This window comes from Erpetoichthys calabaricus, chromosome 18, assembly GCF_900747795.2.
Source record: "Erpetoichthys calabaricus chromosome 18, fErpCal1.3, whole genome shotgun sequence".
NCBI classification, from domain to species: Eukaryota; Metazoa; Chordata; class Cladistia; order Polypteriformes; family Polypteridae; genus Erpetoichthys; species Erpetoichthys calabaricus.
The window spans coordinates 24,267,265-24,328,212 of record NC_041411.2 but is presented as its reverse complement, the minus strand read 5'-3'; the positions used below and the strand labels follow the sequence as shown (position 1 = coordinate 24,328,212).

Genomic DNA, 60,948 nt, shown 5'->3' with positions numbered 1-60,948 from the left:
ATAAAACTGGGTCTTAAGCAAACATTTCCCAGAAGTTCATTTTGCATATCTTGGTGCTTCTAAAAGCTAAGTAAATAACAATTAGCCAGGACTAAAAATGCCCATCCATGTTTAAAATTTTAGTCCCACTTTTGGCTCTAAAAACTGAAATCAAAGCAGAGAAAAATAGCTCTTACATGCATATGAAAATGGACATTAGACACCAAGTTCAAATAGAACTGGGTAATGCTGGAAGACTGTTATGCAAACATAGCCCCAAGTGGGCATTTCTAGGTGTTCATTGAAATCAACTGCCAAAACAGTCTTGCCTCAACTATCTGGAAGTGCGGATAGTATTTGCACCCCTTGAACCATTTTTACTTTAGTAGTGGGGCAATACTTTTACCAAAGGCAACTTACAGATTCAGATACAGCTGTGGTCTTCCACACATTATGAATGGGCTTAGTTTGCAGTTTAATGTATTAAAGTGAATTACAATGTTAGGTTGTAGGCAATGGGAAACCAGATCTTCTCTGTATTTCACCGTTTGCATTTGAACAAGTGGGGGGTTTATCTGTTGGGTGAAAGATTGTGCAGATTCTGCCTTGTAAGAGGATAAGTTTTGGGGAAAGAAAAAAAAAAAAAAACAAGTCAAAAAGTGGTGATAAAGAAATAAGGTAAACTGTTTACTGAGCAAGGATCGTTTACCCACAACCAAAAATCAGATGGGCTTAACTATGTTTAAAGTGTACCCTTATCCTAAGCCAAATAGGTGGCCAGAAAATGTGGGTGGTGTCCATTTAAATCATACTGTAGAGGTTAGAACATGTTTCACACAGATGCAGATAGCAGTAATTGCACATTTTTAATTGCTCAAAGTAACAAAAATTACATGAAGAAAGCAACCTTTGAAGATGGTATTTATGCATGAAACACTATTTACATTGGGGGGGGACACTTGCATAAACTGAGACAAACAACACTGAACAGTTAAGACTAAAAATTAATAAATAGCTTTTTCTGACAAGATATTAGAAAAATACATCTGCTACCCTATAACCCTTTATAGCACAAGATGGTAACTGAATTCAGTTAATTAAGGAATTAATAAAGCCATTAGGTGGGGCACCACTCCCTTTTCAGACTGACATTTACATATTGCATATAATACTTTTCTCTAAATAGGCCTAAACACTGATTAATTGGGGAAAAAGTTCATTGGCAAATGAATCATCCCAAGAGTGGTCTGAACACAAGGAAGGAGAAGTATCACTGAAGGGTGAAGGGGATCTCTCAATTCCAGAGTCACTGGCAGAATCCATTAAAAAACTAAAATAAGACTCTGCAGCATTGCATGACACCTGTGTTGCCAAAGTCAAGAAATCATCTACCCTTAGAGTTTGGACTTCCTCCTCATCCAAAGGCTCCTCCTTCACACAGACAGACTCACTCTCCTCCTTCTCCTCCTCTTCCGTGTCCTTAACTGCAAAGGTTGCTTCTTCAGGCTTCAGTACTTTGGCAGGTTCCTGACCCAGTTTCAAAGATGCATCTTCAGCCAGGGGCTTTGTGTATATGTGGTCAAAATGGATCAGTTCATTAGAGGCTTCCAGCTTAACTGGTGTGGACCCCAGAGACGCAGAGGTGGGGGTAGGTACTGAATCTGTTTCTCCATTTTGAGGTTCTGTGACCTCAAGAATGTCAGGAGTTGCATCCTTGAGTAATATTGTTGGGTCAAGGATGTCCAGAATACCAAATAGGAGATCAGACTGAAATGAAAACAAACACATATTTACTGTGACAGAAAGGGTATGTACTCTGATTGGACCAAACAATGTCAGAAAAAAACAATCCCCTGCTTGTCAGCTAAACTGAAAATCTGCCTAACTAGCATATTATATAAGTACAGTAATTGCATAGTAACCTTGATTAGCACAAAAACCAGACAATTCTCAAATTCCACCACCGAGGACCATACTACACACACAACATACAATACCTTATTTGTGCCCAAGCCAAACTCTGGAATGCTTTTTTGCATACCATAACCTCCACTACACCACTTTCAATCTAATAAAGTCGGCCTAATTGCACTATAAAATACTACAACCCAGTTACATCCACAGCTTGCCCAAATCCTTACTTATACAACACATTAACCAAGAACACTCACCTCAGAGTCTGAAGAGCAAGAGCTGTCAGTATCCATATGGAACTGCTCAGTTTTGAAGACGTCTGGGCCTGTACCTTCTGCAGAGGCACACATAGTCTGAGTGCTGCGGACTCAGAAGACCCGGTCATCAGACTGATCACTTCTCCATGGCACTGCTCCACCTGTAGGATAAGAATATTCAATGGTCTGGATAGCATTTTGGTAATTCTGGATGGACAAATTTTATTTTCTCAGTTTTTGACAGCATATTCTCAGCTGACACTCTACAGCTCCAGCACCTCACCTTACAAAACAAGGCAACCAGAAAGGACAGACAAAATGGGATTTGCAGAGTAATATGGAATAAGAACTGCCAGGTGGTCTGAATTAAATAGTTGCATTACCATCACACACTTCCATTTGGCAACTAACATTTGTTTCATCTCTTAACACCCCAAGGGATTTTAAAATTTGTCTATTCACTAGCTACATGTTTAAATGTTTTCTGTGCTTTAGCAAAATACCCTATATAAAACAGCCCACACTTAATTTTGCTACTGTCTTTAAATATTAGGTCCCTGTTAATTATAGGCCTTGGTCCGTTTTACAAACGTCCATGTATCATCCATACTTTTACCCCAATCAGGACTAAAGCTTGTCCAGGCAGCATTATAGTTGCTGTAAATTCATGGTGCACACCAAACTGAGAAAGGCTAGAGGGCTTAAAATTCAACTATGTGTAGAATCTGGTTAACATAACAGACGTTACTACCTCCATCCGAAAACCCATCACTGCTTTTCCCAGTACCCGGGGAAGGCAAACTCAACATAGCTCATTCAATCAATACCAAGTGAAAGCTGCACTGATCGAAACAGTTAAAACTGTTAAAAAGGAAAATACATACTGCCCGGAAGGACAGTGATATCCATCTCACCCCCATCTGATTCCCAGACTATCTAAAAAACAGCTTTCACAGACATTAGGACATGCTGCAAAACAATGGAAATTACCTTTTTCTCTTCAACTCCCAATGTGTCCAACCCCAGCCTTTGTCTCAGTTCCTCATTCTCTGTCAGGAGACCATGTGTTTTTTCTCGTAGCAGCCTGTTTTCGATTTGAAGTTTCTGGTTCTGTATAACAAATAATTGAGGTTACTGATGTGTGGTCAAAGCAAAAATGCAATCAAGAATCTGATGACAAGGAGACTAACTGTACCTCCATTTCCAGCTCTAACACCTGCTGTTCCAATTCACCCATTTTTGCTTTCTTTCGATCTCTTGCAGTCTGTGCTGCTACCCTGTTTTTCAGTTTCCTAATTAAAAAAACATCCACAGAAATAGTTGAGACAGGCAATTTTAACAGGCTTTCAAGATTTACAGAGTTGATATCACACAAATTTGCCCGGTTTCCCCAATATATCAAAGTTGGACCCCACTGCCACACCATTACCAGTGGTAGCAGTAGTCCGGTGCAGTTAAGATCAATTAAATAAATGGAAGCTGTCTAAAATGTCTTAGGGTCTGCTTTTACTTTGTCCTCTACATTTACCATATCCGAAGATCTGGTACTAGTTGCCTCGTGAGACACATTAGCACAAAAAAGTTTGATATGAAGGAGTTACTGAACTATAGGTCACATTCCACTAGGGTAGGGAATTCTATGCTTGTTACACTTAATATTGGCAACCTAACCTATTAAAATTGTTACTTTAAAATTTCTTCTTTTCTGGGAAAAACAAGCAGCTATCATTCGTGCATTTAGACCAATACAACGTCACTTTAGATCCTATTAATGGAAGAAGCTAGCACAGCACAACGCCTGCCTCCTGTCCCACCCCTCCCGGCCATCTTGCCACGCAGGCAACAGCATATCCAATGTCCATCCGTGACGTTTTTCTTCGGCGATGGGTGTATGTCACCAGCCCGGTGTCAACACGCTACGGTCGCTCTTTCATTTCGCGACACAAGCACATAACCCACAATTTCACCTGGCACAGCCCCGTTGCGACTCTCCTACCTCCGCAACGCCTTCTCCTCGGGACTCAGGTGTGTAAGACGCTGCCGCTTCCGCACCGGCTGCCCGGATCCATTGGTGTCTGAATCCGAGGCCGCCTGAGGGGTGGCCGGTAACATAACGGATACAGAACGGGTAAAGCTGCCCTGCTGTGACGGCGTTACAGTCTGTTTTCCTGAGATGAGAAGAACTTTGTGGGCGCCGGCTGCGCCAGAAGATATAACAACCATACTGCTTTCCTCTTCGGCGATTCCTCACACAGTCTGAAGCAAGATTAGCAGTCCGAAATTTCTAAGGTCGTGTATCGCGGTGATTGGCTAGTGGATGGGCTGACGTCAGAGAGAGTAGTACCTATATTGGTCGAGCCGCTGATGTAATTTGCATGGGATGTGTCGTCAGTCGACAGGCTTTGAACTGGTTTCTTTTCAATCTCCGCAACGTCACGGAGAGTGTTCTTATTGTTCCGTGAAATTTAGGTTTTTTTTTTGTTTCCGTGGAACCACGTGAAAAAGCATATGAAAAAGAAACATAAATTATAAAACACGATGAATGATACTCCTTATTTGATCCAGTGATTTTCTAACTTGTTTAGCAAGTTCAAGTGTCGCGGGGAGAAGGTGCCTATCCAGGCGTCATTGTTTTCGAAATGGTACAATCCCTGAATAGGACGACAGTCCATCGCTGGGCGTACTCTCACACATACCAGTTTATTCTGCTAAGTTTAATTATTACAATAATTATAATGCTAATTAGAGAAGGAGTGCAGCTTGTAAAAAAATTACTAGCCTTGTTTTAGACGTTGCCTTTAATGGGTAGACCTATTCGCGGACACCGTACCTAACAAATGACTTTATTGTGTGGAACTGCTTATATACACAAAGCTGGGGTTAATCCAAATAACATCTGATGCAAGCAAGAAGCAACTTTGAATGAAAAAAACAGCATGACATACTGGCTCATTAATTTTATGAATCTGTTTATTCCAGTATAGGTTTGCACGAGTCTATCCAAGTGGCATGTTTTGAAAAGCATTTACCAAGTACTTTAATTAGCTTATTATTTTTTTTATATTGCAGCTTATACAGTAAGTGTCATTCATGCCGATTTTTATGTAGTAAATTAAATTATATGTATTTAACATGTTCTGTGTGGGATAACACAGCTGCAAAACAGGCTTTTTGATTTTCTCTTCTATTCTGTATGAAATCTTTATGTTCTACCACAATTTCTCCCACAGTTCAAAAAGATGTAGCTATGTTTAGCCTTAGATAAGTGAGAATGAGTTTTTGTGTCAAGTCGTTCCTGACTTGAAATAACAGTGTAGCACTGGACTATAATTCATAAAGTACTAGTTCAGTCTACAACAATGAGTGGTCCTAAGCAAGTCTTACATATAAACTGCAGCTCTGTATTTGAGATGGTGTTCTCCATAAAAGGGTACTGTATTAAATAAAGGTTGTTTTTATCTTATGCTGCCAGGTTAAGCTCCAATTTCCCACAACCCTGTCCTGGACAAAACTAATTTATAAAATGGATGGAAGTCCCATGCATTGCATATCCAATGAATATCCATTGCTTAAGATGTCAGTAGTGGGGATGGTAAAGAAGACAGACTTATTTTTCATTGGCAAATGAACAAGCTTGTTTATCCTATTCTCCCAGTTTGTTCAGAATAACTTCAAGTTGATATATCAAGGTCCCCAAAGTCCTACTTGCTTCACTTTTATTTACTTGTGCCCAGCTTAGATGATGGCACAGTGCTGTCTTGTGGATCTAGCATCCCAGTTTCAAATCCCACACCTAGGTGTTATCTATGTAAAGTTTGCCTGTTCTCCCCATATCTGCATGGACTTTAATCCCGCATACACACACACACACATATATATGTGTGTGTGTGTAAGTGGCAACTTCAAATTGGATTTCTCTGTCTGTTCAAAGTGGGCTCTGCAATGTTCTGGTGCCCCATCCAGTGTTGTTTCCTACGATGTGTCCAATGTTGTCATCGTACTATCTGAAGCACCCTGACTGGGATCAAGTGGGTTTGAGAGGTTGTTACAATACTTAGACAGTATCCCTTTTAATTTGATTCCAACCCCCACCACCTAGTTGGTAACCCTCACTCTGTGTGGCAGGAGTCACCTTCAGGATGTGCAAAGCCACTGAATACCAGCAGCTGGCCAGGTTGACATTTAGATAGCACAGCAGATCTGCCCACAAGGCAAATATTGACATGTCTGGCAATGGCAGGAATCAGGATTCTGTGAACCCCTCAGAATCATTTTCACACCCATAGGACAGTGTTTGTTAAAGTGTTTGTGACGTATGCAGGTGTCCGCTTCCGCCCCTTACACACACACACACACAGACACACCCACAAGCTGCTGAGCCTGCAATTTGATACCTTTTTTATATGTCACTGAATTAACACCTGCTGGTCTTGTTTTATATCCTAAGGTGCACTTTCAATTGGTCAGGCAATTTGCATTATACAGTACATCTATCCCCTTTCATATGGAGCATCATAATATGATACATTTACAAGTATGCATGAATACAACAGATCACTTGTGGTTTTTTTTTGGTGTCCCAGTCTATATGTCTACATGCCTTCTCCAAACAATGGCACACTGTAAGGTGCACACCTTCATTAGTCACAATGAAGAGTTTGTTCATGTGTTAGTTTTCTATCTAAACTATTTATTAAATATGTTGTGTTATGAAAATGTAAATGTAATGTTAATTTGGTGTTCTGATTCTGCACTCATGGTTTACAGCTCTGTTGGGACATTTCCTATGATAGATCACAAATGATTTAGTGTAAAACAGAATATTGCACATAGTTTTAGAGTGTCGGGTCCAGACCTCAGTTCTGAGTTCTGATCTGTGTGGAGTTTGCACATTTTCCCTGCATCTGCCACATTACAAAGATGTGCGTGTTTGGGTATTTAGCACACCCCAGTGTAACTTCCCATGCCCTGCAATGGACTGACATGATTGATGCCAATACCTTACATTCTTGAATGTATGTGTGAATAAAAAAAACAATGGAAGGATTTACAATGAAAGAACTTACTAAATGCATTGTAAATGTAGTGATTCTCTTTCTAAATTATTTTCACTATAGGCCTTAAGAAAATTTTTGCTTGTGATTAATGAATTTTAACTCCTTCAGGATTGATCATATTTTTGATTGGACTGATTTTCATCTTTTAGTTATAGAAATGTGTGTTTGATGGCTGCATTATAACTCTTCTATAGTAATGCATTTACCTAACATTTAATTAAAAACTGAAGGACATAATGACAAAAATAGAATAAAGTGTTTCTGCAGGAAGACTCCAAACCCCACACTTATTCCAAGATGGAATGCAAAGCATGCTGGGTTATATGTTTCCCTTATGAGACAGTTGGGTGGAGCGAAGCAGACAGGAATTTTGCCCAGCAGTCTTTAATCAGGAGAAATAGAACAGAACACCCCCAATAACCTTTGGTCTTCAGACCCTTTGTTATTGCTGAGAGGTGAGGCCAGTGATAACGATTAAGCAATTGCTTCAGCTGGTGTAAAGAGACACAGAAAAATACTAAATCTCTGTATATAAAATGCTAATGTCTGTCTGCCTATCACACGATTACCCACAAACTAGTGGGGATAAATTTTTTTATCTTCGTCTTTATTGAAAGCTGAATAAGCTGATATTTTCTGGAAATTCCAAAAAATAGGTACTGGCAAACTGGTGGGCTGAAAACGGTTTTGTAAATGAAGCACAGTCCTTGCATTCCCATCCAGTGATAATCCCTCAGGACAAGGTACATTCATGTTCATAACTCATAATCAAGTGAAAGTTCTTCTATTTGTAAACAACTGGTGCAGAGTTTACTGTTGTTTATATCTAGCTTTTTGTAACATTTAATTTTAGGACTGTAAGTCAGAGTGTTTCACTAGTAAAGAAATAAGAGGATGTTAACGTGATCATTCATCCTTCCACTCTTTTTAATGTAGATTTATCCATTAGTGTCCATTAGGCTACCTTTTTATGGCACCTTTCATATTCAGCGTGAGTCTTTTATGAAATATATTTTATGTAGCACCATTTGTTGTGAGAAATCTCACAAAGTGCAAAGCAAGGCTATGCTTGTGCATTGTAGTGTCTGGCAAAAGAAGCATGAGAGTGGTATCCAGTTATCCTATCCTGAACCTGCTTAGTCCAAAGGAGGGTAATCTTGGCAACAATGGGTTCAAGTTTAGCAAGCCAGTGTGTAACAGTAAAAGCATGCTGAATTTGTATTACTCTCCTCTTAATCTAACCTGCACATTTTGGGATGAAAGAAACTCACTGGAATTTGAAAAGCAAAAGGTACAATGACCAGAAAGTGGTGCAGAAGGAACCACCCTAGAGATGTGTGACACCAGTGCTATTATGATGCCCCATAATTAGATCAATCATTAGCTAAAGGGATCAATTTTTATGTAGTGCCATTAAAATAATGACCAACTCAAGATGTTTTAAGAGTAAATAAGGATCCAACTGAAGTTATAAATGTATTTATTATTATGGCACACCATGCAAGGCTGCTTCAGGCAGCTTGCTGTAGTTCCTTGCACTCCCAACTGAATAAATAAGAACAGGAAATGGTTCAATACATTGTTGTTTATCATCCATCCATTCATACATTTTAATAGCCTGCTTATCCAGGGCAAGGTCATGGGGAAGCTGGAGCCTAACCCAGCAAGCAGCAGGTCCAAGGCAGGAACAATCCCTGGACAGGGTGCTAGTCCATCCTAGGGTGAATACACCATAATGATAATTATTAGGGGGCAAACATTAATGTTTTTTTTCTGTCTGTATGCATTAATTTCATCTAGGACTTTTAAGCTGTGCCCTTGAGACTTAACCCATTGCTGTGTCCCAGTTGTCATTCCTTCCCACATGCTTATTTTATTTATCTTTTTTAACAGAGGTATTGCGACCATAATTTGACTTAGCAGCATCAGGCATTAGGTAGGAACAAGCCAAGTACAGGGTACCAGTCCACTGCAAAGTGCGGGGTTGGGGGAGGAGGGCAGGAGAACTCGTACATTTGAGTCACCAGATAGATAGATAGATAGATAGATAGATAGATAGATAGATAGATAGATAGATAGATAGATAGATAGATAGATAGATAGATACTTTATTAATCCCAAGGGGAAATTCACACCAGTCAACCTTTTAGGAATGTGAGAGGAAAAGCAGTCATTGATGAAAACCCACGCGGACATGGTGAAAACTTTCAAACTTCATACAGTTCCCAAACTGAGATTCAGGTGGCCGAAGATGTGAGGCAGCAACATTCCCCTCCATCTTTTTTCTATATTTATTCTAATCAAATAATTAAAAGAATGTTGGTGGTTAAGAGCTGTACTCTAGCCTAATATCAATGCAGTATCTACGTCAGTTTTGTTATGAAAATGGTGTCAAATTTCTGCTTGGTTTTACTCCAGCCTATGTGTTAGTTTGTAAGAAATATACGTCAGCAAACCATGGTAGGGCTAAGTGGCAGCGAGCGGTCACTGTGACATTAATGCATACATAATGCAATTAAACAGAAGGAGATGAAGGAAGAACTTAAGTCTCACAAAATCATTCATCTAATTCACCCCACACTCCACATTCATTACACATTATACCTGCTTGTTATTCAGATTACCAGACTAATGCTCCTTCTGCTTGAATGCACTGTTCCTGGGCCTGTTCGGTTTTGCATTGATGATTAGGAACTTATTTACATTTCTGCCCCCAGCTTGTCTACTGTCATTGTGCAAAAAAGTGCTGACTATAGGCTTCTAATCAGATAAGGCCTAGTCAAGCCTTTGGTGTGTGAATGGGATCCCAAAGTGCAATGTTGAAACAGACATACTTCCAGAAGATAGTGCCTGGGCCAGAATTTCAGTCGGTTTCTAGAGCAGCATTAGTGATAGTTGTCTCAAAATATTAACAGTAATTGCTAACAGCACAAGACACTATAGAAAATATAAATTGATGGTGACACTATTCACTATGAAAGGTGGTATATAAAATAACTTAAGTAAAACTTTGCTCGCCAAACCCCGTTTTTGTTTTTCCGGATACACAATTTTTAGGTTTTTTTTTTCTTTGAATTGTTGCTATTTCATTAGTTTCACTTTTATTTCTGAACTTCTGTAAAAACAATATTTGGAATCTTTCGAGTCCCAGTGTGCTGAATCTTTTTAATGAGGTCCGTGAGACATGTGTTTAATGACTTTGTACCATAATTCAGGATAGGTTTCTCTGTTTGGAATTTCAGCACAGACAAGGCGATCGACGTCATCAGCAGTTAATAATTTTTTTTGCAAAGTAACCAATACATGCATGTGAGGTAAACTCAGTTTTTGAAATTCTCTTGACTTAAAACTTCAAAGCCTTACAATATTTACATACTTCTGACATATCACCTATGTCCATAAATTAGATCTCTATTCGCCTTTTCATTATTTCTCCGAGTAATAATTTCTCTCTGTTTGCACTAATGTGATGTTTACTTTCTTTGTTTTGACACTGTCGTTTTTTTCTGCTTTCATATTCTGTATCTTGCTCTGCATGTGTTTCGCACCTACGTTTTTTTGAGGCTTTTGAATTCCAGTTTTCATTATCTCTGACCTGCTCTGCATGTGTCTGGCCCTCTTGTTTCTTAACCTCTTTATGACGTTTTACTTTGTTTTCTACTCTGTCTTTTATTTCTGGCCTCGCTTTATCCTGCTTTTGTTTCAATGACACCTGGTCCGTGGTGATTATTTTCCCTTTTTCGAGTAATAATTTCCATTTGTTTGCGCTACTGCGATCTTTACTTTTTTTTTTATACTTTCTAATTTTCCTACTTTCATATTCTTTAACTTTCTCCACATGTGTATCGCGCCAACGTTTTTTTTTTTTTTTTGATCGAAATCCATTGCTTTCATAATCTCTAACCTGCTCTGCATGTGTATAGCACCAACGTCTAGATTGGACATGCTTTATTTCAGTTCCACTTGTTCCGGGCTGATAATTACTTTCCTTAATTTCTGAATTTGCACATAGATTATTCTTTTTCTTTTTTGTCTCTCCAATGCTTTTGAGTCTCTTTTCTCCATGCTGCTTTCTTCTTCGCTTAGTCGTCAACGTTTCATCTATAATGTATTGTACTTGTATTATGTGTTAAATTTACTTTTTAGTGTTAAAGTAACTCTTCGAAGTATGTGTGGAAAGAGTGTTTTCATAAATATTGCCTGAAGTGTCAATTGAGCACAGGTGATTTGCTGGGCACTGGACATAGGTGACACCTTGTTTTTCACCCCCTCCTTGCCCTCTAAGAAAAAACGATTACAAAGGTTTCATACCTGCATGAAAAGCTGTGATCCATCACCTGTGACGACCTGGGCCATCTTCATTCATTCAGGTTCAGATGATCACTGCCTGTATTTTTGTGGGCCCTCAATGGGTATGTACTTCTTGATTTATTTATTTGTTTTTTGTATTGAATTTGTGTCATCTGTTCCCAGGAGACATGCAAGTACTTGTATGTATGTGCACTTGAGAATACATTTGAACTTGCTTTTGAGGTAAATTGATTTTCTTCACCCAGTTACTCCAATATAGGTGGCCTAGGGGCACAAGACAGGAACAAGCTCTAGACAGGGCATGCTGAGAGTCAATTTAACTTAATGGCACATCTTTGGGATCTTGGCTCACCACAGCCTAGTAAGGGAGCATGTAGGTTAAATAAAAGAATGAATGTAAATATGAATAAGCAGGCAGTCAAACATGGTGCGAGTGTTCAGCTTCTAAACTTTATTCAGTTTGTAACAGTAGTCAGTCTAGGGAGCTTTCTTTCTCATTTGCAACTTTCTTGCAAGCTGCAGCCTTCAACTATAAAAACATCTCATAAGCTTCAGAGTAGCATTATGACATGCCATGCTATCATATTTGGACCATGCCTTCACAATACTGTCTCACATCCCTTTTTTACCACTGGCACAATTTCATGGCAGCTGGCAGAAAAAAGAACACACCCTGCATTTCATAAGCGATTATTACAAAATAATGAACAGTCACATAGTCAAATGGCAAAGAATGGGCAAAACTGGAAGTTGTTGTATAGCATATGTTAAGGTGTTGTGTGTACATAAAGTTAGTGATTTAAATAATAGCTTCTTTTAAATAAAGGCCTATTTATATTTCATCCCAAGTATTAATTTCCTCATGCCTTACAGCAGAAAAATGCTTGTTCAGAGGCACATAGTGAGCAAGCTTGTGGTGTAGTGCCTTGGCCACTACACTACACTGCTGACAGACAGATGGATAAATAGATGGATAGACTTGGAAGGCACTATATAATGGGTAATTGGTAGAAATAAATACTTAGGAAAGACACTGAATAAGATAAATAGGTAAATGCCAAAAGTTAGATAGGTACAGTAGACTGATAGATGGGTAGACATGAAAACAATTTTGATCAAATCCCAGCTCATCACAGTAAGCTCCCAAATCAGTTTTTCAGAACACTCTTCAAGGCTGTTTGAGCATCATTACCAAAGCCTTCAATCTTTTCTGCTGCCACTGTGACAATGACATTACTGATGATCTCAAAGTTGACCTGAGGGATCTTTTGTTGCTTGGCATGACTTGCTGTCAGACCCTTCACAATTTCCGTATGTGCCCCTTTCTCTTGCACAATTTCAGTCAGCTTTCAAAGCACAATTTCCCCATGGGCCTGGAGATCAGGATTGTTCTTCAGCTGCTCTTTGGAAAGGCCAGGAAACTTAGGGAATAGCTTCTGAATATCTGAATTGATCTTAAACAAGCGCTGGAGAACAATCTCCCCATGGCATTTGGGATTAGCCTCCATAGGAGCCCAGGAACTCAAAATCCTCAACACAAGCACACATTGTGGAGAAACAAAGCAATAAATGAATTTGCTCTGTACTTGTTATATTACTATTGTACTATTGTACTGTATTAAGGATTACTTGTGTTCTGTTCTATGCATTGTATTGGATTTACATCCTTTTTTTGACAGCCACTGCATGCATAACCTACCTTTAAAAGGGTCTCTCTCTGAATTACCTTTTCCAAGGTTTCTTCCATTTTGTTCCCAACAAGGATTTTTTTTGAGAGTTTTTCTTGTCTTCTTAGACAATCAAGGCTAGGGGGCTATCAAAACACAGGGCCTGTTAAAGCCCATTGTGGAACTCCATGTGTGATTTATGGCTATACAAAAATAAATTGTAATTGTACATGAAAGGCACTCTGTACTACAAGAGGATATAAAAAGACACCTGGGGTGGGTTGGCACCCTGCCCGGGATTGGTTCCTGCCTTGTGCCCTGTGTTGGCTGGGATTGCTCCAGCAGACCCCCCGTGACCCTGTGTTTGGATTCAGTGGGTTGGAAAATGGATGGATGGATGGATAAAAAGACACCAAATAAAATATAATTATTAGATATTCTCAGATGACACCTGTATCCAAGGCAATTTGCAACATTGGTATTCATTACTGTTGCTCTCATACATTATTATAACCGGAGCGCAGGCTGTTTAAGTGACTTGCTCAGAAGCACACAGTGGGCAAAATTGTAATTTAGGGTCTACTTAGCCACTGCTCCTCACTGATAGACAATGAAGGCACATTTGAAAGGCACTGTACAAGATGGACAGACTCTCAACATGTCCCTAACTTGTAGACCACCAACCCCTGGCTCTCCCATTTTCTAAAAGGATCAGCTCTCTTTTACGCTTCTCCGGAAGAATGTAGTGATCTTCCGAGGGCAGGGTGGCGAGTAGAAAGCCAGTAGGATTACGAAACTTGTTTCAGTTTGGGCGTTGTGGCCATCCCTCCGTAGAAAATGCCGGGTAAAGGCAGAGTTACATCTGCGACAGGTTTGGGTGGGGGTGGAACTCATCAGAATGCAAAGCAGAACATGATTCGTTCAGTAGTTGTTTCAAATTCAAAGGGCACTCCTTAATGATCTATTCCTTGAGTGTTTATGTGGTTTCCGCTGGCACCACATAGAGAATCTTTGTGGCAAGTGGTGGTTTCACTTCATATCGAAGGATAACTAAGCCCACTGCCTTGGGTGATGGGGTGCGAGCGTTTAGGGTTATTAAATATGTACTGGCAGATCTACCGATAATGGTCGTGATATTAAAGTCTGCCTCGGGTATCCCAAGGCGGTATAACTGGACTGAAGACCGGCGAGACTAGCACGTCTACTCTCGGCGTCCTGACGGATCCACACCGGCAGCCCTGCTCGTCTGTTTTGTACACTGCGTTTTAATTGGCATCAAGCCACTGCTGGCAGACTCTTCGCCGGCTCATCCAGTAATATGTCAAGTTACGCAACTTCATTCCGGGAAGGTTTTTTTCTTTCAGATAACAGCGTTGCGTTTTAACAAGTTTCTTTTTGTATTTCTAAAAATATTTTTGATGATACCTACCATAAAGACCGAAATACCATAAAGGAACTAAAGTGGTAGTGGAGTTAGAAATAAAAAGCATATTGTTTTAAATACTTTGGATTAAGCCTGTATGTGAATACGTCGTCCTGAATTATGCAATGTGGGAGGCGCAGACGCAGAAGGTCTGCCGAGTTTACGGAAACTGGTGTTAGGATTTGATCTCCAGCAGTTCACAGAGTGTTCTCGTAACAACTGCAAAAGGCGCGACTGTGCACACAAATTCACCGCCTTCTCCTTCTCCTATAGCCTTATGGGGCAGAGCTCCGGTTTTCCTGCCACATCCCAAAGACGAGTCTAAATTTGCCCTACGTCGTCCAGAACTGCTTCCCAGATCCCTAAGTGGACTTAGTTTGTTTGGTAATGGATGTAATGAAGGATTGTTCTAAAAGCGATCGATAAATCCATTCATTTTCTATTCCATTTATTTAAGGTGGAAGGAGGGAACCAACCCTGGACGAATGAATAAATACTTCGATGATATAGTGTCCGTCAAGGAAGATGTTTATATTTTATAGCATCCGTTATATAACATCAGACTTTAGCTATTATATATGCATAGAATTTCCCAAGCGAGCTCCGCTAAATAGAAAATGAACGCATCGTGAATTGAGCAGAATTCCCCAAAACAAAACTTTGCGATCATATAGGTTTTAATCGATATGATGTTAATCGTGACATTTTGAAAAACACACGACCCAAACATAAAGAATAATGCCTGTTTTTTAGTAAAAGTGTGAAGTGCGCTTTATTAGTATCAACTTTACTCTATGACGAAAAAAAGTCACTTTATTTAAAAGGAAATTTATAAAAAAAAAATAATTAAATCAAGAAAACGTAACGATTTATGCATGGGGGCACGATAAAACCAAGACGAAACGAAGATGACATTAAATCGGAAAAGTCTACTAATAACATACATTTTCTGAGTCTGTTTATTCGTTAAAGGATGGTGAGGTGAAAGAATATAACTCGGCAGAATGACATACAAAGCAGGAGCAACCCCGGTGTCTGCCCGCCAGTTTATCACTCAAATCTGGATTCGTGAGTTCAGCGTTCGCTTGTAACTGGGGGTAAAAAAGTAGGCAGGGATATCACGTGAGAACACTGAGTCAAGAATCGCTCCATGTCCCTAGAGAGCTGCAAAGCAGGGGGTTCCATAGCTACTACACCGTTTAGATCACAGATGTCACCTCGTGTACATAACCTGTCTTCACTCCTGTCGTTAATAAATGTATTTTTGGCAGTTTCCTTTTTGGGATTGAGTTTGAGGTATAAGGTTCTATTAAAGACGAACACTAACGATCCAGCTACGGACATCTTCAGCAGTCTGATTTAACCTCATCAGGGGCCTCATGTATAAACGGTGCGAACGCACAGAAATGTTGCGTACGAACGTTTCCACGCTCAAATCGCGATGTATAAAACCTAAACTTGGCGTAAAGCCACGCACATTTCCACGGTACCTCATACCCTGGCGTACGCAATTTCTCTGTTGGTTTTGCAGACTGGCGGCACCCAGCGTCAAAGCAGTGCTACTGTTCCTGTGTGGTCACCCTTTCTTTCTTAGATTCACATTCCTGGCGCGGCTTTATAAATACACTGAAACTAACTGCATATTGTTTATTAGTGTAATGCATCTCATTGTAATTAACCTGCAGCAATATAATGGTCCAGGGAATAGCCATAGTATTCCAAATACCATAACTGCTTTAGCATTGTTACTCTCACTGCATCTTCTTCTTCTTTCAGCTGCTCCTGTTAAGGGTTGCCACAGCAGATCATCTTTTTCCATATTACTCTCACTGCACCACTCAGAGTATTTATATCACTGTATCTGAGTGGGGAATCACAGCAGCAGCTGATTGGAAAGAGAATTATCGGTATACAGAATGAAGCAGACGCTGCCTCAGCCACGGCAAAACGCGTCAAAGCCTTTCCTGTATGGACCTCGCGGTTCAGAAACAGTTTCATCCCAAGAACTATAAACGCACTCAATCAGTCCATCAACTGCTCCTTGTAGAACTGTTTGTACTTATAAGTACAATTACCCCACTGTAATCTTGCACTACAGTTATAATATTGCACAACCTGAGCCACTTTATAAAGCGCGTATTTACATATGATGACGATATAATTTTTAAGATGAAATGCAGCAAAATATGTTGATTATATTATACAGATAAAACTTTAACTACATTTAAATAATCTGTATTGTTAATAATTAAACATGTGAGGACACGGTGCCGCAGCGCTAGCTAGTTCATGGATTGTTCCTGCATTGCGTTGTATTCTTACTGGTGCTGATGTGACACTGGAAGGATAGACGGATAGAATAATTATACATGTACTACGAAGATATTTCAATGTTCCTTAAAAATTTTGAAGAATCGGCGTTCTAAGCTTACGGATGGCTTCACGTCTATTACAGAGCTGATTGTGTGGGCGATTGGGTATTTGGAGAAAGAAAAGTAAATACAGGAATTGGAGGTTAGTATGTTTGAAAGAGACAGCACTGCTGCAATAAATTATTTCATCGAATGTCACGCATGGCGCAGCAAGCCTCTTGCATGAGACATGAACAAGCACTGCGCCACCGTGTTCCCATGTTTAATAACATGCTTTCATTCCTATCATCATGAAAATGATACCACGTATACATCTCAGTATTTTAATTATTCAGAGAGCTGTAATATCACGAATGTAATGGATTATGTGTCCTGTCGGAGAAAGAGAAAGCCCTTTTAAGAAGCAGGTAGTGATTCACACACATAGAGCACATAGGAGATCAAAATACAGAACAAAGCATTTAACGTGCTAATTTAGTTGCAATGGGATTTGAGAAACTAGTAAATAAAACGATTTTATGATGAACTTTACGATGTTCTACTTTAATGACAAAATAAACTATGTGATTAAAGTGGAAATTTCGAGACTAAAGTTGACATTTCGTGCCTTTTTCCCCACTGTGTACCTATTTTTTTTTTGTCTGTACCGTAATAAGCTTTACAATACAATACAATACAGTTTATTTTTGTATAGCCCAAAATCACACAGGAATCATACAGGACAGCTTTCATATAACACTCAGACGGTGGGCTACGACTTGCCTTTTCACGGCAACTTTGATATGTGATTTTTTTTTTTATTTCGGGCACTATGCGACTTTGTGAACTTCAGCTTTCGAGTTTCTCCGACATTCTGTCACTTGATCAACTTCCTTTTGTTGTTTATCCCACTGTTTAAACCAACAAATAGTAAGTTTTTCCTTTGCCTCCACTTGGTATTCGCTGAAATTCTTATATTTTCCCCCATTCTTTTCCAATTGTCTTTTCACAGAAGGATGAGCTTAAGGGTTATTTATATTGATTTGCATATTCAAAGAGGCGTAATTCTGGGAGGAGTTGGGGCGGGACAGAAGGCGCGTGCACGTGCGTTACTTTTCACACTGATCGGGATTTATGTAGCGGAAGAAAGTGAAAGTTTGCCTACGTACAGATTCCTGCATCTGGATTTTTCCATGCGTACGCACATTCCCGCTTTTGTGCTTACACCATGTTATAATGTGAGTTCAACGCATGGCGTTATACATGAGGCCCCAGATCTTGATTCAATTTCAGATGTATTGCCATGTTTTACAGTGAAATTCTTACTCGTTCCTCTGATTAACCTGCGGCGCGATCTATTCTCTTTTTTTAAAGCAGTTTGTATTAATTCTCACTATGTACTGTATATATAACACATTATATAAAATGCAATATAATTTATGATTGCTCCACTATGTGTATCTCATATTAAAATAAGTTAATTTGTTTTTGAAAAGCTTTGGGATAGACTTATCAAGAAATAAGCCATATTGAACAGCAGGGACATGCGATCAGGAGAGGTAGGTGAGGCTATCATCATGAAAAGTAAAAAAACTAATAATGTTAAATTAAAATAAATGTGACCACTGATCTGTGCAATAAATTTGTTTTCTGTATGATTCCAATAATTTTGATCATGTCTATAGTCAAAATCGCTGAATTGGTGCATTTCAATTTCAAATACAGGGGAGAAACGTGAACGACAAGCCTCACCTCACCTCGGACTGCGCTCTTCCTCACATACTGGGTTGATACATGCAATTGGCATGTGCCTGTTGCTGTCTCTCTGTATGTCGCCAATATAATGTTTGCAGACATGTTTATTATACACCCTGACTTTCCACATTATGGCTAATATCTTTAATGAATGTGTGTGACATATTTAGTCTTGCTGATCTTACATAAAGCCACAGTGAAAAGCCCATTCTCGTGAAAATTCACAAGGCGAGGCAGACAGTACCGTGCCTCACCGAAGGGGGCGGATATGAGTCAAACAGGTGCATGTTGCTGCTGTTCTTCAAACGGTTAAAATTGAAATACATTTTTTTTGTACACCACTCAATACTTTCATTTGTATTGAATGAGTATGAATTGTGGAACTGCAACTGCAAATTTTGAACACATGCTTAAATATAGGGACGCCCTTAACACTGCTTGCTCCAACTATTATTCCTTTGTCATAAATGGTGCTAAGACTAGGCCTAGAACTCTTTTTAGAACTGTTAATAAACTCCTCCAACCCCCTCCTCTAGCATGCCCCAATACAGCTGCCTTGTTTGTTTTATTTTGCTAAGCATTATATGTGTTTATTATGTGTTATGAATGCTTTATAGTATGTAGAAATCCTTGGTGGACGGTTAAATAGGTAATTAAAGGTGTCTTAAGTTTTTGGGAAAATAGAAGAGGGACTTAAGATGTGATGAGAACGCTTTATTCCCTTTCCAAATGAAAATATTAAAATTCCGCTACCTAGGACTTCACTGTCAGACATGTTTTCAGTATAAGTTTAAGTCTTAATTAACTCCTTAAATTTTTTTTTGTGAAGATTGGCAAAATCCACCTTTGAAAACTCCACGGCCACGTGCTTTTTTTCCTAAACCACCCCTCGCCCCAGATTTTCTCCAGCCGGTCCACTTTGAACATTCCAGGTTACAGCATCTCGTTTCCCCTTATGTTGGTGTTACCGGTGTACCCAGAAGGAGGTGTTTCATCTTGCAGGACACTCTGGATATCATCAAGAGGAGTCGCAATGCACGGCTTGATAGCAACTCCGGTCTGTATCAGGAACTGAGAAGGACGGCTGCGAGAGCTCTGAGGGCAGATAAGGAGGCGTTTTTTGTTTGGGAAATCTGTGAGCAAGTGATATACCATCTATGGTCTAGTGACCCACGGCCCGCTTACAGAGGAATCGAAGCATTACTCACATTTGAAATTGTTCCTTGGAAAGTCGCAGTCAGTGAGGCTGATGGAATGCTCCTTACGGATGACACTGCAGTTGTGACTCGCTGGGCTGGCTACTTTGAGCAGCTATTTAAAACTGATCCTCAGGCTAGGATGTTGGATATCTATGGGTCCATAGATATCTTGGAGTCAATGGAGGCTCTGATCGGGGCTCTCAAGAGACTGAACTACGAGTCTGAATGTCTGGGCTTGCAAGTGTCATGGATAAAAACCAAGATCCAGGCCTTTAATGATCTCTTGGGCACAGCCATCAGCAGTGTGTCTGTCGGCGGAGAGAGTGTTGACCTTGTCGAGAGGTTTACTTATTCGGTAGTGATGTTCATGTCTCTGGTGACTCTTCATATGAAGTTATTAGACGGGGGTCGTGAGGTTGCTGGAAAGGTGTGTGGCGCTTCCAATATCTATGCAAAAGGACGAAGGTCCAAGTCTTTATAGTCCTGGTGCTTCCTGTTTTTCTATATGGTTGCAGGACATGGATACTATCCAGTGACTTTATAAGAAGACTGGACTCCTTTGGTTCTGTGTCTCTTCAGAGAATTCTTGTGTACTGCTGGTTTGTCTTTGTGTCGAATGAACGGTTGCTCATGGAGTCCCAAACAAGGCGCATTACCTGCATTGTGAGGGAGTGTCAGTTATGGTACTATGGCCATCTGGCGCGATTCCCCGAGGGTGATTCAGCTTATTAGGATTTTCATTGTTGAGGACCCAAGTGACTGGACCAGACCAAGGGAATGCCCATGTAACACCTGTCTGCGGCAGATAGAGGGTCATTTCCGGAGGGTTGGACTGGACCACGTGTCTGTCTGGGGGTTGCCAACCGGGATCCCAAGCTGTTTCATCGTGTGGTGTGTGCGGCAACGTGTTGTACCAGTATATGCTCCCCAACTGACCTGACCTGATAAAATAGATAGATAGATAGATAGATAGATAGATAGATAGATAGATAGATAGATAGATAGATAGATAGATAGATAGATAGATAGATAGATAGATAGATAGATAGATAGATAGATAGATAGATACTTTATTAATCTCAAGAGGAAATTCACATACTCCAGCAGCAGCATACTGATAAAAAACAATATTAAATTAAAGAGTGATAACAATGCTGGTATAACAGACAATAACTTTGTATAATGTTAACGTTTACCCCCCGGGTAGAATTGAAGAGTTGCATAGTGTGGGGGAGGAACGATCTCCTCAGTCTGTCAGTGGAGCAGGACATTGACAGCAGTCTGTCACTGAAACTGCTCCTCTGTCTGGAGATGATACTGTTTAGTGGATGCAGTGGATTCTCCATGATTGACAGGAGTCTGCTCAGCGCCCGTCTCTCTGCCACGGATGTCAAACTGTCCAGCTCCGTGCCTACAATAGAGCCTGCCTTCCTCACCATTTGTCCAGGTGTGAGGCGTCCCTCTTCTTTATGCTGCCTCCCCAGCACACCAACGTGTAGAAGAGGGCCAAGGATATAATAATGACATAATATAATAATGATGCCAAGAAATAACCAAGGATAGATGGGGAGAAAGCAAAAGAAACTGAAGAAAAGTCTTCAAACACAGAGAAAATAAAAACTGATATTGTTGTCATCCTCAAGCATGCAGTGTGGCATAGTGATTAAGGCTTTGGACTTCCAGCCCAGAAGTAGTGAGTTCAAATTCAATGACATTCACTCTTTGACCACAAGTAAGTCAATTAACATGTCTGTGCTCCAATTGGAAAAACAAAGGAAATTAAACCAATTGTTGTTGTAAGTCACCTTGGACCAAGGCATTAGCCAAGTAATAAATAAAAATGTTTTTTGACTTTCGCATCATTATATTATATTACAACAGAAAAGAGTTTTTACAAACACAATAGGGCTGTGTGGTGTACCAGTACTGAAAAAGAACTGAAAAAACCCAAATTTTTAAATGGTACTCTACTAGCATTTTGAGATTTTGCTCTTTTCAGTTTAAATCACCACCTCTTCTTTGATTTCTGCCTTCATGAGGTGTTTGATTGTATTAAAAGTATCACATTGAGTGAACTGCCACATTTAAGTCAAATTCGCTCATGGCTGTCTCCACATGTATAGATTATACGAGTGGCTAGCTCTGATTCAGTTTTAAGAGATAGGGTGGCCCAATGCCACATGACTTTGTGGCTATATTAGTGGATCACCGTTCTGAATTGAAAAAATCCAATTTTTTTCTTCAAACAATTTGTTTTAACTGTATAAACATAAATGTTAGTTTGAAGAAGCTGTGTGTCATTTATCCCATACAATTTGCATGAGCACAATGTTAGCAATCTTGTGTTAAGTTTTACACATTTGATGTAAAAGCCTGACGATTTAGTTAAATTAGGGAGACAGTTAACACTTTTGTCTGTAAAGTGCCTTTTACACATTCAGTTTTAGTCACAATTTATGAGGATGAGTATTACATAAATATGAAGCATACTATTGGGAAAGTTACTTTGACGCTGTAATGGTATGCAAGTGTGATGGGGGAAATCTGCCAACACTGTTTTGACATTTATATATACAAGGAACTAAATTATCAAGCCACACAGCAGTTTCCTCATTCTTCGTGTGTGGGGACATTTTATTATAACTGACTTCTGAGGGCACTGGACTTTCCCCAAGTTCATCTTGGCAAAAAGGCATAGAATGGCTACAGTCCATCCATCCATCCTCTTCCGCTTATCCGAGGTCGGGTCGCGGGGGCAGCAGCTTGAGCAGAGATGCCCAGACTTCCCTCTCCCCGGCCACTTCTTCTAGCTCTTCCGGGGGAATCCCAAGGTGTTCCCAGGCCAGCCAAGAGACATAGTCCCTCCAGCGTGTCCTGGGTATTCCCCGGGGCTTCCTCCTGGTTAGACGTGCCCGGAACACCTCACCAGGGAGGCGTCCAGGAGGCATCCTGATCAGATGCCCGAGCCACCTCATCTAACTCCTCTCGATGCGGAGGAGCAGCGGCTCTACTCTGAGCCCCTCCCTGATGACTGAGCTTCTCACCCTATCTTTAAGGGAAAGCCCAGACACCCTGCGGAGGAAACTCATTTCAGCCGCTTGCATTCGCGATCTTGTTTTTTCGGTCACTACCCATAGTTCATGACCATAGGTGAGGGTACGAACGTAGATCAACTGATAATTTGAGAGCTTTGCCTTATGGCTCAGCTCCTTTTACATCATGACAGACCGATGCAGAGCCCGCATTACTGCGGATGCCGCACCAATCCTCCTATCGATCTCACACTCCATTCTTCCCTCACTCGTGAACAAGATCCCGAGATACTTGAACTCCTCCACTTGGGGCAGGATCTTGCTATCAACCCTGAGAGGGCACTCCACCCTTTTCCGACTGAGGACCATGGTCTCGGATTTGGAGGTGCTGATTCCCATCCCAGCCGCTTCACACTCGGCTGCGAACCGATCCAGAGAGAGATGAAGATCACGGCCTGATGAAGCAAACAGGACAACATCATCTGCAAAAAGCAGTGACCCAATTCTGAGTCCACCAAACCGGACCCCCTCAACGCCCTGGCTGCGCCTAGAAATTCTGTCCATAAAAGTTATGAACAGGATCGGTGACAAAGGGCAGCCCTGGCGGAGTCCAACTCTCACTGGAAACGGGTTTGACTTACTGCCGGCAATGTGGACCAAACTCTGACACCAATCGTACAGGGACAAACAGCCCTTATCAGGGGGTCCGGTACTCCATACTCTCGGAGTACCCCCTACAGGATTCCCTGAGGGACACAGTCGAATGCCTTTTCCAAGTCCACAAAACACAAGTAGACTGGTTGGGCAAACTCCCATGCACCCTCCAGGACCCTGCTAAGGGTGTAGAGCTGGTCCACTGTTCCACGATCAGGATGAAAACCACACTGTTCCTCCTGAATCCGAGGTTCGAGTATCTGATGGACTCTCCTCTCCAGGACCCCTGAATAGACTTTTCCAGGGAGGCTGAGGAGTGTGATCCCTCTGTAGTTGGAACACACCCTCCGATCCCTTTTCTTAAAGAGGGGGACCACCACCCCGGTCTGCCAATCCAATGGCTACAGTCTTCAGTCATTTTTGACCGCTTTTTGACATGTCAGTGGATTTGCTGATGGACACTGCACCTTTTCTTGGCATTTGACATCATTAACAGGCAGTAAAATTATCTGGGACAGTTTGCAGAATGGAAACATCATTTAGCACAATGAGAAGTGTGAAAACTTGGCCAAGGCACAAATATGTTACATGCACAAGGAATATGAACTGTGAATTATGGGTTCACACTGAACTAAGATTCACAAGTTTAAGAATGAACCAACATTTGTGGTTCACAGAAATTTTTGCCCTTCTGCAAAACATCCTGCAGACACCCATGCCCATGATAAATAATAAATAAATGTCCTGCTCCTTGTGTTGGCTATGATAGAATCAGATTAGATTAAGCCAGCTTGTGAAAGTTAAATGTGTAACCAAATAGGTAAAAAATGTTCATACACCCATTTTCTAACCTACATTTCCAGCTTGTGCTACTAGAGATAGATATGGTAGGTACTGTATACTGTAGTGTATTTGAAATGTATGATAGATAACTTGATAAGAAGGGCACTATAAGATAGATAGATTTGGAAGGATCTGTATTGCCCACCTTTGTGACCTATGCCATACCAAATCCGAGAAACTCTGTGCTGCTGATGGAATGTTGCACCTCACATAAAGGAGCCATTCTGTCACGGTTCAGCATACCTCCAGCCAGGTTGTGTTTTTTTCCCCTGAAAGGCACTTCCTAAAAATTGACAGATTCGTTTTCTGAAATGTTTTGTAATAGTATTCATTGTGGAGGGTACTATATATTATATTTTTATTGGTTTAGAATGAAGCTTCTTATGGGGTCCATAGTTTTTGAATACAAGAAGTGATATGCTATGCCACCCCAGTACAGGGCAATGGCTCCTCAATGGATGTAAAGGTTCATAGAAGGTTTGGAGCAACCTGTAGATAGTATTCAGGAATGTATCCCACATGCGGTTGAAGTGAACAGCAGGCGCCTGGCCTGTCCTGTTGGAAAATAGCACCAGATGAGCCTACCACAAAAGATTATATGGTGAGTGATTGAATCTCCATGCTCTGTCTTTGTGTTGTCATGCTACCTGCAACAAGCTATAGCCGCAAACAGCCACCATATGTAGCCACTGTTTGGGTCTCATCACAAAAGATAACCTGGTGACACTCCATGACATTCAAGGCTGTGCACATTTTGACAGTAGCTTAAACACCATCTCTAATGGTCAGTGTAATGGATGCCATTAATGCAGGTCCATGTCTTTGAGTTCATGTGTGGTGATCCACAGGATGGCCTATCATTTAATCACATGATGTGGTGCTGTTTCAGTGGAACTCCAAGATCCTTCCAGACAGAACTGAGAGCATCCTATAACTGTTGCTGCCATCATTCAATCCTTTGTGATGAGCTCCCTCTATTGGCAGTCATGAGCATAAGTACAGGCAAACAATGACTGGAATGCCTTGCCAGTTTGAAGTTTATTGCCAAATTAAACTAAACCATTTTTGGCAAGATGCTTTTGTAAATATGTGTATGAGCAACTTTGTGATATGATTATCCTTAAAGGTATTATATAAAACTATATGGACTGGTTTTGCTAGAGCTGACTATTAAAAGCACTATATAAATGGAGGTTGTGTGAGGTATGGTTCAAAGCTCTCTTTTGATTCAATCATTATTAAAGGGCTATAATGACAGGCTAGGTTAATTTGTGGTTCTAAATTAACCTAGCATGAGGCCAGGTCAATATGGTAAAGTCATGGATTCCCTTGTGAAAGTCATAATGCATATAAAAATTGACAGGTGGGTTTTATGTTCACTGTCTTTTCAAAAGGCAGCAATGTTTGTAATAAATAAGTGGTCTTGTATCCATCTGGGTCACCATTAAACATGCTATATTAATTAAAACTAATAGGAGGGATTTTGTGGTGAAAAAAATAACAGGAAGAAAGAGGAACTTCTAAACCTGTTAGATGTGAACAATGAAAGGCACTTTATAAATTAGATTCAGTGATTCATTTTAGAGTAAAACAGGCTACAATATTAAAGAGAATCCAAGTTGTATTGTGTACCTCAAAAAAGCACATACACTTTAGCTTTGGTATTTAAAATTGGAGGAGTTGTTGACTGTTCCCAGGTGACTAAACTGGCTGTAAGAAAGATATTGATGTTGATTATAAATTGGAGCATCAATTGATGGTATTGTAATAAAGAGAACAGACATTCTCCTACATCCAATATTTAAGGGGATCACCAATTTCAGATGCAATCAAAATAAGATGATAAGAATAGATGAATCACATTTGAGACAGTTTCATTAAGCTTGGGCTGGCACCACAGAGATCCTGTCTCTTGGATTTGAGTCTCCCTGTTCATACATGTTATCTCGTTTATTGGTGACTCTAAATTTGCCCTTTGTGTCTTTGTGTGAGAGTGGCCAAAATGGCATGGGTATCCGTCCAGGGCTACTTCCTTACTTATACCATCTGGTATCATGCTTGAATCCCTTCAAGATTATGCTGGAGTTAATGTTTTTTTTATTGATGAGTAAATGTTGCTCTCTAGTGGATGAAGTCAGTCACTACAGAAGTGGCTGGTGTTTCCTTCTCTGAATGCTCTTAAACTAATTTAAAAACAAAAAAGATATCAAAGGTGGAGTGCAGAACAAACACACTGTCAAATGAAGTCAAAATTTAGGGCCATAAAGGAAACAAATCTAAATAAATAAGGTGTTTAGCAGCTACATTATGTTGAAGCTTCTTTAAAGGACGTAAACCAGCAGAATTGGTTGCAAGGCTGGAATTAACTTTGACCAGAGCAGGTTAGGGAAAATGCACAGGCCATTACAATGGCATGTTACTCAATAAAAATTGGAGAAGTAGTAGTATACAGTGCAGGGCCATTAAACCGCGGGCCTGTAATCCGCGAATTCGCTTAAGCCGCGCAAAAAGCTTGGATCCCAATTTTTTGACACTATGGATCGTACGGACCTAAACATGGCCTCTCAAACACTCGAGACAGGTGCTGACAGCTGTCATTTTGGCATTTCGAATGTCCGTGATTGACATGCTATGCACTATCGCGGATTAAATATGTAAATGCTGTCTTATAACTTCAAAGAGGTATTTATAGAATATTAGTCTTTTATTTATCAATAAACAATAAAATAACTTACAATGAAATTCAAATATTAATCTGTTTTATCCACGCTGAGTGTCAGCGTTATGGAGGACGCCATTGTAACCGATTCACACCTTACAATGCTACAAAGTTAATCCGCGGTAAATCCGCAAAAAATCGATTCGTATTTAAAGTATTATTTTTAATTCGATAATCTGATAAAACTTGAAATTGTATAAATATGAGTCACAAACTCAATGTAAATCACTTCAGTTTCTGAATCTATAGCGAGCACATCATATTTGCTTTAAAAAATTTTACGGCATGAGTAATAAACGTAAACACGCTTTATATGATGTTCAGCAAAAGCTGGATGTCATCGAAAGAATACGAAACGGCGAAACTCGCATTAAAGTATGCAAAGAGTTAGGGGTACCTGAGTCAACACTACGCGGATGGATCAAAGATGAAAACAAATTATGAACATTTCTTGATGAGCTTGATGAAGGTGGTTTAAGACGCAAGAGAGCCAGAACAGCAAAAGATCCAGAATTAGACAAAGCAACTTTTAATGCATTTTGTGAGGCTAGAAACAATGGTATCCCTATTTCTGGTCCAGTCATCCAAGCGCAGGCAGAAAAATTATACAAGGAAATTCATGGTCCCGATGCAGATCCTGAGTTTACAGTTTCAAGTGGCTGGTTGAAAAGGTGGAAACAGCCACACGGCATTTCACAAGTAAAGATCAATGGAGAGATTAAGTCAGCAAACACTGTAGCAGCAGAAGTGTTCATTCCCAAATTTCAACAATTCATAGAAGAACAGCAGCTAACAGAAGAGATGATTTTCAACGCTGATGAAACGGGCCTTTACTACAAAATACTGCCTGATAGGACTTTAGCCACGAAGAAAGACAAGACCAGCAAAGAAGGTTATAAACAGATCAAAGACAGGGTGACAATGTTATTTTGCTGTAACTGGACGGGTCATCACAAGCTAACACCTCTTTGTATTGGCAAGTTTGGTTCCCCAAGATGTTTCCACAACATCAACATGTCATCATTACCACTGGACTACGATCACAGCAAGAATGCCTGGATGACAGCAGCAATTTTTGAGAAGTGGTTTCATCAGACGTTCATCCCTGATGTTCGTAGGCACCTTAGAAGTAAGGTAATGGAACCACAAGCATGCCTACTTCTAGACAACTGTCCAGCCCACCCCCCTGCAGAGACGTTGAAGTCCAGAGATGGCAAGATTTTCATTTATTACCTTCCAAAGAATACAACGTCCAAGATTCAGCCCCTAGATCAAGGCATCATTTCTGTGTTCAAGGCCAATTATAGACGGGAGATGATAAAGTCCATGGTTGAAGAAGATAAGAGTGTCCCTATGTTCCTGAAGACTGTAAGAATTAAAGAAGCACTGTATTTGTCTGAGTCAGCCTGGGGAGCAATCAAGCCTGAAACAATTCAAAATTGTTGGACTAAAGCCCTTGGAGGTCCCATCACAGAGAACCCCACTACTGTTGAAGAAGACGAAGATGAAGACTTCCTAGGTTTCAGTCCAGAAGAAGTACGGGAGGCAGAATAGAAGTTGATGTCGGATGTCCACTCAAGTGTTCCAGTACAAGAAATCCTTGCAGCATGGTCCACCATAGATGATGACGTCCCAATAGCATCCTCCATTTCGCTCTGAAGAAAACCACAATGAAGATGAAGAAGAAGAAGAAGATCCTGTCCCAGTACCTCCAACTAGAACCGCTGATGATGCAGTTAACGGACTTGAAGTGGCCTTAGAGTACTACGAGCGTGTGGGGGATAAAGTAAAGACACTACAGCTGAAGTCTCTCATAAGAGATGCCAAGATGAGAGCTTCTAGGAATAAGAAGCAAGCTGACATCACCTCGTATTTTACTAAAAAATAAAGACTGTTTGTAACTTGTTATTGTGTAATAACAACTATTATATTACTGTATGTTTAATTTTATATTGGAAATAAAAAAAATTAAAATTTTATTAAAATGTTTATAGCATTGTTAATGTATTAATGTGTGATGGTAATAAAAGTGCTTGTGTGTGATTTCGTTTATATGTCAAATAATTACTATTTTAATACTGTATTGTGCCATGCAATGTTACGAATAAATATTTAGTAATTTTTATGAAAAGATGTGAAATAAAATGTTTTAAATGTATTTGATATGTTTTGTTATTCTTAAATAATAATTTATTATTAATTTCAAGACCGTTAATCACGATTTAATATGCAGCACGCAATATTGCGATCGTGAGACTACGGCACTACTTTCAAAATGGCGACTCGCGGGTCAACACGTGAGAAAGAATTGTGATCAAAAAACTTTTATTTTTTCATTATTTATTGTAATTTATGCATTATCAAAAAATATTTAAGCCACGGACCACCTAAGCCGCGGTTAAGCAGTTTGGACCCCAATCACCGCGGCTTAATGACCCTACACTGTATTTAGAAATGAAAATATAACATAATGTACTTTATAGAACAGTTCAGGAACATGCACATACATAGCACTCCAGATCGTTAAATGCGGAGCAAATAAATAGTATAATTAGCAAAAGCCCTGACAAAGGTAAAGCATGCTGCATATGAAAACTCATACAAAAGTGTGAAAATAAGATTGACACAATTAAAATAAGGAGGTGAGAAGCATATCATGCAGGCCATGTCATATGATGATATGATGTAAACTGCATAGGGTGACACACTCAACAAATACTAAAATTGACAAAACACAGCAACTTGGAGTGGATAACCACTGTGCTTAGTTTTTATCATTCTCCTTAAACACACACTCCAATCTGTCACATCTGCTACATTGTTTTGGAGTTCAGTGTGGCTGTTGGCTTGAAGATCACAAAGTCGTTTACAAATCATTCATTTTTAGGAAGTGCTTCATGATAATGTAATTTCTAATGTGCTCCTTGAATGGTAGATGTGAACAGACTCCATACATACTCTTGTTGGAGTCACTGACAAGCATTGATGGATAGGTAAGAAGTGATTGCTAACAGATAGAGGGCCACACAGGGATGTTCCAGAGAAAGGCCTAATCAGTTTAAGGGTGACATTTATAAACAGTGGAGTTGCTGGAATGTAGGCATCACTTGGGAGGTGGCCTGACCTCTGCTTGTAGTAGTACACCTAAAAGAGTTATTGGTAGGAAAATGGGTAAAGGAGAGAATTATATACAGTAAGTCCTTTGAGAAAACTGGGCAATATTGCTTCTGGACACGAGTGGGATGGTGATCCACCAGTCATGGACATCAGTAAAAGGGTCTGGTGAGACCATAGACAGTGGTCAATAGGGCAGAGTACATCCTGTCTGCTACAGTGCATCTCATTGTTTCATCTCAACAGAGGATTGAGTGGAAGGTCTTTGTTTTCCTCAAGCCTGGTAGGTGGCAGCACACAGTTTCTGAGTGGAAGTGAGGGGGGTCATCTGGGCATTTTAATGAAGACAGCCCAGAGACTACCTATCACTGGTCTACAAAAAAATATTTTTTGTTTGCTTCTGGGAACTTCAGAGCATCTCTTTATTAAGTTTTTTACACTGATTTCTGATATGAAATCGGAATTAAGCTAGCACATCAGGTTTTTGAAATACACATCATTGACATTTTGACACTTTTGAATATCAATATAATATATAAAGAAGCTGCGGTGGGTTGGCACCCTGCCTGGGATTGGTTCCTGCCTTGTGCCCTGTGTTGGCTGGGATTGGCTCCAGCAGACCCCCGTGACCCTGTGTTCGGATTCAGTGGGTTGGATAATGGATGGATGGATGGATAAAAGTGAGGTCAGCGTGCCCAAAAATGTTGGAGGCACTCACTTTTGCGCTTGTACTGCACATCTGTCTCTCTTTGCAAGAACCAACAGTAGTCACCCATCATGCTCGGAGTAAATTTTTCCCGATATCAGTTTTCCATCATTTATATCTTGATGAAATCTTTTCCCATGCTCATCTCTGACATTGCTTAGATTTGGTGGAAAAAAGTTGGGATGAGAATGTAAAAAATGCGTCTTCAGTGATATTCTGGCTCCCGTAAGCTAATATACTTTCAATATATTCTCTACAAGCTCAGTATAATTCTCTGCTCTGTGACTGTCAAGAAAATTCTGGACAGCCTGCACGAATGAGGGTGCTGATTCAGTTGGCTTCAGTTTCCTTTTGAACTCATTGTCAAGCATCAGTTCATGTATTTCAGGGCCAACAAAAACACCTTCCTTAATTTTGGCTTCACTTTTCTCGAGACCAAACTTATTTCTTAAATGCTGAAACGCATCACCTTTACTGTCCAGTCACCCTAGTTGTCCAAGACCTGGAACATCACAACTAAAAAATGGGATGTGCTGGATGAAAATGGTTTTCAGATTTGGAGTCAGCAAGTGAAATTTGTTAAAGCACAGGTAAAAGAATTCCAGTAGCAAAATGCTTGTTGACCAGTGAAATTGGATCTTTAAAGGTTGTGTATGGCCTAGGAAGTATAGTGTACCCAGGGCGATCATAGGTCACTGTGGCTTGGTGATCCTGAAATTTTATAGATTCACCCCTGATTTTTGATATAGTTCAGGGCCTGATTGTAAGCTACCTTGTTATTCTGGGTGAGAAGGGCTGTTATAAGGTAGGTGGATGCGTTCCTAAGGAGAGATTTGATAGGCACTAAATATTTGATAGACTGATTATGAAAAGTGCTATATAAGATATGTACATTGATAAACTATCTAATATATAGACATGAAAGGCCCAATATACAGTAAAACAGACATGACAGGTTGATAGATAGGTACAGTACATAAGTAGAAAGACAGATATAAAGGATACTATATAAGAGATAATAAAGGCAATTGCATAGCATAGAAAAGATAGATAGGACTATATAACAGATACAAATGGTGCTATAAAAGATAGGTATGAAAGGCACTATTTAGTAGATAAATTGGTTGATATGAAATATTTATAAAGTAGATCTTTCAAAGATACAGCATGATAGTGAGGTATGAAATGAGCTTGATAACATGGATAGATAATTAAATACTGAGGTAGAGCGATATGAAAGGTGCTATAAGACGTAGGGAGATATAGGAAAGAAAAAGCCATTTCTTTTATTGTGCCGTTCACTATTTTTAATTGATTTTATTTTTATTATACTACACAGTGAACCAGTGAGAAGCCCAAAACTCAAAAAAAAAATGTTGAAACATAATTCAGTCACAAAAAAGCACATCCCTATATACCAATGGTATATAAATGTAAGCATCAGTACATTTAGGGTTTAGCAGTTTTTAGGCATGAAAAAGTTTAAATAGTAGAAATATAAGGAAAAGATAATCTAAAGTAGATTAATGTAGCAGTGAACTTAATAAAATTATTGTAGAAGCATTCTATTACCTTGTTCCAATATAAATGATTATACCCATGCTATCTTGCTTGATCCCACATTTATTTATTATTTATTTTATTTTTATTTACAGTGGTGTGAAAAACTATTTGCCCCCTTCCTGATTTCTTATTCTTTTGCATGTTTGTCACACAAAATGTTTCTGATCATCAAACACATTTAACCATTAGTCAAATATAACACAAGTAAACACAAAATGCAGTTTTTAAATGATGGTTTTTATTATTTAGGGAGAAAAAAAAATCCAAACCTACATTGGCCCTGTGTGAAAAAGTAATTGCCCCCTTGTTAAAAAATAACCTAACTGTGGTGTTTCACACCTGAGTTCAATTTCCGTAGCCACCCCCAGGCCTGATTACTGCCACACCTGTTTCAATCAAGAAATCACTTAAATAGGAGCTGCCTGACACAGAGAAGTAGACCAAAAGCACCTCAAAAGCTAGACATCATGCCAAGATCCAAAGAAATTCAGGAACAAATGAGAACAGAAGTAATTGAGATCTATCAGTCTGGTAAAGGTTATAAAGCCATTTCTAAAGCTTTGGGACTCCAGCGAACCACAGTGAGAGCCATTATCCACAAATGGCAAAAACATGAAACAGTGGTGAACCTTCCCAGGAGTGGCCGGCCGACCAAAATTACCCCAAGAGCGCAGAGACGACTCACCCGAGAGGTCACAAAAAGACCCCAGGACAACGTCTAAAGAACTGCAGGCCTCACTTGCCTCAATTAAGGTCAGTGTTCACGACTCCACCATAAGAAAGAGACTGGGCAAAAACGTCCTGCATGGCAGATTTCCAAGACGCAAACCACTGTTAAGCAAAAAGAACATTAGGGCTCGTCTCAATTTTGCTAAGAAACATCTCAGTGATTGCCAAGACTTTTGGGAAAATACCTTGTGGACTGATGAGACAAATGTTGAACTTTTTGGAAGGCAAATGTCCCGTTACATCTGGCGTAAAAGGAACACAGCATTTCAGAAAAAGAACATCATACCAACAGTAAAATATGGTGGTGGTAGTGTGATGGTCTGGGGTGTTTTGCTGCTTCAGGACCTGGAAGGCTTGCTGTGATAGATGGAACCATGAATTCTACTGTCTACCAAAAAATCCTGAAGGAGAATGTCCGGCCATCTGTTCGTCAACTCAAGCTGAAGCGATCTTGGTGCTGCAACAGGACAATGACCCAAAACACACCAGCAAATCCACCTCTGAATGGCTGAAGAAAAACAAAATGAAGACTTTGGAGTGGCCTAGTCAAAGTCCTGACCTGAATCCAATTGAGATGCTATGGCATGACCTTAAAAAGGCGGTTCATGCTAGAAAACCCTCAAATAAAGCTGAATTACAACAATTTTGCAAAGATGAGTGGGCCAAAATTCCTCCAGAGCGCTGTAAAAGACTCATTGCAAGTTATCGCAAACGCTTGATTGCAGTTATTGCTGCTAAGGGTGGCCCAACCAGTTATTAGGTTCAGGGGGCAATTACTTTTTCACACAGGGCCATGTAGGTTTGGATTTTTTTTTGTCCCTTAATAATAAAAACCACCATTTACAAACTGCATTTTGTGTTTACTTGTGTTATATTTGACTAATGGTTAAATGTGTTTGATGATCAGAAACATTTTGTGTGACAAACATGCAAAAGAATAAGAAATCAGGAAGGGGGCAAATAGTTTTTCACACCACTGTATGTTCATATATTTTTATTTCTATTTATGTTGTTTGTTTTTTATCTTTTATTCTATTATTGTAAAGCACTTTGGCCACAGCATTCCTATGTTGTTTTAAATGTGCTATATAAATAAATTGACATTGACATTGACATTTATTTCCATGTATTTGCTTACACACGCACGCTTCACCTAAAAATGACCAGCAGAGGTCACTGTTGACTAAGCGGTGGCGAGCTGTCCTCATTCCTAGGGCTTTAGTGACCTCATGTGGCTGTGCCTTCTAATGACAGTTTACTCCACTCAATCACCTGTACTTTCTACAAAATTACAGAAACAATGTTAGATTTATTTTCTTTAAAAACATTACAGCTGTAAAAGGCTGATCTGGACTTCTTATCTAATTTATAATTTGTTTTTCTTTGCATGTAAGTACTTTAAAGGAACATCTTTTGTATGAATGCGTGCAATAGAAATAAATGTTGTTGTTAAACTTTCTGTACCCATTACAGGATTGTAGACCATTTTAGCCCATGTTGTATCATCAAACTTGTAGGTAAAACTCGGGAGTTGGTGGCCTGGGCCATCTTAACAGCATTATAGGCCCCCGGGCAAAGCAGTGCACTGGGGCCCCTACCTATACAACCACTCAGCAAGTCACAACATACATAGATTAGCATGGGGGTCCTATGCTCGTGGGGCCCCCAGGCAACTACCCAGCATGCCCATGCATTAAGACGGCCCTGTTGGTGGCAGGTTTGGCACTCCAGGCACTGTTAAAAACCTCACACTGTTCCATTCCATTCAAACTAGTGTGGTGCTGAGGTGTCACCCCTTGCACAACTGCACTTGTTTCCTAATTTGGGATCCTAAGGTGATTCGTTTTGTGGTGGGTTTGGCAACGTGCTGTTTCAGTGCATGCTCCCAACCTCTATATCATCAATCCAGACAGAATGCGAGTGCTTCACATGGCACGGCTACATTCACCCACAATGGATAATTTAATATGAGTGTCATTCAAAGGAAACACGGGACAGAAATTAAAACTCCACACAAGAGCTGGGAGGCAGCAGCAGCAGCACCAACCACTGCACCAGCATGCTGATAACCAGTGTAAGACATAGGAATAAAAAATTGACACCACCTTATGTTACCTCTGAGAATCATACACTGGGAGAAAGCCTGTTTTACTGTTTAATGTCGCTTTTGTGTTTCTGTATGTAAATACTGCATGGTTTAGTCATTTCTTGTTAATACATTGTAATTGTAAATATGTACAAGTAATCTGAGCCTGTACACGGTGAAGAGTGCTTTATAAAAATGTTCCATCCTGAAGTTGTAACTAACAGTTTATTGGAGTGAACGCCTTAATCTCGTAGTGAATTATACCCCAGACAAAATGTCCACATTTCTGAAGCCCTGCATGCTTGTACAGATCAGCACTTGGTTTGATTATTAATTATAATTGGCTCTGGCTACCTGCAGTTGAAAACCTATTGATAAGGTGGAAAGATGGATGAATATGATCAATGATGGTGCTATTTATATCTGTGCATTGCTAAAAATAACAGAAACAAAGAAGCATTATAATGCAGCCTGCTTATCATTGTGCCAGCATTTTCATATTGGCTGCAGGCCCTTTTCTCTAGAGCAGACTTTCTACTCTCCAGGCTTGAAGGCACAGAACCGTGGCTCATTAGTTCAGCCACCGAGTACCACTGGGGATGAAGGCATGTGTGCCACTGGTGCCAAGCTGCCAGCCAGCATCCTTCTCCCAGGAATTACAAAGCAGTTCGCTCCCTCTGGGAAGCAGCAGGATGAGCTTTTAATGAGCTTTGGGCTAATTTGTGATCCCGGCAGTGGTGACAGTTGCTGTCAACTGGCACCACTTGGGGTGGTGTGACTTCGTGTGTCTTGTGATCCCACTCTTCTTAGGTACACTTTAGAACAGAAGAGTGGCAGCAAAGTGCCCAGCCAGTATCTTGTATGGAAGATTAGCTGCACTGAAGCTGAAACAGTGGCATGGGTAGGGGACAGGGTAAAGTAGCAGTTTCATGCCACTAGGGTGCCAGGTTGGGGGGTGTCTAGCTTTTGCACATTCTCTACTGTACTCCAGTGAATTCCTCTCACTGACATGATGGTAGCATGGGCGCAGACACCATTGGGGCACATTTCTGACAAATATTCTGGGGTGCTAGTTATGGGAGCCTAATTCAAAAAACAGCATAATTACAGAGGGAGAGTGTGTATTGAAAGAAATTATTATGAGTAAGAAAAGAAAAGTAAAATCTAGAACTAATGTATAGTATTCTGATTTCAATAAAATGTAATGGAGAAACTGACTATGATGGGCACTATATAAATACATATAGATGGACTAGTTGGTAAATAAACTGTAAATGTAAATAATGTAATGTAAATAAAGGCAGGTTAATGGAACTGTAAATATTTCAGTATATGTGCTATATGAATGAAAATGACACACTGTCTTGATTAACCCTTTATAAGTAAGGAGAAATATGAAGAATTTGACCAGTTAAAGGTGTGTTATAAATTATAGATAGGTTGACCTGATTTGTTAAAGTCTTTGGGAAAAAGTAAAGGGGCTTATTTTTGTACAGTTCTTTGGGGAAAAATGCACCACATCCAGCAATAAAAAAAACCTCATTTTATTTGCTGATTCACCGTACAATCTCTTTGAGAAGACCTTTGGGGTGGTTCCATGGACCTGGTCACTTTCTGAATGGAGATGCAGGCTGTCCTGGTGGTTGTGTACACCTTTGCCTTTAGATGTTCTAGTTTCCCACCACATTCTAAACAATACTGTATGTGTGAGGTTAGCTGGCAACTGTAAATTGGCACCTTATGAGTGAGTGCAGGTGCCAGCATGCATGTGCCTTGTGTTGAGCTGGCATCCGGTCCAGGTTTACTTCTTTCCTTTCACTCAGTTCTCTCATGGTAGGCACAACAACTTTGTTTCCTTATGAAAGGTGCTATATAAATTAACATGAATTAAATCTATTTTTAGTAGAGTTTTCTGCACTATACATAGAGGTATTAGGTGACACCCCCACCTACCCCACCTGGATAAAAATTACATTAGACATCACCAAGTGGCTGTGTATTGTATAAATTATGCCGGCCAGCATTTCTTGCATCAGTTAGTACTCAACTGAGCACTGAAATGGGCAAAATTAGTGAGCTTGACTTCGAACCTGATGGTAGGATTCATCATGGACAATGCCATATACACAACTAAAATGATGGATTGTTGGCTTAGGCTTAGTGTAAATGATTCTATATAAAGACTGAATTTGTAATAACTTATGGTCACTATGGAAAGAATAAAAAGCTTACTCTGTGCCCCCATAGGTCACAAGAAATGGCAATTTCCCCTTGGGGATTCACAAAATATATCAAATCAAAAAATTCAAAAAAACAAGAGCCCTAGTCTTATAAAGTTATTTGTATTAGCTTTCACTTTGATAGGTGTTACATTGGTCACAGGGGGTCAGTTCCTCACTGTGGCATTCCTGTGGTTCAGCTCTCACTCTTGGATTTTATTTTGTCACTGTGTTTTTGCAGAATATTTCGGTATCCTGAACTTTGGCTTTGTTTAGGATATTTTGATCACATACATTAGCTTTATTGCTTTTATGTTTCCTTTTGAGGCACACATTTGTTACTTTTTTTTTAAGTTTGTTTTTCTTGAATTTTTGTAAAGTTAAATATAAATATAAATTAAATATAAAGTCTTGAATATTGTCCCTTTACTGTGACATCAGGGGGTCCTGCACCTGACACTCAAAAAAAAATCAAACAAAACACATGGAGCACAATACACGGCACTGGGATCTACATAATTAATATATACAATAATATAAGAAAGATTATAAAAAATTAATATAACAGGGAAATGATATACAAATAGGAAAAATGACTACTAACAAAACTTATTATTTAAAATACTGCAGGAAAATTCAATAAAAAGAAAACACACTTGAGCCAGGGATGAAGTCCTGACTATTCCCTAACATTTCCAAAAACTAATATTCTCAAACAGCAAAATATCATTTGTTTTTGTAAAGAATGTGACAGATGCAGCATTCGTGAGCTGTGAGAATTTTCAGAGTTTACCACATGTAATGTCTCATTTTCCTACTTCATTCCATTCACATGAATTTCAGGTCACAATTGTTGGAGAAATATAGTATCGCCGCTAATTTGCCACTTGGGTCAAACAAAAGGTAATTTAAGAGATTGCGTCTATTTATTTTTTTCATGAATATAAAGAGAAAACCTAAACAAAAGTAAGTGTGTATTGCTTTATTCCAAATACACACTATAAAAGTGCCGCTTCTGGCTAACCAGATTATTATTTGTTTTATATTATTGAAACCATTTTGGGTAGATCAGTAGATTAGCACCCTGTATTTGTGGGAAATATTATTTACTGACCTATTACAAATGACCAGAAGCTTAAAGAATACATAGACACAACAATACTAAACGCAGACTTTGATGGATCAGTCCAGAAAAACAAACTTCTGCCTACACTGTGCCAGCATTCTAAAGCACTGAAAAGTGATTTTAATAGATAACCTACGTCTAAGGAATGATTAGACTTGTTCAGCCCTTAGTCACAGTTACAGTGTTTTTGGTTTAACTAGCTTTGGGGAGGGAGAACAAGATTCTGACACATAAGCAAATTCAAGTGAGAATAATAAAAAGGAGACAACACTGATAAAGAATGTTATTTCAAAGCCACATGTAATGTATTTTTGGAACCAAAAAAGAAAGGAGACCCAGAAAACTTAAGTTTATTTGTGAGTATTGCTTTAATAAGATAGTTGATACATTGTCAAATACAAGCATTTTGTGGATACACTTTAAACAAAACTGCGTGTTTTGCTTCAATCAATGCTTTCTGTTCCTTTGTCGTTGGCCTCACCATCCTAACCCACATTACTTACGGTTTTTTTTTTTTTCCAATGTCTGATTGCATTTTGTGCATGTCATGTGTATATACAGTATAGTGTAATTTGTTTAAGGTGCTATATAAAATGACAACTGACTACCAGGTAGTTAAGTGTTTGTGGTAATGTTCATTCCAAAAAGGTACTTTATAAAAATGAAAGAAGCCACTTTTGTATAGCACTTTTGGGTAACATTCTCTATGAATGTAGCTATATATTGTAAAATAAGAACTGTTGATCTGAATTTATCTATTTGAAAAAGATTCCATACAAAATGTAGCTTTCCTGAATTTACCAGAACCAAATCAGAGATCATGATTCTTTGCCAGAAAAGTCATGGATGCTTCTTGCAGGTAAGTGATGAGCAGCTGCCCCAAGTGACTTAGTTCTAGTACCTCAGGGTCTTGTTTGCTGTGTAAAATTTAAGTTGGTCTCTGCTGCAAAGCTTATTAGGACAGTTTCCTGTGAAAGGTACAGGCTGTCTTACACACACATACACACTCCACCTCTGCTGTATCCCCTGCTCAATCTGTTTCTCTTGTATTTCACTTGACTGCCTTCCAGAAAGCCAAGATACCTCTGCTTTGAAGAAATTACCTTTCACTACTATGTCTGTGTCAGTTGCCGCAGGGTATGTCTGTACAGCATCAGGGTTACTGAGCAGCTCTTTTACTTTCATATAATGCTTCAATTCATGTTTATTCTGTTCAATTCACAGGGTCAACTACAAGAATGCTGTGTTAAAAAATGAGATGTTCTTTTTTTCACTCTGGCATACTTAAGTGTGAGGAACTTATCATGTATGTCTGTATATGTCTTGTATAAAGCTATATATTCAAGTCATCCAATCTAGGATTATGCTAAATTTTTATTCTTTTCTGAGTTAGCAAGGTGCCGAAATTTCTCCAGCAGCATTGATTCAAGGTCCTGAATAGAATGCCAGCCCATCAAATACAGTGGTGCGTATCTACTGTGATGTGCTGTACAATGTAAAGGGAAGGAGGATCTTCAGAATGAGAGTACTAATCTACACACTCTGAAGAGGTAAATAGATAAAAGCACTGAAGTATTTTGAGGAGAACCTCTCATGAATTTAGTGAGCATCTAGGGGCCTGAGCAACCTTAGTCTATTTCGTCCTGTATCAACCAGTAAAAGCCAATTAATAGATCAGGTAAAATAAACAGTTTCTGATCATCATAATGTTCCCTCTTTCTGTGTGGACATGGTGGGACAACTGAGGTCAAGGGAATCTGGCACTGGATGGCAGTTTTACAGTTTTTAATTTTGAATCTTGAACCAAGTTGCTTCCACCCAACCCTCCATCCTCCCATTCTCTGTATCCTCTTTTTATATATCAAGTTTGCAGGAAAGCCAATCCTGTCTTACAAGCATGTGACACAAACAATTAACAAATTAACAGCTGCATCTTGTCTGACCAGTGAGAGGTAGTCTAGGGATGCTGCAAATACTGTATGAGAGATGCTTGACCATACATGTATGCTACCTAAACATTTATTTAAATTTTAGTTTCTGCTAGTTCAAAATTATTTCTGTTTAATTTGTAAACAAAATATGAATCATGGAACTTGTTTATTGCTATCTCAGCAACACAGGCCAAACCAGAACCAAAAAAGTATATATATACTTGTCTTCATAGACTAGAACAGGGCTGGCGAACTCCAGGTCTGGAGTGCCGCAGTGGCTACAGGTTTTCATTCTAACCCTTTTCCTAATCAGTGACCAGTTTTCACTGCTTATTAACTTTTTCCCCATTACTTTAAGAGCCCTGTTAGAAGAGTTCAGCCTTCTGAATTGATTTCTTTCTTCATTACATGACAGCCAAGCAGAAATGAGATGTGAAACGATCTAACAGATGACTAGTTAAACTGAGGCTTCAAACTCCAACCAATTTCACTCCAATCACTTTCTTAATGAGAAGCCAATTCTTGATGTTAATTAAACCCGTTATTTAATTCCATGGCTTGTTGCTGCTCTCATTCTGTCACAGCACACATTTTGAAAATTGTTGTTTTTCTGTTTTTTCTAAGAGCACCGTCAAAATGTTTTGGTGACCTGAAAGATCAACCTTACTAAGGCCATCACCTCTTTAATTTCAGATATTGTGTAATGGGCACAGGGGAGCTGGTCATGTGGTGGTTTATTATGTGTCTCATTATTGTTTGGCTGCTAATTAAAGAAAAAGAAACAACTATGGGTCCTGAGTCAAGTTAATTAAAAGAAGTAATCAGCAGCATAAACTGGTCACTAATTAAGAAGATGGTAAGAATGAAAACCTGCAGCCACTGCGGCACTCTGGGCCTGGAGTTCGCCACCACTGAAAGAACAGAAAAACACCAGTTTTAGAAATGTGTGCTGTGGCAGAATGAGAGCAGCAACAAGCCATGGAATTAAATAACGGGTTTAATTAACAGCAAGAATTGGATTCTCATTAAGAAAATGATTGGAGTGAAATTGGTTGGAGTTTGAAGCCCCAGTTTAGCTGGTCATCTGTTAGATCGTTTCACATCTCATTTCTGCTTGGCTGTCATTTAATGAAGAAAGGAATCAATTCAGAGGGCTGAACTCTTCTAACAGGGCTATTAAAGTGATGGGGGAAAAGTTAATTAGCAGTGAAAACTGGTCACTGATTAGGAAAAGGGTTAGAATGAAAACCTGTAGCCACCATGGCACTCCAGGCCTGGAGTTCGCCACCCCTGGACTAGAATAAATAGCTCCTGCCCGTTATGGCATGTCAGGCAGCATGTAGGGTTTCCTTTTTGAGCAACCTCCATATGTAAGGTGAAATTGTCTTAACCCAAAACGTGTGTTGTGAAGTACTGAAGGACTTTCTTTGCTGGGTGACCTCTTTTCTCCATCATTTCAGAGGACAGAATAGTTTTTGAGGTATCAAAAACACTTGCACATATTCCAGAGGACCTTAATGGAAGAGACCATGACAACTAATACAAAGGATATATAAAAAGGGATGAACATGCACATATTATGGTATCCTAAATATACATATGTAGAGATATTCAAAAATATAACATACATACAGTTAACTAAGATTTTATCAGCATACATACTACACATGTATATAGAGAGCAGTGATACTGTATATGTGGCAATATGAGCTTTCTAATATATTTAAAAGTGTGGATTTCTATACTGTGTGCTGCATAGCTTTAATGGTATCTCTACACACACTCTATAAATGGCAATAATGTCCAAATAAAGGTAAATAAAAAAGCTTTTAGCAAGGAAAACAAACAGAAAAAAGACTGCACTAAGTCTTACAAGTTTACAAGCTTTTCATCTAAATCTGACAAGTGGGTGGCTTTTTCCCCTTCCCAGAGCTTACTCTCATTCTTTCTTCCCATCTTTTGTGGCCAGTTGGAAATTGCTACATGTCCAACAAGGTGAAGGTAGGAAACAGGCTGGGAGATAAGTAGAATGTATCTCAAAGGGGCAAGAGTAAAGATTACCTAAAGGTTGGACTAATGTCAAGTACCTGTCAGGTGTTATTCACAATATTGAGAATAAAACAACAGGTCAAAATTTATAAAAAGCAGAGAAATGCCTAACAAAGATTTGTTTTGTGTGAACCGCTCTTCATCTCTTTGAAAATCCAAAAATATCAACAAAGTGAATTACGCATAAAAATGTAGCATTGTTATCACATGATGTCAACAGCCATAGTAATAAAAAACAAGATGACCATGCCCGTAAAGATGCTAAACAAAATGAAATCTCATTCAAAAGTCCTTAATGGGCCAGGTTTACAAGGCATATTCAGGGTTTCCCCCCTGTTTGGTTCCGAGGGCAGAGACCTACCTTCCAATCTACCACCTATCAGAGTTGAAACAGTTTGTTGCCAGTCCCCTAAGGCCTCATTCTCCTAGCTTGTATCTGGTGTACCTGTTCTGTAGAGTCCTGATGGAATGTTGCTGGCTTCTTGACAGGGTGACATTTTTGTCTCTCTTGGATGTGCAGCAGGAAGATTCCCTTGTAAGGTACACCTTTATGATGACAGGGATTATCCATGCTGCCATGGAAAAGTGTTCTATGTTTGCCAGTATGAATTCACCTTTTTACTTGGCTGCACTTAACAGTATTATGTTTGGGTGCCCCTCAGCTATGATCACACCTACCCAACACGGCACAGTGGACAGTTCTTTCTTGAGGTGGTCTTGTAGGATTCCCATACTATTGACCAACAGCTTTGAGTGGGCCTACCATCACTGAGTGCTGACACTGGCATGAAGAGATATAATAATCATTAGTGCAAGTTTCACTCTTTCTTTATGTCACTTTGGCCTCTCCTGCCTCTCATTCTGTACCATCAGGGTGGCACCTTAGATGCTAGAATCACTTTACCAGATGTGAAACACTGTAGAGCAGATAAAAGGAGAGGTAGAATACACAGAATATGTAGAATATACTGTATAGAAAGATTTTAAGTACCCATACAGTATATCTATAAACTGATTCAGTACGTCTACTCTTTATGTGTCAAGTGTTTACAAATTTTTGCATTTCTGTTGTGTCATTTATTTACTGACATGTAGATACAATACATTAACTTTTTAGGCAATGTAAAACAATATTATGCTAAACAATATTAGACGTACAGATTGTATTTATATTTTTCTGCTGATACTGTCAGCTGCATTTTCAGATTTGTGCCTTTTGTGTTTTTTTTTCACGTGAATATTTGTGATTTATTCAAACTGTACTGTAATGGTATATAGTCACCTAAAAAGGATTTCAGAAGATTCCAAAAACAGAGTCTGGATTCCATCCAGCCACTAGTTTGTGTGGGATGTGAATGTTCTCTCCACACTGGCTTTTTTCCAGGAGCTCAAGTTTCCTTCCACATTCCAAAGACATACAGGTCAGATTGACTGGTGACTCTAAATTGTCCTGATGTGTGTATGGGGCCGTGTATGAATATGTCCTCTATTTGAGTAACACAGCATCCATGGTTGGTCTCTGTGAACCTAAAATTGGATAAAGTGGAGCAGAAAATAAATAGAAGGGTGTATGAATTAAAGAAAACATACATTAATTTGTTAGTATTTAGCTTCAAGGCATCTCCTTCCCCCAGGTCTCTCTCTCTATAGCTGCTTGCCAGAATATGAGTTGTACCGCATCATAACAATGTTGCCTTTGCTGTCTTCTTTTCTCAAAGTTTTTCTCAAGGAAATTACAAAATGTTTTCATCTAACATTTCTTGAAGTCATCTTTCATGTAATAGAGAATGATCCATAGAACTTTTTTTTCTTTGTCTCCATATTTGTCCTTCTGTCTTATTAGTTGTTTTCCTCCATGTTTCTCGACATTCCCAATTCAAGTTGTTTTTTTCATTCTGTGTGGAAAAAGCAAACTTAAGGCCGACATACACTATGCAATTTTTAGACCATCTGCTAGCTCCTGAGTGATTTTCTAATCAGGACAAAATCGGAAGTAAGTAGTTGAAAATTGTTAATGTCACTCCTCGCAAGCCAGATTCCAAGCCTGATTTATTGGATTCCTAATTGTCCAAACAATTTGAGCTTGATTGACCTGAGTTTGTCAGGTGTGAGTAGCCATGCAAGCAGATTATGTGCAGAATGGCTGGGCTGAGAAATTTCATGACTGAACCTTCAAAGAAGAAATACTGAGAAACATAAATTAGCACTGCACTGCATGTTTGACTTTTATCAGAGTTGTAACATAGTCTACTAGTCAGTCATGAGTTACAAGCTAATCAAGCTAATTTGATGACTAAATGTAGCTATTTTTTCTTACTATAAAAACAAAGAAACACATCACATTATTCTTCACAGTGTGAAATTTTGCACCCATTGGTTTTGCCATACATTCTTAAATAAAATTGTTCAAAAAGTCTGTAAACTTTTGTGAGCACATTGTACAGCATATACCTACTTGTGAGCACCCAAAATCTTGATGTCATGACATATAGTGCATGCCTACCCTTAAAGAAAATCTGTTTGACTTGCTTGAGCTTTTTTCAGGGTACTGTTATGGTTACACTTCCATCTTTCCTCCATCCTACAACACTTTTTGTATATTTTATCTTCTTCAGATTAGGTTTCATGTTCTTCGCCCCACAATTTTCAACAGTTTTTGCTGGAAAAATAACAAATCAGAGAAGAGTAGCACTTGTTTTAGATATACAAGGATTGTGATTGTTAGTTGCTATGGTTGTTTTGAAAACAAACAAGTTGCAGGATATTACATTTGATGAAAAACTGATGAATCATCCTTCAAGGGCTAACAAAAATTGCAGTTTAAGAACAAGCAGAAATTGGTCCACTGAAATCTCTATTAACTAGATAATCATATCGAATTCCTAACTAAAATAGCCTGAAAGGCTTAATCAGATTTTACCTTAATGGTCCTGGTACCTTCTTTTTCAAGTTGGCTTTTGCTACAAAAGAATTCTTTTCCCTGTATTTTACAAAGATTAGATCAGTTTGTGTGTTCCCACACAATTCCCAGTACAATTACTTTACATGTTGCTTTTCCACTGGATCGTCAGACTAATAACAGGTGTCACTGATGGCAGCGCCATGGATTCCACCCAATAAAATCTGTAACATAGTAAACCAGGACATTCTAGAACCAAGAATAGTTAAACACACCCAACTATACCTGTAACATTAATGTAGGAAAAAAATTAAACCACACAAGCCAGGACCTGTACTAGTGAAATCCTAACAGAAAGACAAAGGAGTGTGATGAGCATACACTAAGTGTGATAGATCATTGAATTGGAAGACAGAGAGCTAAGAAATCAAAAATGTATGCTAATATAGTACATGACTACACTGTAACAGAGGAAACAAACTAGCAAAATTGAACTGAACTTCTTTACAGTACAAGATGTTGGCCACACTGCCAATATGGCTTCTTCCTATTCAACACTGAGATGATCCAAGCAGGAAGTTTGGACTCCATAACTGTCCTTTACAGAGTAGAAAAAAGGTCAAATCTCTTTGTCCTGAAAGCTTTTACATGAACTCACCATCATGCAGAGACTGCATTTGTTGTTCTCTTATATGCATCTGTAGCTGTGGTGTATGAGGTAAGCTTTTACAGTGGATGCCAAGAAGCATGAGTTGGCAGGTTCAAGAGCTGGCAGCCTAATTGTCTGGCTGCAGTTTATCATTAATTGCATGCACTCCCCCTATAACATAACCAATTCTTCATGGTACCTGCCACTTTTTCTTTTGAAACTCAGAGACAGACTGACATGTTTTACCAGCATGCCACCTAAGCGTGATGTCACTGGGATATTCAGCTAAGTCAGCCAAAGGTCTGTAAAAGGAAGAATGGAAAACTGCTTGATGCAACCGATTGGTGTGCCTCTTCAGTTTGGTATACCACGTTCTTGTGGAGAGCTGCCAGAAGGATGTGGTTCGTTATTCTTCAAGAAAAAGATGCCAAAATGATACCTTCCAGATAAATGGTGCCCTGGTGTGCAGTTGCTATGAATGTGGAGTGGCGCTAAAAAACAAAGAAGAAAATTAAAGAGTTTGTCTGCTCTCCCACAAAAAGAGGTCAGGGGTTCTTCCATATTAGACATTTCTGAAAATGGCCTGGGAGGAATGAATTCCATCATTTTCTTTCCACGCAACTGCCACATCAGAGACATTTTTCCGGTGTCACATGGTTTGGACGACTTTAGAAACACAGAGAGATGGCTGCTGGAGCCAGTCTGTCCTCTACTGCAACCTCCTAACTGTAATGCTCTTCTGCTTGAATTTTGCCTTTACTTTAGGTTGGAAAGCCTTTCGTATACTTATCAAGCTGTGTTAATGCTTTGTCATTTGTGCAATGAATGTTTTGGGAATTATTTCCTTTGTTCCTTCAACAGCGAGAGGCCATATTCAGTAAAGGTGACATACAGAGATGCCTGTCTTAAACTGTCCTTGCAACACTTGCTAAAATCAAAGTTTTCTTTTTGTGTTCCATTTTCTCTAACTATTCCACAAATAACACTGTTTCTAATATATCAATTCTGTTACATGGAACCTTTATAGTTAGGATCTTGTCTTGCACCCATTACTACTGGGATAGTTCTGTGTGAACCCTGAGTGTGGTTACTGGGTTAGATGATGGATGGCCTTTGTAATATAGATACACAGATTATCTGACTTGCAGTCACTACCCAAATGCATAGTAAAAAGTAAAACTATGCACGGTGGCGCAGTGGTAGCGCTGCTGCCTCGCAGTTAGGAGACCCAGGTTCGCTTCCCAGGTTCTCCCCGTGTCTGCGTAGATTTCCTCTGGGTGCTCCGGTTTCCTCCCACAGTCCAAAGACATGCAGGTTAGGTGCATTGGTGATCCTAAATTGTCCCTAGTGTGTGCTTGGTGTGTGGGTGTGTGTGCCCTGCGGTGGGCTGGCGCCCTGCTTGGGGTTTGTTTCCTGCCTTACACCTTGTGTTGGCTGGGATTGGCTCCAGCAGACCCCCGTGACCCTGTAGTTAGGATATAGCGGGTTGGAAAATGGATGGATGGATGATATTAGGGAGACCTGGGGCCAGGGTTGCTCTTACGAATTTTGTTACCATTTGGATAGTCTTTTCTGACCCAATATTTTTGCCTGGCACAGGTCCTTCAAACTCTTATTTAGAGGGTCCATTCTGATCACATGTACCTTTCTGAGGGGTATACTGATTCTGTAGGTGTCATCTGAATGGTTCCTTCTGACCAAATATTTTACTAGGCTGGAATAACCAAATCTGAATGTTCAGTTTTAACACAATGTGAACAGACCTATTTAAAATTAATCTTAATAGTCCTTTCTGCAGGGTTAACCCTTGCTGACCTGGCACAGGCCATTATGATTTTTTTTTTGTAAGGTGTCATTAACAGAGAATTTAATAGTTAAAAGGTTGGGGTCCCACCTTCAGTTCCTCATTTATTAACGTACAAGAAATCAAGGAGTCAAAAGAAAAACCAAAAGTAGAGACTGTCCGGCCTGCGATTCGGCTTTGTCAACCCTCAAAAGTTTGCATCCCATAGGGAAGAGTGCTTCTTAAATAGTGGAAGGACCAGAAGTGACAGGACTTCCACAGTCCAGGAAGAAGTGACATCATGGGACTTTCAAGGTGTCATTCTGCTTTCTAAGGTTTCAGAGTGAAAAGATGTTAACGACTATACAACACCTTCACTATTACCCCTCTCATTTCTTACCCGAACCAAGCCTTCAATGCGATAAAGGGCAATTTGGATGACTCTTGAAACATAAAATGGCCTTTTTAAATGAAATCTGCTTAGCTCTTTTACAGTTTCTTTTCTACTGTGTTGGACAATGACTCTTTGAACACAGTTTGGATGACCCAAATAGGGTGTTCCTTTCAATTGTTTTAGCATTCGCACTACCTTAGAGGATTCCGGCTCTTGGAAAACTAACTGGATGACCCACTCTAATTCCATGTGCTCAGCTTTGGGATACATTAACTTTTTAAGTATTTAGATGTTCTGTTCTAATATCATATAATGTCCTTCTTTGCTTTATAGAAACTATTCTGGATAATCCTTTCATACTTGACCTCACTGGCCCTGCTTGGGGTGATTCTGAATTTTTGGATGAATAATTTGGATGGGACCTTCTGATCTCATACTCCCTACTGGGTGGGTCTTTCTGTCTTTTTAATTTACATATAAACTGGACGGCCCTTCTGACTCATTAAAAAAATTTGGATAGCTCTCCCTGACCTCATAATTCTTTCTGGGGAAGTTTATTTCTGATTCCCATGCGTCCTGCTGGGAAGGTTCTTGTGACTCTTTAATTTAAAAAAAGATCATTTGGTTGGTACCATAATTAACACCACTGCCTCACAATTCCAGAGCAGGGGTTCAGTTCCTAGTTAAGTCTTCTTTTTATGTGAATCTGGCATGTTCTTCCCACATTCACATAGGTTTTATTTCACACACCAAATACGTATGTGTTATGTAAACCAGTAGCTATTACATATTCTGTTATAAGTGATTGTGCCCTGCATAGGACTGGCATCAATTCCAGAGCGGATTACTGGCTGAACCTAGAAAGGCTCCGGCTCCCTAACCCTATGCACTAAAGAAGATTGAGCAAAAAATTTAAAAATTGATGGAATTTGGTAGCCATATCTGATTTTAATGTTGTCTTTTTATGCCCATCTCTGACAGAACAGACATTCAGCATTCTGGATTTACAAGTACGGTCTGCATTGTCACACTGAATAAGAACTTGCTTGAGTACACCACTTGGCACCATTCTGACTCCTGCCATACCTAACAGCTGTTTGCATCTGAGGTTGTAAATTATTCATGTTACTAATAATCCTTGCCCCACCATATAGCCTATTCGCCACCAATAAATCATTAATTTGCTCTAATTTTGCATTAGTTTCTTATTTGCCTGAGTCTTTGTAATATTTACACTGACAGTGGTCATTTTATCTCTGTATTCCACTAGATTGGAAGAGGTCAACTAAAACTTCTTGATAAGCTGTTTTCTAAACCCAAGGGTCCCTTGCTACTACAGTTGTTGTTTTTGTATTTGGACTAGTGTTGGGACATTGTGCCAGTTTTGGTAAAAACCACTTAATTCAAAGTTCAAGTGAGAAAAGTGTAGAAAAGCAACACTGGGCCCTCAGTTCCCTCCTGCAGGATATGTTGACTTGTGATGCTTAGACTTTACTTCCCATTCATCCACCCACTCATCTTCCATGCTGTATTATTGTCAATGTGGATCTGACTCTATATCATCACCATCAGGCATTAGGCAGATACCAACTCTGGATGAGGTGTCAGTCCACTGTAAGCCACACCTATGTACACATCCACACTCACTCATACTGGGGCCATTTAGATTTCCCACGGAAAGTGCTATCCAACTGCAATGAATGCTGGAGTAAAAGTGACAACACAGCTAAACAAGGTACCCATTGTGCAGATACCAATCTAGGTGACCCCGGTGAAACGTAAAAAGACAACTAATTTTGCAGCTGCCCCAACCATAATAAGAAGTAATGTGCTGGTTGTTAAAGTTGCTAAAAGGACAACATCTGAGGAGATTTGTTTCAAGCCTGCTGTTTTTTTATTTGGGGGGGGGGGGTTACAATTTATTCCACTATAGGTTGTCTCCACTTGAACAAATAAAGCTGGGGGTTCAAAGTTTGTCAGGTGGTTAAGGTGTTTTAACACAGCACAATAAAATGTTATGTGCTTTAGTTTTACCTGAAAAAAGAAGTGAGGCTTGGACTTAAATAGTTATACAGAGTGCATCTAATATATACAAGTTGGTTTTAGCATCTGAGGAAGTTGCCACAAAGTGTATTGTGGGTTTTGACTAAACTTGGACCACAGTGAAGTGGATGTACAATGAAGTCTAGTTGTAACAAATTTTGAATTGTAGAGTATAGTAGTGTGGCAAACCACTTCTTTGTAGTGAAACCTAATTTAATGGTACACCAGGTAATAGAGTGTTTACTAATCTTGGGCTAATGTGTGATAGACAGGAAATACCTGCTGGACCATTAATTCACATTTTTATTATTTGTATTTTATGTAGGGGCACTACATGCTGTACAAGGTAGTCAAGCTTTTGCTAATCTTGGGACTCTGTAAGTTGCAGTGGCACTTCTTTGCTTAGCATTAAGTAAAACTTTCATTAATCTTGGACCTCAAAATGCATTACAAACTGTACTTTTGAATATTCTTATTCCTTATGAGTGCTCTGAAGTGGTAGCAGTTTAGATGTTTTGCAGGGTCTGTCAATTTTGTCCTGCTCTATTGTGAAATCTTTGTGTTCTCCTACATTTAAGGGCTTCCTGGAGTAGTACCGTCACCTGCAGGTGCATTATATATGCCGGTCTTGTTTTCTCTTGTCCCTGGCGTCCTCCCAGGTGTGACGACTGATGTAAACATGCACCAGCCAAGGGGCAGGTGTGCCAGCTGCTGCAACTTTGTTTGCTGCTATGCATCAACCCCCATTGGCCCACACACCTCGGATGGAATGGAAAGGATGGATGACTTTTGTCCGCATTTGGCCTAGAACAAACACAAAAGAAGGAAAAGGCAAAACACATTTGCCTTCTGTTTCTGTCTGTGACCACTGCACATACTCCCTTTTGCCAAATCAAAAGGAAAAAGCCATACTCGGCCATCACCAAATGCATTCAACAATATAAATGTTAGGTTGTGAGAAGGAATTTCCTTGCCTTTCATTAGCTTTTGTATCTTCAAGATGAAACTTGTCTGTCAGGAATTGTGGGTAAAATAAACAGGCCTCCCAGAAAGAGAGAGAACATGTGACTAAAGAATAAAGCTGGGAGAGGGAGGAGCAGAGAGAGCACCCCAGAAAGAATGATCCAGTAATGGAAAAAAGTGTTACCACTTAACACTGTAAGCAAATGAAGGGATGCATTAAATACATATTCAAATTGCATTGAAAGACTAAAAAGCAAAAAAAAACCAAAACATTTAGTTCTTCACAATAAGCTAGCTCATAGTGCTACAGACAATAAAATTAATTGGGTGAAAGTTTTAAGCTCTGCTAGGTTATGACAATGATTATTTACTGCAGAGACTTAGTGACCACACAGATGAATGTGACAGAGAAACATATTGCTAGATAGAGGAACTTAATGGGAAAAAACAATTGGTGCTTGGTTGCCAAGGCATGATACCTACTAAAGCATACTATATTCCTTGTTATTAGAGGGCTTATTACTGTGCCTTTTATAGCATAGCCGATAGCCAAAGTGCCTGCATCTAAGAAAGCAATTGTGAATAGGATTTACTCATTATGTGTAATTTGCTAGTGGCTGATATTGTTATAAAAAAAAACTGGTCTGTTGGGCCATCCATCCATTTTGTTTCACATACTTTCTCAAATACAGGGTTGGGATAAGCTGGTGCTTATCCTGGCTTAAGATAAAAAAGCACTTGCTAATGAATTACTGGTTTACACATACACAACAAGGAAAATCACAGTTGCCACATGAAGCTGGCAGCATGTTTTTGGATGATGGCATGAACCTAAAACATACATGCGTTTTCACACCAGCTTAAATCAGTTCAGGGCCAGTAAGTGCCTGAGCCCATCTCAACAGTATCAGGCACAAGGCAGTAACCAATGTTGGATGAGAAGCCAGACCACTGTTGAACAACAATATTTATTCATTCATAATAACCAATGAACAGTGTCTTGTTAATCCGAAATGCTTGCCTTTGAGTTGTATTTTCCCAGACCACTTCAACTTGCTTTAATTGAAGTGGAGATGCAAAATTTCCACTAGAAGGTCCTATTGTGTGTCTAAACTCTTCACCCTGTGACAGAGACTGAGCCCAGGAACACCGAGCATAAACTTCATTTTGCCCACTTATACTTGCATTCAAATTTTGTGCTTGTGACCAGAGGTCAGGATGAGGGTGAATATACATTTTGAGACTGCCTTTTTATTGAGGATATTGACCAAATATGTCTCTGCTACCACACTGTTTGCAATGAATTGCTTATTTACTTTACTGACATGTGTTGAGCATTAATTCCTTATAGGTATCTACACAGTAACCTATACCAGTATACAGTGGAATTACAAAATGCCTAGGTATTACACCCACCCAGAGGCTTGTGAGTATCACCAATTCCTTTGTCCTCCTGACACCACTCCAGACTGGGAAGTCTGGTTTCAAATCCAGTGTTGTGTCTGACCATATTCAGCTGTTATTATTTTTAGACTCCTACAGGAGTCGCAGCTCCGCCTACATTAGAAATTTTATTTCCCAAAAGGACGTTTCCACTGCCAGTTTGTATGTCAGATCTGTCCCACTCTCACGTCACCTGACTAGAACTGCAATTTAAATTTTTCACCTTGTTAATCTTACAAATTGGCAAGACTAGTCTATCTATTGAATCCTAGCCTTCCTATTATGCGAGTCTACCAGTTAAAAAGATGCCAAATGTGGAGTAACATCTAAAGTTTCCAATTCAGCCTTGCTGCAATGTAACACATCTGTCTCATGACTGAAATACCTACTGTATATTGGCAGAAGTCTTCAATTTAATTTCTTAAGATGCGGTGCACAACTGGTGTTTTCACTCATCCAACTGCTAATTTCTTTCTGACTCAAATACAGTCCAGTCTGGTACTGATACTGCTGGGATTGATTAAGAATGAAAGAAATGAAAGATAATTAAGAGGTCGAACTGAATGAACAGACTTGTATTTAAAGCACAAGTCTGTTCATTCAGTTCAACCTCTGAATTATGGTGACTTCTTGAGCAAATGTATTAATTAACCTGCCTTATAAAAAATATTTGCATAGTTTTCAGTACGGAAAGAAAAAAACATAAAATAAAGATGTCTCTTAGTTTTCTCCCTCTTTTCTTTTTGCAGATGTACACTGCCACAGAGCTCCTCTAACTCCTACATCTATTTGTCATTACACATATACATTTATAAATTGCTTAGGCTAGAGAAGCTCTGTCTATTACTGTGATTGTTGTAAGAGAATCAAAAGACAATGATAAAGTGTTGGGGTACCAATCTGGTATCCTCATATAATTGGATCACAGTAAATTAGAAAAGACCCCTCAACAGTTATTTCCTTGTTTTTTCCTAATTTGCTGTGATCTAATTGTATATCCATTCAGAACAGAACTGGCAAAGATGGTGGAGTTTCTGGTTTTCATTCCTCCTAGCAAGAAGAGGTGGATACAGGTGGACAGGCGCCATAAGTAACATCAGCGACATTCTAACTGTCAGTCCTCAAGTCTGCATAGGGAAGAAGGAAGAGAGAAAGGCATTAAGACACTGCACCAACACCAGGTGTGGCTAGAATTACAGTCACTAGAGTCCTTCAGCTGTCCCCTATGCACATGCGCGTGACCCTATAAACTGGGTTAAATAGCTTTGATAATGCTGTGCTGTGTTTTATATATATATAAAAACAAACATGCACATTATCTTAATAGCATATATAAATAATTATATATATACACAGACATACACATAAAGTTAAATACAAATGCACATAAGTGCTTAAACACTTCAATCTCAGTGAACAGTATATATTTTAAAAATAGATATTACTCACAGGTTGTGAAATATTACCAAAAATCTTAAATGCTTTAAGTAACCCACATGTTAACCTAGTCCATATGGTAAGCAGTATACTTGACAGTATTGTCCTCATTTCATGTGAAGGGCTATCAGTTGAAGGTTGCTTTTATTTCACTTGGCAAGAAAAGAGACCCAGTTACACCCTGTATAGGCCAACACATATAATGTAATGTTCGATTCTTTAAAATTTCTTGAAACATGGCTAGATTTCACTGCGGTGGGCTTGTGCCCTGCCTAGGGATTTGTTTCTGCCTTGCGCCCTGTGTTGGCTGGGATTAGCTCCAGCAGACCCCCATGACCCAGTGTTAGGAAATAGTGGGTTGGATAATAGATGCATGGATGGATAGATTTCATCCTGTCATACTTTTAGAATGCATTCAAGTTTAGATTTATTGCCACATGTACACTAGCCCTGCTCTGGGTACGCAGACTCATTGGATGGATGAACAGAGTGTAATGAATTGCATACTTGTATTTGTCACCAACATGCAACATATCACCAGTCTACAACACCACAACCAGCAAGCATTAATAGTCATATAGTGCCTTTCACACCTGCCTATTTATCTGTTATAGATGTTATTCAATAGAATACAGTCACATAAACAGTTTTCTCCCAAGTTCTGAAAGCACTCTAATGAATCTTAACTATGAAGAGAACACTGTTAATGCACTAATCCAACACACTTCAAATAAAGCCCAGCAGTGGTCATATTGTAAACTGATGCACTTCTCTCAACCAGGGTTTTCTATTACAGATTCATGAGAACTCAGAGCGTGTCCTAGAAGCTTCCAGTACAAGGCAGGAACCAACACTAGAAGGTAAACTTCTATATTGCAAAGGCACACTTAATTACAAATTCCAAGGACAGGGACTAAGCTGAGAATTTAACCATAGGCCCAGCACTTAAAGAAGCAGATTTACAGTAACTACTGAAACTGTGCATCTCTTAAAAAATCATATACAGTATAAACAAACTTATTTTTCTTATCTGTTATATTCTGTAGCCGTGCTAATAAATAGAATCTGATGAAAGTAGCAAAACTTCTTCCATTGTAATGGCATCATGCTGAGCTGGGATGAAAAAGGTGTAAGGCTATTCTGCCAAATACTTGTGGTGGGGTGGAGGATTACACCATGAAATGCCAGCCTGGCATGGGAGCCACACATGCATACATACAAGTAATATCAAAACTCCCTTTCACTTTTGTACAGAGGTATTAAAAAAAATAAATGTTTTTTACATGCCTTTTAGCAATCTTAACTAGAGATGTGTGGTATAGCGTGTCAAAGAAACAGTTGCCTGAGCTTTTATTTCTAAGCTGTAAATTCTCACACCCTAGAATACCTGTCGTCACTGCTTACCCTGTATAAGCCTGCTAGACATTGGAGATCATCTGCTGCCTGCCTTGTAACTGTCTCAAAGTTCCACCACAGCATGCTTACCTTTAGGACTCCCTCTTAAACTGTATATAGAAGCCAGGTGCTGGGTGTGACTGGATGAAATGGTCAACTTGTTCTTTAAAATGTCACTTCAATTATGGCCAAGCATATAATGCACTGGATCAAAAAGCACGAGGCTACTTTGTTAGTTCCCGCCACTAGCACTCTGCATGACAGTTGCCTGTTACAGCATCAAAATAGAAAAGGTTTTGCAAATAAAGCACATCAGGGTAGTGTTCACTATAGAAAAGTACTACATTAAGTAAGCTTTCTTCTTGATATGTGTGAGATTCTTTGCTTCTGTATTACATTAAAAAAATACATGGTCTGAATGTGTGCTAGTAACTGACTGTGTTTATAGATTTTAATGGAAACACCACCACATTGCATTAAGTGTTATTGTATGTGATGGAAATTCCATTTGGCTGTTAATTTTCAAAAACTTTTACACTACTGAATGTGTAGAATTACTTTATTGGTAATATAGATTTCACAACAAATTGTTCTTTTTTTGTCAAACAATGAAAATGAGCAGAATGAAGTAAAAGTGATGACTGTAGACTTGCAGGGCAAACAAATACGGAACGATTATGCAAGATTTCAGGAATACACAAGCATGAAGTGAGGAGGACATATGGTACATATGTTTGTCTCTCTAATTTGGAAACATATACTAGATGGTAGACACCTAAAGAATTACATGGCTTTTTAATAACCTAAAGGCATGAATTTAGCAAACAAAGGTACGTTCAGCTGACTCGTGAAAAGTTCAAAATATCTGTCACATACTGAACAATTTGTTCACTCTCGAGTTGAATTTGAGACTTAGATTAGCTATTATTAGCAATGAGGGTATGTGTCTTATAGTTAATGTGCTGGAGTATGACTGTTAAATGATTACCAGATCAGTCCCCAATACTATCTTTGTGTGAAAATCACTTAACCAGTCAGTCTTCAGGTTGTGATAATAGAAAACAATTTGGGTATGACATATTTCAAAAGAACCTTCATATGTTTTACACTACAAGGTTAAGGTTTTTTATTTTGTCATGCACAATATTTCTTCTATGTTGCATCCTTACTGACAACAGCAAAACTGGTTGAAATTTCACAAATGTTGGACTTAGGAAAGATTCACTGCCCAAATAACATTTTCTGATGCACAAAATGAATGTGGGTTGCACAGGGTTTAGCACATAACACCTGCAGATCTAGGAACCTGTGTGTGATGTTTTCCCAACACACATCCCCCAAAGCGTGTGGGGATGTTCACTCTATTGTCAATCATATCCCAAAGACATACAGTACGTTATGTTAACTGAAAATATTAAATAAGTTCAGTGTGAGCTGATAAGCCCAGTAATGAACTGGTGGCTCATTGTCCCGAACTGAATCTGTTGCTGCTGTCAGTGACTATTGTAATAGATTAAACAGATTTGCAAGGTCACTGGGGGAGGAAAACAAATATTTTAGCACATTTTGAAATCATGCCTTATTTTTTATACAATCAAATTTAATCAGAAAATAGAAAATGTACTGAGCCAATGTAATAAAAATTAAGTTTTAAGGGGAGCCTCTGGAAGAATCAAATGTAAGGCATGTGCACTCCAATAATACAGCTAAAGTCTCTCATAACAGGTCATTTCAGAGTTGGCAGTTCACTTAACCTTCACATTTTATGTATTTAGGAGCAAAAACAGAGTACCCTGGAAACCCATACAAACACCAGGAAATGACTACTGGGACTGAGATTTGTTGCCAGCTTTTGGGGCTCTGAGCTCTGGTGCCTACTGCACCTCCATGCCACATGTACACAGAATAGTGTATACGCTCTTAAAATTAGCAGTGGTATGGTGGCACAGTGGGTATCATTGCTATCTCATAGCCCTGGGTTTTAATCCTTACCTGGTTAATGGTTGTGTTTGCATGGAGTTTAAACACTCCCCTTACATCCTAATTGCTTGGGAGTTTCTTTTAAGTACATCACAAGTGTGCATATTGCCTGTGGTAACTGGAACCCCATCCAGAGTTGGTTCCTCCTTTCACTCAGGTAATGGATAAAAGAGATTAACCCACTCTTGAAATTAATATGCCAAGTATTAAGAAACTAACAAATCTTCAAATACGTATTTTTTTTATTTACAACACCACCTCTTTTCATATTTTGCTGCTTTGTGTGGTTCTTTTTGCGTTGCAGAGCAAACTGAGATATTACTCGTGGAAGCTGCACTCTAAGGGGTGGGGGGTTAAATATAGCACAAAACTAAAACGTGACAGTCACAAAAAGCAAAGTGGACACATCAAGCAGGCTTGTGTGTCTAAATCAATCACTGCATGCAGATCTCGTGAAGGTGCAAATGCAAGAGACACTACATAATACAGTATATGGAAAGTAAACTACAAAATTATGAGGCCAAAGATAGCCGCAAAAACCCACATAGTGTATCGAGTACGAGTTTTTCAAATTGATAGTATGACCTGTATGGTACAGAAAGAACGAACCTATGTACAACTCTAAGCGAGTGGTCAGTAGCAGGGCAGATTCATGCCTTTTTAAGGGGTCTCCATTATTTACATGTTATGGGTTTTGACTGACTAATTGCGTTACCGACAACATGACAGCCCCAATACTCTTTAAGGACACACGCGCCTTCAATCCGAGGCCCTCGCTCGCACACCGCGGACCGGCCACGCGCAGGCGCCCCTGTTGACGTTTGTGCGCGAGGCAGCGCGATCCTCCTTAATTACGCTGGCAGCTGACATTTGGGAGTGGAAAATGAGGGGGTCATGAAGATTGGTGGGTGGGGATAACCCTTTTAGAAAGAAAAAAAAAAAGAAAAAGAAAAAAAAAAAAAACCAAAGTGAATCACGTGTTCCCAGATCAAAGGAGATCCGCTTTGTGAAGCTGGAAAGAGGAAAAAAGCAATCGAGAGAGAGAGGGAGGGAGAAAGAAAGAAAGACCGAAAGGGAGGGGGAGCGAGTGAGCAGCGCTGCCTGATCGCCGACTGACAAGATTGCTGTTGCAATGGAGAACTAATGAAGTCCAACGCGTGAGCGAGCCCACCTTAACTTTCTCCTTTGGGATTTTACTGTACTTCCACGCTCTCTGTTCCCCCATAGAAAGACAAGAAACCCTCCTGGACAGTATGCCCCGATCGGCGCCGATCCTGCCGGCGAGATGATGGTGTCTGCGGCGCGGAGGCGAGGGGCGCAGTCGCTGTTGGCGCTGCTGCTACTGGCGGCCGCCGCCGCGGCTCTGGCCAAGGATACCGCCTTCGTGGAAGTGGTCCTGTTCGAGTCCAGCCCCAGCGGGGATTACACTACGTACACCACCGGGCTGCAGGGGCGCTTCTCCCGAGCAGGGGCCACCATCAGTGCGGAAGGAGAGATTGTACAGGTAAGCTCTTACAAGTTCGCTCAACTTTCCCTGCAAGTCGCCCGGCAGACCGCCGATAACTGGTCTCAACTTTCTTGTCTGTCTGTGGGCTAGGGTGAGTGGCGCGGGGGGTGATAGATCAGTGGGGCAGAGTACTTACAAGATGGCTTCTATTTTACTACAGGAGTACGGTTGGACTCTCGCACTGACCCTCGAACAGATGCGCTGGGGTGCGCGGCCCTGGCCTCCAAGTCAACGAGTTACACGAAGTTACACACGCACGCGCGCGCCCGTACACTCACACACGAGAAACACGCGCACCCTTACAACTCTAGCGTAGTCTTCACGTGGTGCGCGGCCGCGTGAGCGGCCAACTGTTTATTCTGCGTCATTAGGACCTTGCGGGACTCTGGTCGGACTGTTAACGGCAAGCCGATGCACCCAATATTACGTTGTGTCCTTGTATCCAATAGTGATTTCACAATTGTGCCTTTTTTCCAGATGAAATCGTGTTAGCCTCCTAGGAGCGTGTGTACGCATAAATAAATCCGATTACTCTGCGCACCCCTCATAGGTAGGGTTTCACGTGGGGCACATGTGTGCACCTGGACTGATTTTCAGGTCGATTCGTTTCATGCATTTCCTAGAGTTTGCTTTTTCGTGGCACCCGTCCTTTGCTTATCTTCTGGATGAGTATTTCGTGTGTGTATCTTGTTTTCCTGACAGCAAACACCTTCTTGCATTTGTGTTTATTTATAGATGCATGATGTTATGTTCAATTTGAAGCAGTCCATGCATCGTAGAAGTGATTTGGTCGCAAGTTCATTCTTTATTTGCATATTTATGTATTGAACGGCTAATATTATTGTACCTTCCTGTGTGGTATCCGAGTGTTTATTGTGTTATAGTGTCTTGCATTTACAGATCCAAGTATATTAAGACGATTGGATTAATCTTGTAGCAGTATCTGGTAAACATCTGCATTCTTGTCTTGGTGAATTTTATAGATTGTTGCTTGTGTGCACATATTTAATTACAGAGGCCACATACTCGTGTGTTTTTTATGTTTTATTTGTGCAGGAACTGAACTTTACGAAAACTTTGTGATTTCACATGGGTAGTCAGTATTTGATACTGAATGTGTTTGCGCGTTTATAAACCACTTTTTAGCGATAAGCACTTCCCGCTCATTAACATGGATATTGTTTAATGTGTTCTTTACACTTGCTGTACCAAAGATTACAATGAGGATGTTGTCTCCCAATAAAGATCTGTCTGTAAGATCTTTTTTTCTTCCTTATTTTGTTTGATTTTCTCCTCACTCTTTTTTATTGATTATATGTTTGAAGTTCACAGCCTCCGAGCTGATTTCGGGCTTCCCTACACTTTTAACAAGGTTATGCGCGCCCAGGCATTGCGGGTTTGGACAGATTGTGGTTATGTGCTTTTCGATCAGATGATTTTAAACTATTTTACTCCCTTCTGGCTACAGTTTAATAAGCATCTTAGCGACCATAAATCGGCCTTCTTGCTCTTCCTTCAAAGGTTTTTAAAATAAATCCGGTTTGTCTAGACGAGCTGGGGAATAATCCTAATTCAAACATCAAAGATGTGCACACGTTGTGCTTAACTCTTCATTCTCCAGGTGCCCACTTCGCCTCCTCCCCCCTTTCTCTTCTCACTCTCGCGCTCACTCTCACTCTTTCCCTCCCTCCACCTGCCACCCAATCGCCCGCAAATACCATCGTGTGGCTGGAAAGGAATCGGTGGCTTTGAAAAGAGGGAATTTATTAGG

At 39.7% G+C, this 60,948-nt stretch overlaps 3 protein-coding genes, 1 long non-coding RNA gene and 1 pseudogene across 4 annotated transcripts in view; 2 read left to right on the top strand and 3 right to left on the bottom strand.

Annotated features, from left to right (window-relative positions):
• Window positions 1-826: 826 nt before the first annotated feature.
• xbp1 (X-box binding protein 1) lies at window positions 827-4,449 on the bottom strand. The gene is given in 6 exon segments (XM_028824331.2): window positions 827-1,746; window positions 2,151-2,249; window positions 2,252-2,311; window positions 3,141-3,260; window positions 3,346-3,442; window positions 4,147-4,449. Coding segments are annotated over 6 exon segments (1,182 nt in total). The 5' UTR covers window positions 4,374-4,449; the 3' UTR covers window positions 827-1,167.
• A 6,367-nt stretch (window positions 4,450-10,816) lies between these two features.
• On the bottom strand, window positions 10,817-11,308 carry LOC127526317 (uncharacterized). Its single transcript, XR_007933941.1, has 2 exons — window positions 11,216-11,308; window positions 10,817-11,019 (listed from the first exon to the last, which is right to left on the bottom strand). It is a non-coding gene; the product is annotated as an uncharacterized LOC127526317 (long non-coding RNA).
• A 1,231-nt stretch (window positions 11,309-12,539) lies between these two features.
• On the bottom strand, window positions 12,540-13,066 carry LOC127526273 (myoglobin-like; annotated as a pseudogene).
• A 14,380-nt stretch (window positions 13,067-27,446) lies between these two features.
• LOC114669102 (jerky protein homolog-like) lies at window positions 27,447-29,049 on the top strand. Its single transcript, XM_028825228.1, has 3 exons — window positions 27,447-27,536; window positions 27,621-28,697; window positions 28,801-29,049. The coding sequence occupies exons 1-3, from the start codon at window positions 27,447-27,449 to the stop codon at window positions 29,047-29,049; spliced, it is 1,416 nt and encodes a 471-aa protein (XP_028681061.1).
• A 29,429-nt stretch (window positions 29,050-58,478) lies between these two features.
• znrf3 (zinc and ring finger 3) overlaps window positions 58,479-60,948 on the top strand; it is a 134,997-nt gene continuing 132,527 nt past the window's right edge. The window contains 1 exon segment of the mRNA XM_028825250.2: window positions 58,479-59,174. Coding sequence (XP_028681083.2) covers window positions 58,956-59,174 — 219 coding nt within the window. The 5' untranslated portion in view covers window positions 58,479-58,955.

Bases quoted from the DNA above. Each gene is read 5' to 3' on its own strand.
- LOC114669102 (XM_028825228.1), top strand. From the start codon at position 27,447: ATGAGTAATAAACGTAAACACGCTTTATATGATGTTCAGCAAAAGCTG. The intron at 27,537-27,620 runs GTATGCAAAGAG...TTTCTTGATGAG, and splicing joins ACGGCGAAACTCGCATTAAA to CTTGATGAAGGTGGTTTAAG. The intron at 28,698-28,800 runs GTACGGGAGGCA...ACGTCCCAATAG, and splicing joins TAGGTTTCAGTCCAGAAGAA to CATCCTCCATTTCGCTCTGA.